This window comes from Moschus berezovskii, chromosome X, assembly GCF_049115385.1.
Source record: "Moschus berezovskii isolate FMDL1 chromosome X, NW_MosBer_1.0, whole genome shotgun sequence".
NCBI classification, from domain to species: Eukaryota; Metazoa; Chordata; class Mammalia; order Artiodactyla; family Moschidae; genus Moschus; species Moschus berezovskii.
This window is the reverse complement of record NC_142488.1, coordinates 11889204-11961024: the sequence shown is the minus strand read 5'-3', so window position 1 is coordinate 11961024 and position 71821 is coordinate 11889204. Positions and strand designations below refer to the sequence as shown.

The window sequence follows — 71821 nt, the reverse complement described above, 5'->3', positions numbered from 1 at the left end:
CTTCCAGCCAGAGCTTGATGACTCTGATATGTATAGAGACATTATCAAAGTTAATGAATTAGTCATTATAAAAGGTTATTCTCTTTTTTGGAATGAAGATTTTTACAAATGAAAAAGCAGGAGTAAGTATATAAATATGTATTAAATTAGCAAAGATGTGTTTAGAGTGGTCAGGTTTATAAATCATGCCAGATCTTTATAGAGGAGGCTGATTTTATTTTTGTTAAGGGAACTTGTTGTGCATTTCACTCTACACAAGAAACTCAGTCAGCCCAGGTGTAGTTTGTGGCTCTTACAACTAAAGACCCAGGCAGTAGGTTAAAATCACCATGCAGTCCTTTGCACTAGTTGACATACACATGTCACTATGTATTGAAAATGGACCAGGTGATGGCAGAATCCCTAAATGTGATTGGTGGCAATCAGCCAAGATAACTAAACCGGAAGTGACTCAGCAAACTCAGATCTCGGCCATCTTCAGATAATCATGGACAAACTCCAAATGTCCAGTTTCCCTATGTCCTCATTCATCACACTGAAATATGTAATTTTAGTCTCAGATACAGCTAACTGAAATGTCATACTGGTATTACACTATAAAATAAACAAGTATAACATTACACATGTAAAAGACTGGACTAGAGTTTGCAAATTCTTATAAAAAGCATCTCTTTAGCCAATGGGAAACATGGCAAATGGCAATTCCACTTTCCAAAATTCAAATTTTTTGGCACCAAAATGCTATATATATATATATATATACACACACATATATAATTTTGTCTTTTTACAAACCTTAAAAGAAGAAGGGATGAAAGAAAGAAGGAAGAAAGGGAGGAAAAGTATGAATCATTTTTCTAGAGCTAGACAGAAAACTACTCTCATGATTTTGTCTTGTCCTGTTGGGTTATCAGAGTTTTGCTGGACTAACCCAGTGGTTATGTTTGGATGTGAAAGCTAGACCATAAAGAAGACTGCTGCTGCTGCTAAGTCACTTCAGTCGTGTCCGACTCTGTGTGACCCCATAGACGGAAGCCCACCAGGCTCCCCCGTCCCTGGGATTCTCCAGGCAAGAACACTGGAGTGGGTTGCCATTTCCTTCTCCAATGTGTGAAAGTGAAAAGGGAAAGTGAAGTAGCTCAGTCGTGTCCAACCCTTAGCGACCCCACGGACTGCAGCCTACCAGGCCCCTCCATCCATGGGATTTTCTAGGCAAGAGTACTGGAGTGGCTTGCCATTCATTGCCTTCTCCGAAAGAAGACTGAGCACCAAAGAATTGATGCTTTCAAGTTGTAGTGCTGGAAAAGACTCTTAAAAGTCCCTTAGACTGCAATGAGATCAAACCAGTCAATCCTATAGGAAATCAACCCTGAATATTCATTGGAAGAATCAATGCTGAAGCTAAAGCTCCATTACTTTGGCCACCTGATCTGAAGAGCCGACTCATTGAAAAAGACCTTGATGCTGGGAAAGACTGAGGGCTGGAGAAGAGGGCGATGGAGGGTGAGGTGGTTGGATGGCATCCCCAACTCAATGGACATGAGTTTGAGCAAACTCCAGGAGATAGTGAAAGACAGGGAAGCCTGGCATGCTGCAGTCCATGGGGTCACAAAGAGTCAGACATGACTGAGCAACTGAACAACAACAACCCCAATTTTATGCCATCGTATCCTCTACAGTGTAATATCTTGACGGATAATGAAAAATGAGGAGGATCCACTTGGGCGGTCTGGCAAAACTCAGTTTAAAGTAAATATAAGCTCTCTGGAGATATCTACCATGAGGAATGTTCTTTTAAAAGCTCATTGTTTGTTTTAATCCAATGGAAAAAAAAGATTAAAAACTGAAGAATAAGATCTATAAAGAGAAAGCACAAATATTAAGACTGGCAAGGGGAAATAGGCAGTCAGGGGATGGACTGAAAGCCAAGTTAAACTTTCAGATTGTCCTGGCAAAACTGTGATTATAGTGAAGGATTAAGGCTCACCTGAGCACAATATCTTAGTTAAACTCAGTAACTCTTAATGAAAAATCTATTAGTATATTTAAACTGAATAAACTTTTTGGCCAACCCAATATATGTCCTTATAGTGTTTTCAAACACAGCTTTCTGTTTGTATGACTATATATATATATATATATATATATATATATATACACATCTGAAAAATACAAAGAAGAATATGCAATTAATAAGCAAATCCACCACCTGTAACCAATGCATTCTGTTGTTAAGGAGAGCTTGTATTCTTTATGGAGAGGGGGGTATTTCATGATTACAACAAAAATTTCAAACTTTTTCAGCTATAACAGTCAAGTAAGGTTAATAACTCACTGGAAAAGAGTCTGATGCTGGGAGGGATTGGGGGCGGGAGGAGACGGGGACGACAGAGAATGAGATGGCTGGATGGCATCACCGACTCAATGGACATGAGTTTGAGTGAACTCCGGGAGTTGGTGATGGACAGGGAGGCCTGGCGTGCTGTGATTCATGGGGTCACAAAGAGTTGGACACAACTGAGCAACTGAACTGAACTGAACTGAAGGTTAATAACCCAATGTCTAACTATAGAACTAAGGAAACTTTAATCGAGAAAAATCGTGACATGACCAAGATCACCTAGATTCTCATATGTTCAATCAGGATAAGAAATTAGTGTCCTCCAACTTATAGCCTAGTTCTTAAAATATATCAGGCCGTAATCCTAGGCAAGAACCAAAATTTGTCCTCAGCCCTGGAAGAACTGTGATTTACAAAATACCAGCTTCTGTGCAAAATGAGACCTTGATGCTGAAAAGAATTAGTGTGCCTTAAGTTTCATAGCTCTCTAATTAAAGAGGAGCTTTAGACTTACTCCCCAGAGGTTTTAATATTGTTACTTTAATTTATAGCTGTTCTTTAATTTTAATAGTCAAATGAAAGCTTTAATTATAATCAAGCAGTTCTTCATATGGAAAGATAGCACTGCTGGCTCACCTTCAACAGACCACGTGTTTTCAGTTATTTTCCAGGGTGGGGAAGAAGGGCCCACAGTGAGTACTAAACCACCCCGATTCAAACAGTGTACATTTGCTCAAGATCTCTCCAGACAAAACTAGGACTGAGACTACAGCTAAAGAATCACACAGAACTATGCAGCCATGTCAGATCTAGAGCCTTGATTTTACTTGCTTTATATACCAAGCAGATTGCCGTGAACTGTTACAGAAGACTTCACTATGTTAACAGATGCTCTGTGTACTAACGAGATACGAGGAGTATTAAATTATTAAAAACAAATCTAGGTTGAATACTTGGTACCCAATTTAAAGATGTTCTCTTCTGTCGTTTACTTTTTTTCAATAAACTTTATAGTGTTTGTCACAGCTAAGAAATTAACAAGGCTGTGTTACTGTTAACTAAACGGAAGATTTTATTCCAGTTTCACCCATATTTCCATTCCTCTTTCTGTTCCAGAATTCAATCCAGGATCCCACATTGCATTTAGTAATCATCTTAGTCTCCTCAGAACTGACAGTTTCTGCATCTCCCCATATTTTTTCATGACCTTGGCAATTTTCAGTAGTCAGATAGGAATTTTATAGAATGTCCCTTGATCTGGGAGTGCCTGATGTTTGTCTCATTAGACTGGGGTTATGCATTTTTGGAACGTGGCAAAGTTCCCTTCTCGTGACAACACATCAGAAGGTACCTAATATCTATATAACATCGCTGACGATGTTACCCTTCATCACTTGGTTAAGGTGCTATCTGGCAGGTTTCTCCACTATAATATTGCTGTTTTTTTCTCCCCTGTCATACTCTAGTTTTGGAAGGAGTCACTAAATCTAGCCCAGTGTGGCTGGGAGGTGCAGAGGGGTTAATCTCTCCCTCTTGGACAGAGAGTATCTTCATACATCATTTGAATTATTCTGTAAGGGAGATATGTCTTTTCTCCCCTATGATGTTATCTTTTCACGCCCAAAGCATGGTGACCAGGCAAATTTTCATTTAGAGAAAACGTCTTTTGAAACTCAATAGTCCGTTTGAATGCAAGTCAATTGTTGCCAGACACTGGATGCTATAGTCTTTTAGGAAAATTTCACCTAGCCACCTGGGTAAAATCAGACATTTCGCTGTCTAATTAACAGTGGGCTTGAGGTCGGATAACAGTGAAGGAGTAGGGCAAAAAGGGGTGACAAGGGTGGAAAGGAGAAGGAAGGGTCAGGCCAGCTGAAGTGCCCCCCACTGGTGTAACGAGTTGGTCTCCACCATTCAACAAGAGACTTGCCCATTCAGCAAGAGGAAATTCCTCCTAGGTGACTAGCTCTTCAAGACACTGAATCTAGAGGCAGGTTTTTGCCTGGTTATTAGCCTGCTGATCAATAGCCACTGTGCTTTACGCATTTGATGCCAATCTACGCATCTCCGACTTGGAATAGAAAGGGCTTTATCTGGACAGCAATCTAACACTAGGGATAGAGTCTAACTGAAATGATTAAGTCGTTTAAATGATTATAATCAATTACAGGTACTACCATGGCTGGGCAATTTTAGCTTTGCTCACCAGGCCCTTTCATTGATTGGGAAAACGTTTTCTGATCTACAACAGGTCATCTTGGTTCTATTGTCTAGATTCCTTTTTTTTTTTTTTTTGGCCTCTTTCTCATTTTGTTGTTTTTGCTGTTCTCCATTTCTTTTGTATTTTTCCAGGGGATTTTGCAGATTTCTTAATAGATTTTTTTTCACCAGAACTTTTCTATCCTGGGGGTCTCTCTGCAAATCCTGTTTCCTTTTACTCCCATGGAAGACACAGCCCCTTTGTCTTTAGCACTCTTCTGACTTTTGGCACCTATAGTCAGAGTTATATCTCCCTACCTCCTTTCCCCATGTGGGAAGTGGTTCTAGACTTCTCCTCTAAACCAGCGTGTGCTGTGCTCAGAGGAAATCCTGTCATCTGGTGGGGGGAAAGACAAGCGTCTTGGCTGACTCCCACCTGGAAAGGAAACCAATGAGTCTCTGGGAGGTTGCCTGCTTTCTCCCTTTAAACATCCTTACGTGGCCCATGTTACAGGCTCCAAGGAGCCACGATGCCCAATGTTTATGGTAAGCCACGTGAGCATTAGGAAGACTTTGATTCTGTTAGATGAGAATACATCATCATCCTCTCCACAGTGAAAGTGGCAAAGAAGTTGACTGATTTATTCATCAGTTCAGTTCAGTCACTCAGTCGTGTCCGACCCCATGAATCACAGCACGCCAGGCCTCCCTGTCCATCACCAACTCCCGGAGTTCACTCAAACTCATGTCCATCGAGTCGGTGATGCCATCCAGCCATCTCATTCTCTGTCGTCCCCTTCTCCTCCCGCCCCCAATCTTTCCCATAGTCAGGACAAAATAAGTAGAGAGAAACAAATAAGGAAAGAGAGCAAGGGAGAGGATGCAGAGGTAAGCTGCTGCCAACAGATGATGTTCACAATTGAAAATAGTGTTTCAATTAATGGACATGAGTTCTGGGTCTCGATGCCAAAGTACAGGAAGTGCAGATCACATCATGAGCTGCACCATTCAGTAAACATCAGCAAAATCCAGACTGTGAGAAACTTTACAAGTCCAACAGCCCAGGTGGTGGTGGTGGTTTAGTCACTAAGTCGTGCCCAACTCTTGGGGCCCCATGGACTGTAGCCTACCAGGCTCCTTTGTCTGTGGGATTCTCCAGGCAAGAATACTGGAGTGGGCTGCCATTTCCTTCTCCAAATACCCTAGGTACTTCAACAGAAAAATTGTAAGGAAAAGGAAGGGTTGGTGGAAGATGTAGATGAAAAGACACAAGTTTTCAAAAATGACTAAATTTGTATTAAGTCAGAGTATAGCACCTCAGGGTACACACACAAATAATACAGCCATAAGAAAATGAAAGCAGATTGTTAGTATAAATGCAGAGGAGGGGTTCATATGGAAGTGTTGGGACTGGAAGGGAGTCCAGGTGGGGCTCCTGTGGTGGGTGACTAAGTTCTATTTCTTGACCTGAGTTTCCATTATAAGAGCTGGATATCTGCCTCATAACAACACATTAAACTATAGGTTTGTGTGTTTTTTGGTAGTTTTCTTTACTTTCTTCAATTTACAACAAAAGGTTAAAATGTCTCTACTTCATTTCAGTTCAGTTCCGTTGCTCAGTCGTGTCCGACTCCCTGCGACCCCATGAATCACAGCACGCCAGGCCTCCCTGTCCATCACCAACTCCCGGAGTTCACTCAAACTCATGTCCATCGAGTTGGTGATGCCATCCAGCCCAGCCATCTCATTCTCTGTCATTCCTGTCTCCTCCCGCCCCCAATCCCTCCCAGCATCAGTCTTTTCCAGTGACTCAACTCGTCGCATGAGGTGGCCAAAGTATTGGAGTTTCAGTTTTAGCATCAGTCCTTCCAATGAACACCCAGGATTGATCTCCTCTAAAATGGACTGGTTTGATCTCCTAGAAGTTGCCAATAATTAAAACCTGGGAGACTGCACATTTAAAGTTCTCTATTTCTGCCTGCTCTTGAAAAATCAGAATTGGCAACACTGGCTCCATGTTTCCTTATGGAGCTGAAAGGGCTGCCTCATTTCTCTTGACAGAGCTCGACCTCTCTGGTTATATATGTGACCTGCTGGGCACCTGTAAACACATGAAGTTCCGACCCCAGGCATGGGGAAAACTAGCTATACCTTGCATCTTTTATTGGCAAGATTCCTATATGTTGTGTGTAAATTCAACAGAAAGCAGTTCAACTCACCTTTCTCAAACACATACTCCACAGAGCTCCACGCGAGGATCTTTTCTGTTCCTCCCCAGCCCAGGAGCCTCCATCTGGAAAGGGAAACCAAGAACTAGGTCGTCACCCTATTCCAGTGAGGTGTAGATTCTAAAGTCTTCACAGAAAGTACCAGTAGGATACAGTGGGCATTGGGGAAGGGCAGGATCAATCTGAGCTGAGGTCTAAGGAGGCTCCTTGGAGGATGTGAAAGGAACCAGGCCTTGGAAAATGACTGGGATGAGGATGGGGCAAATAGGAAAGAGAGAACTTGACAGAGAGAAAAATTTGAACCCAGGGACACAGCTGGAGGCTCGTAGACCAGTGTTTGCATTAAATTCCCAGAGCTGGTGAATGATGGACGTGAGTGGCGCGTCACAAGATACAGGTGTCTTTTCAAGTGTCTTGAACAACAGTGATGCCATTGACCAAGTTGGGAGGACAAGTTTTGTAGACAGGATGACTTTAAGCAATGGAGCCTGAGAGAGAGCCAGATGGAGTTCAAAGGAGTCGTAAAGTCATCAGGTTAAAGAGACCTACTAGGCAAAGCCATGGGGAAAGGAAGAGCATAGATGAGGAAGACTATAAGGTCAAAGATTAGCTCTGTGCACAAACCAATATCTAGGGGGAAGGAGAAGCAGAGCCAGAGAAAAAGATGAGTGAAGAGTAGCAGGAAAATTCAGGACCAGGGGAGATGCTGGAATCACCACCCAAAAAGTGATAGGTGGACGAGAGATGAAATTTTCCAGGATGACAGAGGACAGATCTTGTCTACTTGGCCATTTGGATTTAAAAAAAGGAAAATGCTATTTGGACATCAATGAGAAGCAGCTTTATTTTCTTTCCTAACCAAGCAGTGCCATTTATTGTCATGCTGTTGGCGTGCATGCTCAGTCACTCAGTCATGTTTGACTCTGGGACCCCATGGACCATAGCCCACCAGGTTCCTCTGTCCATGGGATTTCCCAGGCAAGAATACTGGAGTGGGTTGCCATTTCCTCCTCCAGGGGCTCTTCCTGACCCAGGGATTGAACCTGCAACTTCTGCACTGGCAGACGAATTCTTTACCACTGAGCCACCAAGGAAGCCCAAGTCATTAATGTTTATTTCCCACATGGTATTGTGTACATTTCCAATTACTGCACCAGCACCATTGTTTTCTCCTATGACCACCTGGGCTCCTCATCTCTATCATTACAGTAAATCTACAACCAATCCCAAGCCTTTGATTTTCCTTCCATTCCATTCCCCTTGGTCCCTGCTGATTCACAGCTCCTAGAAGTTTTTCCTTATGACTTGTTATATCTTGGAATAACTTCCTGATGGATGCAAAAAAAAAAAAACTGCAATTATCCTCTCTCCTCCCACAAACCCATTTGTTCAGTAAAATATTTGTCTCTGCCCACAGAGCTGGTCACCAGTTTACTACTTCAACCATTGAGGTGTAACTGGATCTATGGGTCATTATTCCTGTTGGGTTAGATGGTGCCCCGCCCCTCTCCCCAACAGCTCTCAGTTCAGTTCAGTCGCTCAGTCGTGTCCGACTCTTAGCAACCCCATGAACACAGCACGCCAGGCCTCCCTGTCCATCACCAACTCCCGGAAAGTCAAATCGCTGGAACTCATGAATGTTGACTTATTTGGAAAAGGAGCTTTTACAGATTTAAGGATTTTGAAATGAGACCTTCCTGGATTGTCCGGGTGGACCTTAACCCCAATGACAAGTGAGTGTCCTTAGAAGAGGAGAAGACACAGAGAGAGTCATACATGATTGAAGACCAGCTTTCAGTGTGCAAACCCTAGAATAAAGCACTGCAAACCACACAGAGCCCACCACAAATAAATAAATAGAAGTTTAATCATTTCAAATATATTAACCTCTGTCTACACCAGTATAAAAATTGGAAGCAAATCAACATGAAATGAGTTTCCAGGATGGAGACATGACTGCCTGTGTTGTTGAAATGTAGACTAAGAAACACCAATAAAAGTCTGATGTATTTCCTTCTCATGCTTGGTTAATGTCAATTAATTAATTGTTAATGACAATTGGCTTTGTTGATGGCAAGCATGGGCAGTCCGTTCTTTGCCCTATCCTCCACATAGCTTCATTTTAAACAGGAAAATCTAGAAACTATCTCACGTGGGCTAAGTGATTTTCCTTCTGAAAAACCCCAGTTGCCGAAGGGGAGTTTATAAAACTCCTTAGTGAAGCAGACAGGCCCTTAACCATCTGCTGTCATGGATCTCCCAACCCAAAGTATTACGTGACAAACATGGAGCTCGGTGAAATTGTTGGGTAAATGAACCCATCTATGACTCACGCTCTACGTGGCTTTTCACGTACACAGGTCTGCCTCTCCCATCAGGCCCAGCTCGGATTCAGATTCCTGTCCCCAGCAGCTAGGAAAGAGCTGGGTACACAGGAAGTGCTCAATATATGTTTGCAGAACAACTTTTTTTTTCTACCCTCCACGCAAGCCATGACTTTAGGTTGCAATAACAGGATGACATCAATATATGTATAATATTATGTATATATAGTGTAGATATTTAACCTCGTGAAATATTTTTGTTCTTAGATTAGGAAAACTCTATGACAAAGTCTTTGCACAGCCAAAGGTATCAGGCACTTACAAAATTCAGTGTGGTAATGAAGAAAAGCATAATTTCCTGTGGTTTGACAATAATGGGACAAGAAGAGCTTCAACTGCTTTGAATAGATTATGAACATAACTTGGCCCTCTCCAGTGAGGCTCAAAGTTCTGGGGTCCTGCTAAATGGAAGCGACCCAGCTGTCCATCAGCCAGGTGCTCGGCTTAAAGATATCCTTGTGTGGTCGCCATTTTGCTCCACCGTCTGAGGGATTTCAAAATCTGGATGACCGTTGTTTTTGCCTCTGTCAGTCTTGGTCAAACTGGAGAAAGAAGGCTGACAGAGGAAGGGTAAGAATTTAGCAATAAGAAGTGTTTCTCTGGACATACGTAGAAAACAAACTTATGGTTTCCAAAGGAGAAAGCTGAGGGGAAGGGAAGGGATAAATTAGGAGCTTGGCATTAACAGATACACATAGTAGTATATATAAACTAGATAACCAATAAGGACTTACTGTCTAGCACAGGGAATTATACTCAATATTTTGTAATAAGCTATGAAGGAAAAGAATCTGAAAAAAAAGATATATGTGTGTCTGCATGTGTTTGCTGTACATCTGAAAGTAATACAGCATTGTAAATCAACTATACTTCAATAAAATAAAGTTAAAAAAAAAGAGAGAAGTCTTCCTCTGGAAATTCAGCATCTAAATAATAAAATTGTAGAACTGATTTTAAAATAACATCCAGCCACTCCATTCCTAAATCCTGGGCATTTCTCATAAAAGATTGTCAGATGAGAGGCAAAAGTTACTATGCCTAATCTTTCTATGCTGAAAAATATTTGATTGTGATGCAGAGAATCAGGTGGTTTCCATCAAATATCATTCACCCTTGAGCTTTTGGAGGGATTTCAATGGAGTCATTATACAGACATTTGGGAAAAAGTCCACACCAAAGCAGAGAAAAGATCTTCTCACTCACTTAAAAATACAAAGCCCTTGGGTTTGACATTCACCCTAAAAATGGAAAAGAATAACTTCTTAGCATTTTTTACTCAGGTTGAGATAAAAAGGATATCTTGAACTAAGGGAAGACACACAAGGGCAGAGGCTACATTTACGACAATCTCTGTGGCAAATAAAATACCTGGCATGTACTGGGCAAGCAATAAACATCAGTGGAGTGAATGAATGATCCAGCACTCTGGCTTAATAATATGGAGTTGGTTACAAGCACCGATTGAAAACCAGCTCACAACAGACAGTGGCAAATTAGCATTCAAAGCTCTTTAAATATATTTGTAAAAGAAGTATTAAATTTCACGAATGGAGATTCCACATTACCTGTGAATTTACTTTCATTATATTTAGGTGTGTATTAGCAATAAGTATTGAGAAGAATGTCCCTGTATAGCCTCCTTGATTAATAAGGAGACATTAATATATGTAGTGTCCTTTGTGGCTCAGACAGTAAAGAATCTGCCTGCAGTGCAGGAGACTGGGGTACAATCCCTGGGTCAGGAAGATCCCCTGGAGAAGGAAATGGCAACCCATTCCAGTATTCTTGCCTGGAGAATTCCATGGACAGAGGAGCCTAGCAGGCCCCAGTCCATAGGTTTGCAGAGTTGGACACAACTTAGCGACTAACAACTTTACACACACACACAGGGCTTCCCTAGTAGGCCCCAGTCCATGGGTTCGCAGAGCTGGACACAACTGAGGGACTAACAACTTAACTTTACACACACACACACACACACACACACACACACTCACACACACACACACACAGGGCTTCCCTTGTGGCCCAGAGATAAAGAATCCTCCTGTAAGACAGGAGACATGGAGACATGGGTCCGATCCCTGGGTTAGGAATATCCTCTGGAGAAGGAAATGGCAATCCATTCTAGTATTCTTGCCTGGAAAATCCCATGGATAGAGGAGCCTGGCGAGCTGCAGTCCATGGGGCTGCAAAGAGTTGTACATGACTTAGTTACTAAACCACTACTACCATATACATGTATATTGGAATAGGAAATAGCAACCCACTCCAGTATTCTTGCCTGGAGAATCCCATGGCCAGAGGAGCCTGGTAGATTATGGCCCATGAAATAACAAAGAGTTGGACATGACTGAGTGACTAAGCAAACATATATATATATATATATATATATATATATATTCAGTAGCTCAGTTGTGTTCGACTCTCTGCAACCCCATGGGTTATAGCCCTCCAGGCTGCCCCATTCATGGAATTTTCCAGGCAAGACTATATATATATATATATATATAAATTGTATATATATCAAAATATATATATTAAAATTGTGTTTTGCGCATGATATTCACATACTCAAAAGTATGTTAAAAAACATGTCAAATGAGATCTCCATCAGTTAATAGAGGAAAAGGGTTTGCTGAAGCCCTAGTATTTGTCCACCACTACACAAGGCACGCTATTGGATGTAGAAGAAAAAATACACAGATGTGAACACAGACCACATGGACCCTGCTCACAAAAGAGCTGGGCTGGTACCAGCACGAGTGTGTGACTGGAGGGATTAAAAAACATGCACGTGTCCAAGATCAAAGCAAGCCAGGTAAACAGAGGTCACAAACACATTTTCTTCTTAGCTTACTTCATGGAACATCTGTATCTTCAATTTGTAATTCAATCCCTTCTCCTTACATGCAAATAAAATATAGTTGAACTTCAAACTGGTGTATTTCATTCTCTTAGATTGGTGTGTAATCCACTCTTTAAAAAGTGAGAAATCGGGGTGAGGGACTGGGGAGGGTTATTTTCTTATTCTCTTGCCAGGCCAGTGAATGCTACCAGCGTAAATAAGCGTGAAGCGCTTTTCAAGCTATGAAACAATGTTTTCAATTTACATGATAGAACTAAAAAGAGCTCAAGATTTTTATTTTTTGGCCATAATGTTGTTTGCAAAATGCACTGTTTTTTCAAGTAAGCACAAAATTGGCCCCATACATTTTTAGAAAGGATAGAAAATTCTTTTATTTTGGTGTCTTGAGGAGTTAAGACGCTTCTTTAGGGAAATAAATCTTCCCGGTACATTTCAAGGAGATGGTGTCTAATTCACAAAGCCGTGGGGAGGATGCAATGATTTTCAGGCAAGGAAGAGGCCCTGGGGGCAGGGGGAGCTCCACGTTTGGTAAGTTTGCACACATCCCCCCAGCTCCCCGATATACACAATCCTCCAAGATCAGCCCCAAGACTATGCTCCTGAAAGAATGAAGTAGCCTGAAACCTGTATCCATTGGAAGAATGAAAAGGGTGGCTGTGATGGTTGAGGCGTTTGTAAGATTTAGAAATGAATAAGACTCTGTCCCAAGCCTCTGTCTGTGAGCCTCTTTTACTTCCTCTATTTTTGCTTTATTCTTCCTGCCCAATTCAAAGTTTGTAGAAGTCCCAGCCCAGACTGGACGGTGCAACCTTCAACTTTTACATAAGCTCCCTTGGCTTGTATTATTTCTGGGGGTTTGCGGGGGAGAGAGAGGGTCTAAGACCCTCACTGTCATTCTAACGGTGACCCTCAGGTCCCCTTTGTGGAAAAGCACAGCCCACTCCAAACGCAATAGTGAGGGTATAAATCCCCAAACCGATTCATAAATACCTCCAACCCTCTGCAAAGATCCTCTCTTGGGAAGAGAATTCTCCGTTTCCCATCAAAAAACAGAACAAAAGCAGCCTTTCTCCCCCACCCCCACCTCCACGTACAGCAGCGAAGTGTACAGTGTGATCGATACATGCAGAAGCTTTTGGGGTTCGCCATCCCCCACACCAAGCAGCCAAAATTCAATCCTTACCAGATTTCTCATTTTACTTTTTTTTTTTCTGGCTACATCTGAGCTTTGTTGTCCTGGGAGAGACCTTTCTCTCCCATCACTTGGTTTCATGACTCACCCGTTTCCCCTTAAATGCTCATTTTTATTTTAAAACTGAGGAAGACTGGAGTTGTGTGCATTTCTTACCATCTGATTTCATCTTGGCATTGTTTGAAAAATGCACTCAGTAAACACCTGCTCTTGGTTTTATCTTCGTGCCTTGGACATTTTCATCTTGCCCACACCCTTCCTTACAGGCAGGAAGAGAACACGCAGGGCTGGGGGGGCATACTCCACCTTGAGAAGGCTCCCGGACTTTTGTGCTTACTGCTCGGTTCTTGATCGATCCAGTAGGGCGAAGCCCTCCAGGTTTTGCACCTATCCCTCCCCTTGTGAAGCAGATAAGGGCTTCGTGGTGATGGTCTGGTTGTCTATAAACCACAGGTAAATGGTTTCCTGTGCCTCTCTCAAAATAAGCGTTGAGCAAAAGGAAACGAAATCAACCGATTTAATCATCATCAACAATGTGCCCTCCAGCCCCTCTCCTTAAAAATGGGTATTTTCCTAAGTACGTTTTTTTTTTTTTTTGGTGGGGGGAATCGTTTATATCTTGGACATTTGCATTGTGAATCTCAGCTTTGCTGAACTATTAAATCAACTATCATTAAATGCTGTTTCCTCTTAAAATTAATAATTTTTAAAAAAATATTTGCACCGTTCCTTATATAGAGGAATCCATTAATGACGTTTAAGACATCCATTCTCCTTTAAAACCCTGCTGTCTCATTTCCCTTCTGCACCTTAAATGCCCCTAGAACACGGACTTAGGGGTTTTTACTCACCAATTAATATAGGTATTCAAGTAACTGAGAAGTGATCAAGGACTCAAGAAAGGTAAAGTTCTGGAGGGTGAGCCCATTAAATCCTATTGGACTAACAGCAAAATTTCATCCTTGCCCAGCTGCGGTCCTTTAAATTTGAAGATTTTCATTATCTAGATTGAGAATTTTAAGTCATATTTATTAATCCTAAGTGCACTTATTTTACAAAAAACAATTTTAAATATTGAATTCGAATTGGAATCAGCCATTAGACAAAGAAGGAAGCACGTCTTCAATCCTTTATGAAGCAGCTGTTAAATAAAACGTCGTTTTTCCCTACATGACAAGATTGGCAACTGGCTAAATACACCAAGTTTGACACCTGAAGTAGTGTGCTGGGAATTATACCACTTTCAATTTTTTGGTCAGATGAGGTTCAGTGTAGGTTTAACAAACCCTTTAAAAGTAAAGGACTGCAAATATTTTTTGTCAGTTTTCACTCAACTCCAGATAGGAGGAATTCAATCAGCCTAAGAAAACAAACAATTTCCCAATTACCCAGTGTAGACGAGGTATTTCGAATACCTGGATGAAACCCATTTTGTGGTCTTTTACCCAAATTGCCAGATGTTTGTCATCTATCACTCCCCAGGTCACCCACTTTGGACCCTTTCACCAAGATTTCATCTGAGTAAGCCGCTCCTTTCAGAGACCAAGGCGTCACACCAGCCACGTTTTAAAACTTTTTATTTGCATATTAAAAAAATTGTGCATTCCAATAATTAAAATCATTTGAACAACAACAAAAAAAAATGGCACTCTGATTAAACTGCATTTTACAGCCCGCAGAACACCTTGGACCAGCTTTTTACTCTAGATCTCACTGTCGTCCCACCCAGCTTCCTCCTTCACCAACATGCAAGTTCTTTTCCTTCCCTGCCAGCCACACAGGCAGATGGGAGAGGCAGGCGCGGCCTACGTTGTCAGTAGTTCTCCATTCTTTGATGTGAAAAGGGGTAGCACAGTCATTTAAACTCGATCCAACCTCTTTGCATCTTACAAAGTTAAACAGCTAAAAGAAGTAAAATAAGAAGGCAATGCTTGTGGAATGTACAGTGCATACTGGCGGCGCACGCTTCATTACGACTCGCCTGCTTGCTTCTCCTGTTCAATCGCTGTGACGGGAAAGAAAAAGAAAAAAGACGGAGCGGGTGAAGATACGAATTCAGTATAGCCTAACATAGGATTACAGTCTTTTCTTTTGAAAACATCTCTATCATACAAATTCTATCATGTACCAATAGGCATTCCATCATGAAATGCTTATACAAAAGAGAACATTTTTACAGATAAAAGGATACCTGCATTTGCATGTTAATATGGAATATTAAATATTAAATTATTAAACCCCATTGTTTGTTGGCTGCAGCAGTTTTAAATTAACCTTTGCAAGCCACCAGAATCAAAAAGCTATTGGCTCCTCCCGCACTCCCTGCCCCCACCCCAATTCTTCTCCCAGCTCCTCCCATCCTCTCCTACCCACCCGGCCACTCCCTCTCAGCCTTTTCGAAAGAAGGGGGGTGGCTTACTTTCTTTCGAAGGCAGTGGATTTTTCTCTTGCGTTTCCGTTTTCTTCAATTTCGACTTATCGAACTTCTCAATCTCAGCCATATCGGGTTTGTCAGACATGGTTGCAGAGGGCGCTGCAGGTACAAAGCCAAGAGGTTGAGGGTGAGCCACCTACCCCTCGTCTTTCTGGGCTCAGAAAACGCGTTCTGCCTTCCTGTCTCCTGCCTGAAGACGCACTTTTAACTCCCTCCACTTTCATTCAGAACTAAACATCTTCCTCTTTCTACAGGGGAAAAAAAAAAAAAGAGCGCTTTCCCGCCGCCTTTAAGATTTCAAAACTCGAGGGGCCAAATGGGGAAGACCGCCCACGTTAGGAGGCGGAATCTCTCGCCAGCGTGAAATTAATCACTGCCGATTAATTGCGGCGTTTCAACATAAAAGTGAAGTCATTTCAAGTTTAAGGGGAAGAAAATCCGAGTAAGATTTCTGACAATGAAGCCAAGGCTACACAAAATGTTTCTTTTTTTCTATACTTGGCCTCTTCCCCAAAGATGCGAGCCGTGCGGCTTTCTTTTCTTCTCACAAAGGCGGCAGCTGCGGCCGGGCGCCACCGACCACCGCCCTACCCGCTTCCTCCCTCTCGCCAACAATGCAGCCAGCCGCACACAAAGCTAGATCGATTAGGATCTGCATTTAGGAGCAATTCGGCAGCTCTGCACACGTCCCCCTGCAAGAAGGACGTTTTCAAGACTTCATAATATAGCCCCGCAGCCCTATACCTAACAGATACAGCCCACGAAGCCACCGGAGGCGACAGAAAATAATGTGAGTCTGAAGCTCCGGGCTAGGGTGGGTGTGAGCTGGAACAAAGGATCTTTCTATTCCTGATTCATAACCGCCTAAGAGGCTATGCAGAATGCCTTTGTCCCCTTCCAAACAGCAATAGCAAAAAGCCAGTTTTAAATATTTAAAAAATCACCGAATTCCCGACCCCGTTACCCATCTGAACGGTCTGGCACTCCCCATGCTCCCGGGCAGCAGCCTTTTCCCAGGACGACCCCTCGCGCTGGGTTTCGGGGTTGCGGGCAGCGAGGGGACCGAGCGCGGGGCGGGAAGGGGAGCTGAGGGCAGGAGGTAGGGGCCCCGGGGCTCACCGGAGCGAGCTGCGAGCGAGTGAAATCTGGTCTGCGCTGTGGCCGCCGCCGAGTGACGAGCGGGGCGCGGCGGGCGCAGCTATATGCGCGCTCCTATGCAAATGAGATGACGTCACCCTCCCGCCCGCTTAACTCCTTCGCGCCGGGTTTCGTCTCCGGAACGGCGTCCGGGGCCCGCCTGGCGTTTGTGGGGGGCCCCGCGTCCACCCATGCACCAAGCCACGACGAGGGCGGCAAAATAAAGCGCGTAAAGCGCCCCGTCCCCGCCACACTTCCTTCGTAACGCATCCCCCTCCCCTTTATGTCGGTTCTAGCTGCGTGGATTTTTGCAGCGGCCGCGCAAACCAGCCCTTGCGGATCCGAGCGTGATAACTAAGGGCCTGGGTGGTACCTAGCGGGACAGGCATTCCTTTACTGTGAAACTGCCTTTGTCCGTGGCAGACATCCCCCAGCCGGGGTGCAGTGTCCCTCGCCCCGCGGCCTCGCCCACTTGCAGGGCTGCGATTCCTGTGACTCAGCTTTCAGACCAGTGGAAGCCCTACGCCCCACCCTGGCCCGCTTTGTCTCCCCTCTCGCATTCTCCTAGACTTGACTGGGAAGTAAAGCACCCTAAGTGATTTTTTAAAAGCAAATTTTCTCACTGAAACACGCCTTTTTTTTTTTTTTTAATGCTGTAATTGTGGTGGGCACCCAAACCAAATAACCGGAATATTTGCTAGTTGGTGGTGAATTTTTCGGGGGTTTATTGAGTATGTCGCCTCCCTCTTAGAAAAATTAAGTCTCAAGCTCTGCTATTGACTTGCTGCCGGACTAGGGGTAACTTCCTTTACTTTCCTGTTCCTTATTTCCCTAAATTGTAAAAGTGATTGCTAAGGAGGCCCGGGTACAAGGCCAAAGGCTGCGATCCCATTATGTCTAAAACCTGAAGATTAAATTGAAAAGGCGAACTCTGTATTTCGAAGGGAGTCTTTTGAGCAGGATTCCATTTTGAAGTGCGTATCTCAGTTACATCTGGAAACATGGGAGCTCGAGGTACAGTGGAGCAGTTTTCAAAATGGCACCTGACTCTATGAACACGAGGGACCCCCGCCCCTTGCGGCTGAAACAAGTTACAAATACCATGGGGGTGGGGCTGCCCAAGGCCTGTGAAGGGGGAAAAAGCTAGGTTGCGAAGGTTTTCACATAAAGCAGCTGGCAGCGCAATGCTCCCCCACTCCTTCTCCCTCAGAAAATGTTTCTAGAAACCTCTTGCTAATTTTGTTTATGGCAGAGGCATTAGTCTCACTGGAGATTAAAATCAATTGTTATATAGACCCTTAACAGCCACTGCAGGAGCACCTCCGACTTCCCCATTTCTTCCTCCACTAGACTTCCTTCTTCGTGGTGGGGGGCAGGTGACCCGTCTGGTTCCCCAGTTCCTGCTCTGCTCGGCGGGCAGCCATTCTGCTCCCGAACTGGGGGCACTGAGCCTTCATGTAGGCACAGGATGTCACCTCTCTGGTTCCACATCCCTCTGACCTTCCCTTAGTTGACTGGTCAGTGAGTCCACTTCATCGTGGAAACTCAGGGTGGATTTGGGGCCCTTTTCAGCGGCAGCTGGTTCGTGCCAACACCATCTCTTTGGGGTTTGGAGAGTCCAGTTCCCCTCACCCAGCCGCTGTTAAAAATCACTTGTTTCCTCCTCAGTCTCCTGATCACAAGGGGACGCCACTAAGGCTCCCTGCTTCTCCCTGAGACCTTTTCCTCAGAGAGGGTTAGGCCTTGCAGAGGCAATGCTGGAGTAGAAGTCTGCAGAAGCCTGGAGCATTTTTCCAGTTAGGTAATGGCAGCTTTCCTGCTGCCTGTCTGTTTAGATACCGATAGAAAGGAAGGGAAAGTGGGTGGGCGGCTCTCTGGAAGAGTGTTGGCCCTGAAGGATGTCCTGACTTGCCTGGGGTGCTAGAAAGAATGGAACAGCGGGAGGCAGATGGAAGCGAATGCGAACTCAAGGAATATTCCTCAGAGTTGTGTGACCCTGGCCTGTGAATGAATTTTTCTGTGTTTTCTCGTCTGCAAAATGGGCTTGTTCAGTCCTTAACCTCTCAGGGTTGCTGGGAGGCCAAAATGCTTCAGACAGTGTGAGACACGGTTGTTATTTTTTTGCTTTGTATTATTATTTAGGATGGAAGGTTGAGGAAAAAAAATGCTTAGTGTTTGGAATTGATTGCACATTTTATATTAGTTCTTTGTCTTATAAAGGACCAGTTGACTGAGATTTTCGTGAGATCTTTTGCTAATTTTTCAGCCAATAAAAAATAATTCCAGGCAGGCATTGTAATAGGGGCTTTGTGTGTGTTTTCACCCTTCCTGCCCAGGGCCTTTCCATGAGGAGAGATTTACAGGTGGGGAAACTGAGGCTTAGAGATCCAGGGCTGTGAAAACGCAGCCAGTAGCCACTCTGTGGTACTTATGCTGAGAAAATTCTTCAGCCCCAGACCCCGAGTCTGCACCTGAGGCCCAGCAGGAAGAGCCTGGGGCGAGCTGCCTTGTTTCCCACAATGCCTGGTTATGTAGTAGTTGCTAAGTTAACAATGAAGGACGACCCAGGACTAACTGGCTTCGGTGCAGAAGCCTGACTCGACTCCACTCTGCCCCTATGACTCAGGCCACCGTGCTTTCTTCTCTTCAGTCCTTTCAGTGTTGATGTTTTAGACGTCAGGGGGTCGTTCCTGCCTCCAAGAAGCTGCCGTGTCCGTAACTGGGTTAGCATGTGCTGAGCCACCACTGGAGGTGGGAGGTCTCAAGCCCAAGAAAAGGCTAGCGGTTTGGAGGGACAAAAGAACAGCAAGCAGGGTGTGCTCGGTGCTCTCCAGCAAAAGCTGAGGAGACAGCCACCCGGCCCCGGCCCTGCCTTCCTCATCTTGGGGGCCACAGACCCTGTGCAGACCGTGCCGAGAGAGCGCCTGCCCTGGAAGGTGGCCAGCTCCGAGCCCGTGCCCAGTGGAACCAGGAAGTGGTGTCAGGGCACGCTGTGTTTCATGTTGCTTTCCGGGGCGGGCCGGACACAGATTTGAAGCTATTTCCAAAGCTGGAGAAATAGGCCTTGAAGTCTGTTGAGTTCAGGAAAATTCATCCTATTATTTTTAAGCGATTTTGAGCACAGCACTGACCAGAGAAGAGGAAAAGGAATGGGGATGAAGCGAGGCTCCCAACTCTTTGCTTTCTGAGGCCCAGGTCCCTTGGTCTGTGCTTCGGGGCCTCCTGCCATCTGCCCCCACCTGCCTCGATCCACCTTCCCCGGTGGCCCCACAAGCTGCATCTGTTCAATCAAATCCCCTTGAAGACACAGCCCAAGCCCCCACCCCCAGCCCACCGTGATGACAGGGAGGTGATATTTAGTGGTCTCGCTATATATGTCAGATCCTCGGTTAAAAGCCCTTTGTGTATAACATCTGATTTAATTCTCACCCTGCACAGGGGCTACTAATATGCCCATTTTACTGCTGAAGAAGCTGAGGCTCAGGGAATCTAAGTAATTTGCTAGAGATTATCTCCCAAGGTCTGTCTACCGTGTCTACATCCCCTGCCACGGAGGCCTAGCTCTACTGGAGTCCCCAGCATGGGTGGCTCCACGTTGCACTCGGTGCCAGGGAACCAAAGGCGCCCCCAGCGAGGGGTTGAAAAGGAGGGGATGCTGCTAGGAGAGCAGAGGAGAGTCAGAGAACACTCTCGAGAAGGTCAGACCGGGGGCTGCTAACTTCCCTGTCTGCTTTGTTGATCTGATGGAATCTTAGAGCCGAGGGGAACTTTCCAGGGGATCTCATTCCGCCCGCTTCCCTTCTGTGGCTTGAATTCGCCTCTACAACATCCCCTCCAAGTGGTTACTTGGCCTCCTCACAGCATCGGCAACAATAAGAAGGCAGAGAACTTTCCAGCATGTGCAGGGGACAAGGATTTTCGCCCGGGATTGCATTGAATGGGAAAAACTGACAGGAAATAAAGTTGTGAGGCAGGCAGGGGCCAGAGGGTAAAATAATAACAAAAACACCAACCAGAACCAGCACAACAAAACCAACAGCAGCAGTAGTCATGCCCATAATAATAGCCAAGAGTCTTTTGAGGGCTCGCCATAAACAGGGGAGCTTTGCATGTATCTCCCCAAATCCTTGCACACATCTCTGACAGAGGCACCCTAAGGTTCCCCATTTTGCCGATGAAAGAGTCTTGGAGAAATCAGATAACTTACCCCAAACCACACAGTGAAAGCCTGAGGCGGCATATGAACTCAGACTAGCTGGCTCAGAAACTGCCTCACTGAAACACAACACTTCTCTAAAAACTGACCCTAAGGCCTTTCATCGTTGTTCTGTAGGCCACTTCAGGGTCGAGTTCTATTCCATCGCAAGAAACCATCCAGGGTTTCCAGCACTAAAGCGTTTAAGCATACATATCACAGTCATAGATCATATCAATTAAAAATTTGCCTGCTCCAATTTTCAAATGATTTTGTTACAGTAACCCAATCTGCTCTTTGTCTCCTCCGACACAGCCTGACACAGTCACAGTAATGAGGATTCTTTATCATGAACACTGGCAGTTTCACACAGCTTTTCACTACTTTAATATTTTTCCCGCAGTCGTTCATATTATGGTGGTTAAAAAAAAATTAGTATGTCAAATAACATATTGAAAGGGGAGGCATTAGATACAGCCCATGGCCTTCTGTGTTAAAAATGAAACTTTTTATTCTACTGTGAAGCCGAATTAACATTAGCAAGTAGGAAGTGTTCGTGTATTTTAATGTGCTTCTTTGAAGGACGTCAAAGCTTTTTATAGGATATAGTTCCCACATCATCTGCAGAAGGTGGCTAATGGCTTTACGGTGAGAAAAATGAAGCTCAGGTGGGCAATGGACAGGTGGCCCAAATTTGGGGGGACACCTCACATGGGCCCTAATCAGGCTTCCTGGATGACTAACCATTCCTCCTTACCTCGGTTGGATTTTGGGGGCCTGTGATGTGTGCTGTGGCACGAGGCCCCCCCCGCCACACACACACAGAGGCACTGTGCTTCGCTTAATGCTCTGCCACCGCCATCGTGAAAGTCTTAACAATTTTCAACCAAGGGCCCCATGTTTTCATTCTGCACTGTGTCCCCAAGTTATAAAGCCAGTCCTGCCCCTCTCGTTCTCATTCCCCCTGTGCCCCCAGTGCCCCTGGCTTTTCCTGGGGTCCACTGGCTCATCTGTCTCTTCCTCTGCCTGGAATGCCCTCTCTCATCTTGACCACTCAGCTGCCCAGGTGTGGAAAGGTTTGAGTGTATACATGACGGTTCAGCCTCTCCCTCCTCTGCTAAGCTTCAAAGTTGCGCTTGGAGCTGGTGGCCTGGGGTAGTCACTGCCCTTTTTCAAGGAGCTATGCCTGGTGCATATGCCAGCTCTCTTCCCTTCTTTTCTGCCACGTTATTTTTCCTGTTCGAGGGATGCCTGCAGTGATCGGCTTACTTGCGCATCAGAACTGACTGGCACATACCGAGGCCAATGAAGGAACAAGCCTTTCCCAGCATCTCCACCCACTTCCCCAAGTCTCCCTGGAGCCTTCCCAGGGAAAGAACCTCATAGGCATCATTTCCATCAAAGCAAGAAGATGAGGAGGAGGATGTCATCTTTTCACCCAAAGGCAACACATAGAGCAAACGAAAGCACCAGGAAAAAGAGAGCTGAGTTCCTCACTTTAGCAAATAGACTTAACTAAATATTTCAAAGTTAATCATATTCTTCATAGAGGCAAATGGTTAATGTTCATACGACCCAGCGATTCTACTTCTGGGTATGTGCCCCCAAAGAACTGAAAGCATGCACTCAAACACTTGTACGCTGTTTCACAGCAGCACTACTCCAATTGCCAAAAAGTGGGAATGGCCCAAATGTCCCTCAATGGATGAATGGATAAATGAAATGTGGTCTAGCCATATGGTGGAATATTATTTAGCCATAAAAAGGAATGAAGCACTGATGCATGCTGCCACATGGAAGGCCCTTGAAAACCTGCTAAGAAGCCAGATATGGAAGACCATGTATTGTATGATTCCATTTATGTGAACCATCCAGAAGAGACAACTCCACGGAAAGAGAAAGGAGATTAGAGGTTGCCAAGGAATTGGGGAGGGAGGAAAAGGGAGTGGCGACTTAACAGGTCCAAGGTTTCCTTTTAGGGTAATGAAAATGTTTGGGAACTAATTAGAGGCAGTGATTGCACCAGGCTGTGAATGTGCTAAATGCCACTGAATTGTTCACTTTTAAATGGTTAATGTTATGTGAATTGTAACTCAATTTTTTAAATGATAAAAAAGAAGAAAAGTGAATCTCATCCCATTTCTTCACTCCCCAGGGTCTGGTTCTGAGGAAATGGGAGGGGAGTCAGGGTGGAGTAAACTTCAGGGGTTCTTAACTCTTTTTGTGCCAGGGCAAACTAAGGAAACCTCTAGACTCTCAGAATTATATAAATGCAGAAAACAAAAAACCTGGGACCACAAATGAAAGTAGTTCCATTTCCATACAGTTATTGCAAGAGTTGTAAGCATTGTGATGTAGTGATATACATGCTTCTTTCTGCATTAAATAACACAACTTAGGAGGAGGTCACACACCCAGCATAATTCTAACTGGAGATGAGTGTGTAGATAATCTGCGAAATGTGGACATGTATAAAAATACCTGTGATTTCTGCTGTTGCCACAATCACAGAGACTGCTGATAACAGGGGTTCCTTGCTGTTACGGACAGAATGTTTGGATGAAGGCGGGTGTCTATAAGCCAGGAAGCGGGCTCTCACCAGACAATGAATTTGCCAGCACCTTGATTGTGAACTCCCCAGCCTCCCAAACTGTGAGAAATAAATGTCTTTTGTTGGACTTCCCTGGTGGTCCAGTAGCTAACACTCCACGCTTCCAGTACAGGAGGCCTGAGTTCAATCCTTGGTCAGGAACTAGATCCCACATACCACAACTAAGACCTGCCGCAGTCAAATAAATAAACATTAACAAAAATAAATGTCTCTTGTTGAAGCTGACCAAGAGATGTGCCTCCACGTACCCTTGAAGGAAATGCTAACACTTGGTTAGAGGTTGATGCAAATAAAGATGTGATTTTTGTCTAAGTTCATGGATTCTCTCCAGAGATCACTTGAATGTCTGTGGACCTGAGTCTATCTAAAAGAGGTGTCTCTTGAACTAGAGAAAGTCCCCAGCAGGGTTTCTGAGACAGAAAGGAAGAGATGGCTACCAACACATCTGGGCTTCCCTGGTGGCTTAGACGGTTAAGAATCCGCTTACAATGCAGGAGACCCGGCTTCCGTTCCTGAGTCCAGAAGATCCCCTGGAGAAGGGCATGGGTACCCACTCTGGTATTCTTGCCTGGAGAATCCCATGGATTGAGAAGCCTGGCTGGCTACAGTCCATGGGGTCACAAAGAGTCAGACACGACTGAAGAGATTTAGTGCGCATGCACACACACACATATCAGATAAACCACTGAAGAACTCTGCTGTGGAAATTTAATCTACTCCTTCCCCCTGCATGCTGTCTGCATGGCCTAAATTCCAGTCGAGAACAGATTACCTAAAAAGGTTTAGGCACTAGCTCAGAGGAACCAGCATATTGGACAACAGTTGGGAAAAAAATTAAACTAACACGACCGGCTAACAGCTTACAGGTGTCACCTTACATTCTGGGCTGCGGTAATTCTTATGTAATACAACTCACATTTATCTGATGTTTCTACACTTTATCAATGCATTTTCTCATTCTGGCGTCATTTTATCCTTCAAGCACCCTTATGCAGATAAAGGAATGAGGTGCTGGAGTCAATCTTTCCCAGAGGATGAAACTCAGCACAGAGAGGTTTCGTGACCTGCCCAAGGGTATTCAGCTGGTTAGCTGAGCCAAGATCACAAACTAACTCCTGACTTGAAACTGTAGGCCCCAGTCCTCTAGGCATGGTTTTAGGTGTCTAGAGCTCAGACAATGCATACTTCAGGAGAAAGATTTGAGATCTAGGATGACAAGGAGTCAAATTCAGTCACTTGTGAAACACAGTCTTCTATGGGCAGTATTATTAATATAACTAACTGTAGGATGGGGCTTCCCTGGTGGCTCAGCTGGTAAAGAATCTGCCTGCAACGTGGGAGACCTGGGTTCGATCTCTGGGTTGGGAAGATCCCCTGGAGAAGGGAAAGGCTACTCACTCCAGTATTCTGGCCTGGAGAATTCCATGGACTGTATAGTCCATGGGGAACTCCTCATTCATGAAAGTAGCTCACCCAACATACTTATACACACGCTCTGCCCCCACTCTTATTTTACTGCTTATGGTCCTTGGCACAAAGAGTAAGCGTACATTTGGACTTCAGTTTCTTTTTCTGTCTACATCCAGACAGGGACATAATTTTAGTTTGGGCCAGGAGGAGGTATTTTAATGTCTGAGTTTTCTATTTTGTACTCTATGGCTATGTCTGCAGAACTGCCTTACTTTTTTAGCTAAAATACTTGATCTGGTTTTGCATATGAAAGAATGTAGCTGGCCTTGATCCCTGGTTCCCGGGAGGGAGCCTCGAAACTTTTGGCATTTCCCAAGTGTTTGGGGTGTCTTTATTATTACTGATGGGCCCCTTGTTTATGATAACAAGGTGACTTATAGAAAAGTTGCAAAAACACAATGAAGAATTCCTGTTTACTCATCATCCAGATTCACCAACTGGTAATATTTTGCTTTATCATTCACTGACTCTCACTCTATCTGTCATCTATCTCCTAAACCCTTTGCAAATGTGACACTTTTTACCCCCAAATAATTGGTGTGCATTTACTAAGAGCAAGGACCTTCTCCAGCATAGCCACTGGACAGTTATCAGTACTAGGAAATTTCACATTGCTCCAACGCTGTTATCTTTGCTACAGACCTAATTCACATTTTGCCAATTAGCCTGAGATGATCCTTATAACATTTTTTTTTCCTGATCCAGGTTTCAATCCAGGAGCATGTATCACATTTAGTTGTGATGTCCCATTAGCATATTTTAATTTAGAACTTCCTCAGTCTCTCTTGGTGTTCCATGACACGAATATTTTTGAAGAGGACAAGCCAGTTGTTTTGTGGAATTTCCCTTGAATTGGGTTTGCCTGATGTTTCCTTGTGATTAGATTGGGGCTTTGCCTTTTTGGCAGGAATACTACACAAGGGATGCTGTGACCTTCTCAGTGTCTCCCGTCAGGAGGCACGTGGTATTGGTTTGTTCCATTGTTGGGGATGTTAATGTTGATCACTTGACTAAGGTGTTCTCTGCCAGATTCCTCCATGGAGAAGCCATTATGCTATGAGACGTGCTTTTGATTGTATCTCTGTTCCTTACGTGGTATGGCTCTTTTAGCGGTCCTCCAAAAGAACTCTTAGCCCAGTAATACCACAGACTGGGTGGATTACTACAAACAACAGAAATTTACTTCCTACAGTTCTGCAGGCTGGATGTTGAGATCAGAGTGCCTGCATCGGTGGGTGAAGGCCCTCTTCAGGGCCACAGAGTTCTCATTGTAGCCTCAAGTGGCAAAAGGGCTAGGGAGCTGTGTGTGTGTGGCGGGGGGGGTTTCCTCTGTTATAAGGGCACTAATAACATTCATGAAGGCCCCACCTCTTGATACCCTCACATTGAGGGATAGGATTTCAACACAGGAATTTTGGAGAGGACATGTTCAAACCATACCAATCACTCATGGTGGGATTAATTGTAACCTCCAAGCAAGTGAATTACTCTCCCCATCATGCACAAACCCAGCTGAGATTCTATACGACATTGAAGGATCTGGAGAAACCATGTCAGCACCATGCTTACAGGTAACTTGGCTGTCACTTGAGCAGTACCATAGTATTCAGAGTGTACGCCATTTCCAAAGGAGAAAATTCAAAAAGATAAAACATGGCAAATATATTTTCATGAAGTAGACTCATGAGGGTCTTTTCTTATTAGATGCTAGGGAATGGGGTAATGGGGGCTGCTTGTTGAACCTCACAGGATATAATTTGATCTCAAAAGGCAGACCAGAAAGTTGAAGGATTCCATTCCATCAGTGCCCTACACAGAGTTTAGAGTCTCAGAGGGTCTTCAACTAGCCTGGCATTGAATAGGTGTTCGAGAATCATTTGTTAGTTGAGGGGAGTCTGCTGTCCACCTGCCCTGCTGGGGGACGTGGACTGAGCCTTTGGGGGGACTCATGGCTGAGAGTAACAATACAAGGCTCATCCCCAGAGGACTGTCCCACATGTTCCAGCATTCCCCTAACGACCTGGCTGGATAGGCAGAGCAAACACCCAGAACATCCATCTTACAGTGGAAGAAACTGAGGCTCAGAGATGTAACATGCCCAAGGATGCTTGGTGAGGGAAACCAACCATTTAATGCGACAGTTTCAGTTTTCTTTTTCAGCATCTAATTTGCATTTTCCTCCCTGAAACAGGGGCAGCAAGTAAGGAGAAGATGAGGTCTCAGATGCTGCACAAGTTGTTTTGACTAGGCCAGTTGATATCAGTTTTGTATTTTGGGGCATATTTTATTGTCTGATTTGCTTTGATGGGAGCACACTAACATTTGTAGTTCTAAATACTCTCTGTTGGATCCTCTTAATAATCCCAAGAACTTGGTCTTATGATGCTCATTTCACAGATGGAAAAACTGAGGCTGCAGAGTTTGGCAAATGGCTCATCTGGTTCCACAGTCTGGTCTTGAAGGCCCGTTCACTGAGCCGGAATTGAGGTGAGGAGATCCCTGCTCCCTCCATAGGCAGCTTTCAGATGCAAATCATATAAGGAACCCTTGTGTCCCTTTCAGCCTGGCAAAGTGAGAAGGTGCGGTAAACCTCCCGACCCGAGGTTGGTCAGAATGCAAGGGAAGGAGAGTGGGAAGCAGTTCTCCCAGGCCCCGGTGGGAAGTATAAATTCAACTTTTCAGAGTACCAATGGCTTTCCCAGCATTTCTAATGTGATCTAGCGATTCCACTGTTAGAATTGTTTTCAGTGGCTGTATATGGACACACGCAGAGAGAGATCTACATCCACATACATATCTATTAATAACCTTTCCCCCACAGCACTGTTACTAAGAGGAAAATATTACAGTAATCCAAGTCTATGCCCCAACCAGTAATGCTGAAGAAGGTGAAGTTGAACGGTTCTATGAAGACCTGTAAGACCTTTTAGAACTAACACCCAAAAAAGATGTCCTTTTCATTATAGCGGACTGGAATGCAAAAGTAGGAAGTCAAGAAACACCTGGAGTAACAGGCAAATTTGACAGTCAACCTCAGTGTGTATTAATTAGGAGACCACTTAAATACAGGATACCCAAACAATGGAAAATGATGCGGCTGGTAGACAAAGAGTGGGGCAGGTTTATTCACAATGCCCTGGAAGAATGTCCAAAATATACTCACGTGGATAAAAGGGAACCTCAGAAATAGTGTACGATCTCCTCTGTGCAATAAAAAAGTGAGGTGTATTGAGACAATTGCCAAAGGGGAGTCTTAAGAACCGTGAATAGAGGTTACCTCTGGGGAAGGAAAATGGACAATCCTCTATTATTTACATTTTTCCCAGAAGCATGTACTATACCTTTCTATTGTAAAATATTTTAAATATCATTTTATGTTTTCATCTTTTATAGATTTTAAAAATATTCTCTATGGGGATGATGGGGGACAGACACTGTGTATTACTGTGGGAGGGGAAGGGGGTATATAGGAAACCTCCATGCCTTTCACCCAGTTTTGCTGTGAGCCTAAAACTGCTCTCAAAAATAAAGCCTACTGAAAAATATAAAGAGCTATATATATTATTAGTATCCTTTCCTGCCCCCCCAAACTTCATAAAACCAACACAAATGGGAGCTGAGTATGCATTTGAAAAAAATCAAATGTGACCTTGGACTTGGGGTTTCTTTAGTAAGAAAATACCTTTGAAAGGAAGTGAAACAGGCCGTCAGGAAGGTGTAGGGGCACTTCCTGCTTAGCTGCACTTGAAGGAACTTGAGTTCTTAAAGGGGCAGGAGGACAGTTTTCTCCAGACCATGGCTCTTACAATCCAAAATCAAACTGGCTGTAGACAGGTCCCCAGCGGACTTCCATTCTAGAAGGCAACTCAAGTACAGTTGAGTTAGCCAGCCCTGCGCAGGAGCAGTTCAGAGCCATCCTTCTGGAGAGTAGTTCTGTATTGGAGGTTTCCTTGTAAGGTGTGAGTACCACACTTCAGTTCGGTGGACTGAGCTATATTTTCAGGACATTCCGCCCCTGGACTCACGTAATGGTGTATGTGCATGTCTGTTATCCACGTGTTGGGTTTCTCTAAGTGGAGGCCCCAGGGGCCAGGCTGGCCCACGATAAAAGCTTACACGGGTACAGAGGCTTCGTGTTTAGCTGCTGCTATTATTTTTATATCTGCTCACTCATTCCTGCCCTCCTGACGGCCCAGCAAGGGTGTGACAGGGCAGCTGGCATCCCACTTAGAAGGGAAGGAATAGGACAGATGCTCAGCGACTTGCCCAAGGTCTCTGGGTGTGTAGTGAGCCCACAAGCAGATCCCAAGCCTAGCAGGTTGGCCTCTGGCCCAGCACCCCCGCAGGGGAGGAGCCGTGGTTTCCTGGGGTTTCATCATCCGTCCGTCCGTTTATGTGCAAGTAACTTTCCACTGACTTCTCCTGTGCCTGCCTCGAGGGTTAAGTGCCAGTGAAGCGTGGCCGTGGGAGTTCTAACCAGGGCGGGGTCCACGTGTGTAGTGGATGAGGGGAGAGCCTGGGAAAACAGGTGAGGCTGGTGCGGGAGGCATCGAACCTTCCCTCTCTGCCTCTCATCCATGCCCACGATCCCCAGTGATTCCCACTTGGCGACCTTGTGGGCTTCAGGGCCTGGGAGATGGAAAAGGGTGGCACAGAGGAGGAGGTAGGGGATGGGAGACAGAACGGAGCATCTTCACAGCTCGTTCCTCCTGACATCAGCCAACTGTGGCTTTCCTGGTAGGATGTTCACCTCCATGGAAGCCCAGCAGAGAAGCTGCCCGCACCTGCCCTCCAATCACCGTGATCACTGCTGATACTGACAGGATTCTGACACCCTGGTGAAGACTGTGTCCTGCGTAGCCTTCATCTTCTCCTTTTCCCCACTGTTTCCCACCACACCCCAGCACGGATGCTCCATTTAGCAGGTTAAAAAAGCAGGGTGTTCCAAGACTGGACTTTCAGATAAGTAACAGCTTTTGGAGTCTCAGTTATCTCATGCAGTCTTTGAGACATTTAAAGATGATTCCTCATGTATCTGAAAGTCCAGTTTAACAGGGCATGGGAGAGTTGATCTGGCAATCATACCCTGAGAGGCGACACTTAGACCTGTCCACCAGATAGCTGAAGAGCTGTCTGTCCACCCAGATCCACCCAAACACAGGCAGGCAGGCAGGCAGACGGACAGACACACACACACACACACACAAAGAACCCTTATTAAGTCTCAGGCCTCTCTGTTCTCCCCTAGGGCCTCCTGCCAGCCCTGCCCCACCGGGTCCTCTGAAAGAGGAGGGAGGGAGAGGGGAAGGAGGGGGTGGGGAGAGAGAGCTCTGGCATCAGGGGCAGCAGAGGAGGCTGCAGACAGCCCAGCAGATGGGAGCCACCAACAGCACAAACAGGCCTGCGAGGCTTGGAGCTGGTCCACCAATCACGCCTGCGATCAGACCCAGAGCTCCCGTGTGTCAAGACAAACAAGCCAGAAGACTCCCCTGCACTGCCTAAGGCCCGGGGATCTGTGCATTGAGCCGAGGCTCCTCCTCCCGCAGAGGCTAGCCCAGCCCCGGCTTCTGGTGGCCGCACAAAGGCAGGATTGAGAACTGGTAGCCAGGGAGAGCTGGCTCCTGGGGACACAGAAAGTTTCTGTCCTCTCGCCCCGCGGCGCCTTCCAGCTCTCGTGGGGCAGAGAACGGCTGGGAGAGGCCACCAAGCGCCAGGCAGCATGCTCACACGACCACAGGGCGCCTGCCCTTGCAGACTTCTCTTCCCAGTCGACTCGATGGACGGTGAATTTACATCAAATAAAGCACATTCGTTTTAAGTTTCCGTCCGTGGATGCGGACGACCGTATGCGCCAGTGTCTCCATCATCCCGGTTGCTGGAGATATAAAATATTTCCGTGGCCCTAGAAAGTTCCTGGCCTCTTGGCCATTTGAGAGACTTGGCTTTAAATGGCGCCCTCCTGGGTGAAGCTTTCTTTGACTTCCTGAAGCAGAAGGCAGTTTCCCCACACCCCCTGCCTCAGGAAAATCCTCTGTTGTGACGATTGCTCCCCTCGTTGCCATCTGTCTGCTTGCTCCCTGTCAGGCCTGTTTCCTTGGGGCGGGCCTAGGTTTTATTTCTGTTTGTATCTCTGGGACACAGACACCTATCAGCCCTGAGGCTTGCTGAATGCTTCCGGGATAGAGTCTAACCCTGCAAGTAGGAAGATGAGGAATCCAGAGAGTTCCTCTTCCAAGGCAGGTAAAGATCGGGTTGTCTTCCCCTCTCCCCTGTGGCCTGGCTCAACGCAGATTTCTGATCTTTTATTGGTCTCTGTTCATCAAGGGCCTGTATCAGTAAACAAAAGAAGTTTCGAGCATCAGGCCCGAAGCCCCTGCACCGACCCCAAGCTGTGTGACTGTCGGGATTCAGGCTGGAGACGAGCAGGATACTGGCCCTGAGGTGCGCAAAGGGATGATTTCAGTGAGCCCAGACTCTTGCATCTTCTCATACTCAGGAAAGCACCAAATTCATTAACTGGAAATGTCTGGTTTTCTTTATCAGTAATCTTTTGACGTGCTGACTACTTGGCATTTTTGCATAAACTCCTATATTTCCCGGCTCTTCCCTTACCTCTTGAGAGCACTTCTGCAGAGTGATGCGAGAGGCTGTGATCTGGGCCTAAGTCCTCAGTTTGTCCACCGAATTAAACCTAATTCTCAACTTTTAGGTTGTGCTTTCCCTCTTTTTTTTTCAGTCAACAACCCCATGTGGGAGGACCAGCCCATGAGTCGTTCTTTCCAGGACAAGTAAAAGGCTTAATCCACCCTCGTGACCATAGTGTCCGCTGATGATACCTTCATTCCCACTGACAACAGAGTAGTAATAATAAAGATGATATAACTTATATAGATGCTTCTGATCATCAGTGTCATTCAGGATCATTGTAGAAAATCTGGAGAATATGATAACTGACATTTATGGCCTGCTTATCAAGCATGCCAGGGACCAATTCAACCAATGCTCATTTCATCTTTAGAACAGGGTAATGTGGTAGCCATGAGGTAAGAACTAGCATTGTTAACTCCCCCCGACACACACCCTTTATAGAAAGGAACCACCTAACTTGTCCAAATTCCATGGCTAAGAAGTGGGAGCTGGGATCTCAATCCAGGCATTTGGGCTTGAGGTGGGCCACTACCCAGGCCCCTCCCAAGTGTAAGAGAAGACTCTGGGAGAGATTTGGAAGAACACTCCTTTTTTTCTTTTCCTGATTCTGTTTTAACTGCATAGTTTCTTTCCTCTGGAATTGACAATTATTGTCATATGATATAATTACATGCAAGGAACACAATCAAAGAACTGATAATACCTCTGGAAACTGGAATATTCAGGGGGGAAAATCCAAATTGAGAAATAAGTGAATGTATAGCCAGTGACAGCTGTTCTTTTTAGGAAGCGAAATCAATTTTTGTCTTCTGAAAGAATTTCTTCTTCCTGAAGAAATATATCCTGTTTGCTGAGGGCTCAAAGGCTAAGTGTATGTACGTGATGACACCTCAAGACAAGCCTGAGGTCCCCAAAATGACAGGCCAGGTCATCAGGCCTCAGCAACTTTTCCTTTTCCCTCCATATGCAGATGGTAACCCAAACTCATCATTTTGACTTGCCTGGGCTTGGGAAGATCCCCTGGAGGAGTGCATGGCAAACAATTCCAGTATTCTTCCTGGGAAATCCCATGGACAGAGGAGCTGAGAGGGCTACAATCCATAGGGGGACACACACAGACACAGACAGACAGACAGACACAGACACACACAACACACACAATTTCTCCCCATTTCCCTGCCTCTGCTCCCAGAGCCCCTCATCACTGCGCTCCTAGGGTGTCATCAGAACAGCTTCCTCCAGGCCGTGCTCGTGCCCAGGCCTGCCCTGTTCCACACAGCCCCTCAGGAGAGTTCTCTGACCTGTGTCTACATCACCTCCAGCATCTAAACCTTCCAGCATGTTTTGAACGTATGCTATTTACCAGCATGCTTCTGCTTCCTGCAAGTGCCCAGAGCTGCAGGCACAAGGGTACCTCATCCCTCAGGCGTATTCCTCTCCATTGCCTCCACTTCCAGACCACAGGATACAGTGTTCCCGCTGCTAAGAATGCACAAGTCTGGGGGGTCGGGGGGGAGGCTCAAGAGGGAGGGGACATAGATAGGATTCTGATGGATTCCCCTTAATATGCGGCAGAGAGCACCACAGCATTGGAAAGCAATTAGCCTGAAATTAAAAAAAAAAAAATGCCTGAGTCTCACTTTCAACCTCACAACGACCTGAGGAGATGGCCATCATGGCACAGATGTGAAGAGAGAAGGCTCTGGAATCAGACTCCCCAGGGTCACACAGGAAGGAGCTGGAGTCTTAGAAGGGCGCTCTGCTTGGTCGAAATGTTCTGCTCACCCCATCTTGAAATTCTTAGCCATTCTGAAGAAGAGCCCTGGGCTCACAAGTTATGCAATTGTCCTGACTCTGACACTGACAAGCCATGTAAATATAAAATAAAAATAACGGTGAAGGGCATAGAACAGGGTGGGCAACACTGGGAGTGAGCAATAAATGAGACACATCTTTTATCTCCATCTCACACAGGAGGAAGCAGAGCCTCAGTGAGTTCAGCAGCAGCAGCCCACGGGTGTCACGTGACAGAAAGTGACGCAATTCACTTTCACTTCTCTGTGAATGTGAACTTTCCTACGTAGCCCTGCCTTTTCTCAGCACGTGACCACGTCTGCTCTCAGTGCATTAACTGTGTGACAGTAGCCAAGACCTGTTCAAACCTCTTTTACTCCTTTTTATAAAGCCTTGAAAGTAAGCCAAGCACAGAGCTGGCATTTCTCACATTTGATAAATGAGGGCAGAGTAAATAAGTGACTAGCCTAAAGGCTCAAATCCAATTATCAGCTTTGCTGAGACAAAGATGGCGACACCAGAGTCCGGGGCTCCTAAAACTCATTCATCACGCTGTCTGGAACCAGAACCTTCCTTCCTCTCTGCAGATTGCCCAACAGGACACACATTGGTCTGGGGGAAAGGCTACTTCTGGGGCCGATGGGTAGGTAGTCTCCATCTTTCCTGCAGCTCCCAGACTGCACTGAGGGAAGTGGGGGGTAGCTCCAGACACTACCAAGAGATGCTTTTAACTGTCCTGCAGCTGTGACAACCCAGCCCTGTGATTCTTGGTGATGACGAGGTGCAGTCATATTGCTAATATCAGAGCCTAGCATTCATTCACACATTCATTCATTCTGAATCGAGTTACTATGCTCTGGTCTTGGGGAAAGTACCACACTGGCAGAAAGTGATGCAAAAGTGAGGAGCAAACTATCTTGCTGTTAGGGATTAGGGAGAAGACACAGGGAGGCCAAGAATTATAACCATATAGTAAACCAGAGGGCCCCAAGCTCCGGGTCACAGACCAGTACCACCTGTCAGATGAGCAGCGGCATTGGATTAGAAGCAAAGTGCACGATAAACCTAATGTGCCTGAATCATCCGGAAACCACCCGGAAATCATCCAGCCCCCTCTCCAGTTGAAAATTGTCTTCCACGAAATTGGTCTCTGGTGCCAAAAAGGCTGTGGACCTACATAAACGCTAAAAGCCAGGTATTACGGGAAACTCAGGGGTAAAAGCAAAGATCTAGAAAAGGCGAGAGGGGAAGAAAAAAAAAAAAGCCTCTCCCAGAAGGTGGAAGCCAGTACACTGTATTCCCTTCTGACAGCTGCTGTAACAAATGACACGACTTCGGGGGCTTAAACACCACAAATATATTCTCATGGCTCTGGACGTCAGAAGTACCTCATAGGTCTCACGGGGCCACAGTCAAGGTGCTGGAGGGCTGTGTTTTTGTCTGAAGACGCTAGAGAAGAACCTGCTTTCTTACCTTTTGCAGTTTCTACAAGCCATCCGCACTCTTTGGCTTGCAGCTCCTTCCTCCATCTTCAAAAACAGCAATGTAGGGACTTCCCTGGGTTCCCTGGGTTAAGAACCCACTGGCCAATGCAGACGCCACCGGTTCCATCCCTGGCCTGGGAAGATCCCACACGCCGCGAGGGCAACTAACCCGCAACTAAGTCCCGGCGCCCACGTGCCGCAACTCCTGAAGCCCGGGAGACGAGAGCCCGTGCTTGGCAACAAGAGAAGCCAATGAAACTAGAAGCCTGTACATCTGCAACAAAGAACAGCTTTTGCGAGCCCCACGCCCCCATGCCCCCCAATCGCTGCAACTAGAGAAAAACCTGCGCAGCAGCGAAGACCCAGCAAACCAAAAATAAATACGGCAATTAAAAAGGAAAAAAAGGGAAAAAAAACCTCCAGCAACGCAGCCTCTCTTTGGCCCTTTCCCTCTAGCTACCTTCCCTCCGGTTCTACCTCCCTCTTCCACTTATAAGGACTCTTGTGATTACATTGGCTTCATCTGGGTAATTCAGGAGTCCCTATTTTCAGGTCAGCTGATGAGCAACCCTCATTCCAGCTGCAACGTCAATTCCCTTCTGGCACATGACCTTCACAGTCACAGGTTCCAGGCAGTAAGATGCAAACAGCTTTGCGGGCCATTATTCTGCCTGCCGCACCCATTTCATAGATTACTTACAGTGTGGCCTTGAGCAATTTGTTTTAGACTCTCCAAGCCTATAAATAACATCTGTAAATGGTAGAAATAACACCCACCCTGCCCATCTCACAGTGTTGCCCTGAGAATTTAATGAGAGAGTGTATGTGAAAGTGCCAGAAAAAATACTAAAGCCCTATGTCGCTATATGGGGCGACTCAGTGGTAAAGAATCCACCTGTCAATGCAGGAGACACAGGAGACCCGGGTTCGATCCCTGGGTCGGGAAGATCCCCTGGAGGAGGAAATGGGGACCCACTCCAGTATTCTTGCCTGGGAAATCCCCTGGACAGAGGAGCCTACCAACCAGGGTGCTTCCCATGACCCTCCCGGCCCCCACCCGTTATTAAATATTCCCAGCACATCATGGCTTTATCCCGCTTCTTTAACAGAAACCATCCGACATGGTTATCATTACCTTGGAGGAGGGGTCCCCAACCTTTCTGGCACCAGGGATCAGTTTCGCGCAAGACAGTTTTTCCACAGACGGGGGTAGAGGGATGGTTTGGGGCTGATTCAAGCTCATAACATTTATTACGCATTGTATTTCTATTATTATTACATCATCACCTCCTCAGATCATCAAGCATTAGATCCCGGAAGCTGGGGGCCCCTGCTTTAGAATCCAGAAGAGCAAGGTGAGGCCCAAAGCGAGTGATAAACCTGCGTAAGATCACACTCCTGGTGAGAGGGAGGTGAGGCCAGCTTGTCACATACTCCAAAGATCCAGCCCCTCCAGCACACCCCGTGACCATGTTACAGCCCCCCAATTCTGCCTGCCCTTGAGAGGGCAATTAGTCTAACTATCCAAAAGAGTCATGGGACCTTACCACATGCTTAAAAATGTAACCATCAGCATAAGGTGCTAGATGAGCATTTTTTGGCTGTGAAAGTGATGTGTCCCGGGGCTCACCCAGATCACCGCCTCCAGTGGTGGCCCCTGTGTACTAACCTTTAAACAGACTTGACCTAAATTGTGCCTGGAGCCTTCAGCTCCAGAGTTTCGGCAACATATGGAAACAGTGACATCACCTTCCAGTGCAAACGTTCAAAGCGATGTGGCACCAACAAGCTGCCAGGTCACTCAAAAGTCCAAGTGCCGCGTGGCTTCCTCTTCGACAACCTGGAAGTATTTGAAGGTCAGCCAATATGAATACAATCCCTTCATTCACAGATGGATAAAGTAAATAGCAGGCTGGTGTTTTGGAGGAGCAGTTAATGGAGGCAATTGGAGAGAGAAAAAAAACTGACTTTGCTTTATGTCCCATTGAAATCAGGTTCCCATGTCTCTGACCCTGTGCTAAGTGTTCCTTCCCAAGGTTGGGCTTCTATTTCAAAGGAGCTCAAGGCATAAGGAACCTAGTTAGTGGATTTCATTAACACAGGAGCAAAGGCTCACATCTAACAGTGGTTTTGTCTTGGCGGAATACCAAGATCACCTGGGGATCTTTGAAAGCTCCAGCTGCCAGTGTTACAGCCAGAGCAGCTCATCAGAAGCTCTGGGCTGGGACCCTGGAGCCGTACGTGCCCACGGAAACCCCCAGCTGATGCCCACGTGCAGCCCAGGAGAGACTCCCTGCTGCTGAGTTTCTTTTTCTCACTCCCACTTTCCATTCAGTTTCTGGGGTTTCCTCTTGTTCATAAAGTGTCTGTTTGAGAAAAGCTTAGTATCCAGTTACGCTGGAGGCCCTGGCTGGGCAGGAGGTGAAGGGCCTCAGCACTTTCTAGATGTTTCAGGGAAGAAAGCGGCCCCACACCTAGAAAACCAGTTCTCCCAGCCTCGTCTGACGTCACCAGGAGCCAATGAAAAACTTGCACTTGAGTTGACTGGTTCCTGTCTAAACTGATTGAAGCGAGAAATTACCGGACAAACCATGTAGGGTTAAGCCCCCCTGACGCCCCAAATTGCTCTTTTTAGGAGAGCCTATTCTCTGATGTGCACTGATCGAGCCGTCTATCAGCTTGCTTTGTCTCGACACATTTGTTCTGAGGCTGTGGGTGGAGGAGGATTTGATTCCCCAGGCAGGTGAGAAGCCAGGTCTCAGAGTAAACAATAAGAATTCCACACCCCAAGAGCCTCGTGAAAGAGATTTTTGGTAGATCGTGGCTGCCACCTGCCGGCAGTAATTGGTAATTGACTCATGTGGAAGCATCACACCCCTTGCTGCTGTCACTTCAGTCGTGTCCGACTCTGTGTGACTCCATAGACGGAAGCCCACCAGGTTCCCCCGTCCCTGGGATTCTCCAGGCAAGAACACTGGAGTGGGTTGCCATTTCCTTCTCCAATGTGTGAAAGTGAAAAGCGAAAGTGAAGTCGCTCAGTCGTGTCCGACCCTTAGCGACCCCACGGACTGCAGGCTAGCAGGCTCCTCCATCCATGGGATTTTCTAGGCAAGAGTACTGGAGTGGCTTGCCATTGCCTTCTCCGATCACACCCCTTGGTGGAGGTCAATCCCAGCTGCAGTCATCTCACCGCGTTGCTCCATACCCACCAGCAGTGCTGCAGGCAGAAAGAACTCTTCCTTAAACATATCAGATAGGGTAATGCAGATAGGGAGGCACACGCGTCAAAGCACATGAGCTTTGGATCATGTTCACTTGCATCTTAAATGAACCTTCTTTTTGTAATCTTTCATGTTCTATGGTCAGAAAATCATGATCGTGTGTTCAGATTAGGGCTGAACTTGATACTTTTGACCACTGGAAGCCGGACTGCTGTGAAAAACCCATCCTGAGGAATTGGAGGAGCAGGAAGACCAGAAGAAGCCAAACTGTCACAGCTTGGTTGGTTCAGTCGGTAGATGTTTGCTCAAACTATACCCTCTCAACATTGCTCAAACGAACATCATTAGGGACACATTCATTTAAGATACTGCCAACAGGAAACAAACCATGGAAATCTCTGGAAAGTCTAATGTGTGCATTTTTTATGTAATAAACATATTTACCAGATCACTTTCTAGAATTTCATTCTGCCTGTCTTAAACGACTTCTCTAAGATACCGTGTGCTTAGCACTTGGGGGATACAGGCATGAGGCAGGGCTCCTCAGCCTTGGCACTGCCCGTATTGTGGACAGTTCTTTGTTGGGGGAGGGGGGTCCTCTGCATCGTAGGATCTTTAGCAGCAACCCTGGTCTCTACTGACTACATGCCACGGGCACCCGCTCCACAGTTTATATGCTATCCCTATCAAGGGAAAACATACTAAATTCCTAGAGTCCACGTCTCTATCCATCGGCTACAGATTATAAAAAGCTGCCCAGTTTTGTCCTTAAACTGGGGAGGGGAGAAAAAGAGAGGTTTGTTCCACGTTTATACCACAGTATACTCACATCTGTATGCCAAGCACAGAGCATCTTAGAGCAGTCGTTTAATAAATGTAGAGTGGAATTCTGGAAAATCCTGGCAAGTGAACTGATAAGTGTTCTCCGTTTGTCTTCCTCTTCATCTGCGCTGCACTTGCTCTGAACCACAGCCCCGCCTTCAGAGAAGAAGGCAAGTGATTTCTGTCCGGGCGCAGAGCCTCATGGACTCAGCATCACAGCATCCAGGATGGTTGGCGCTATCTAGGACCCAAAGGGCAACTGGCGTGCTTGCCCCTGTGAGTGGGAAAGGGGGAGATGGAGGGTTAAGGAGCTCCCCCCATAGTGCTGCACTGCGACATACAACAGTGGGCCCTCCTGCCCATATCTGTCTGAACTTTCATTCATGCATCCATTCACTCACTCACTTGAGAAGCATTTCCTGAGAATCTCTGTGTGTCAGGCATGGTAATAAATGTTGGGGACACAATGATGGACCGAAAGGAACCTTCTCTCATCTCTAGAGGCCACAGTCTAATGGAAGACCCATGCGTTAAAAGCACTGTATCCATTTCTCTGTTGTCTTCACAATAAAACTTGTGATCAATGCTAAGATGATAGTCTAGGTGAGATTTGGAGGGTAGGGAACAGCTTCTCTAAGTGCACCTCTCCTGGTAGGATGAGTAGGAGTTAGGAAATTGAAGCCTGGAGGAGGAGGGGCCTCAGGGCAGTCGCATGTGAGGAGGTACCGAGGCAAGAGGGTTCGGGTGTGTTCTCAGCATGAACCAAAGGCTGGTGATGGGGAAGCACAGAGAGGAGGCTGGAGGGGCAGGCCAATGGGAGGTTACAGAGAGTCCTGTGTGCCTTGTTTAGGATTAAGATTTTAAATTTAATTCAGTAGTTGCACCTTTTACATGAATCACTGGCTGTTGGAACTGAACTGGAGGGATCAAAGTAGGTACCAGCAAGCCAATAAGAGATGCTCGTAGCTTGGATAAGGCATGGTGATGATGGAGACAGAGACGGAGGATGGATGGGAGAGAAATTTAAGAGGTCAAGACTGCTAGATGGGGACTTCCCCGGTGGTCCAGTGGTTAAGACTCTGCTCCCAATGCAGGGGCCCTGGGTTCGATCCCTACTCAGGGGACTAGATCCCACATGCCATACCTAAGACCCGGCACAGCCAAGCGGAGGGGGGGGGAACTGTTAGATGAATGGTTGGGTATGGGAGTAAGATGGAATAGTCGACAGTGAGCCTCAGGTGTCCGGCTTGGGGAACTGCCTCTGAGCTTCCCCTACAAATCGAGACATCGATCGCTCTTAATCAGCTCTGAGTTTCTGGTATCATCATTACTGAGATAGAGACTTATACTTAAACTAGTCCAGGTATAATGTCAAAGGAGAGGAAGACTGGGAAAACAGAGGGGTCTTCTTTTCTCTCCTAGAAATGCAACTCACTAGAAATGAAAAGGCTCAAAAAAATAAAGAGCTTCCCCATGGCAATATTCTGCTATCCTAAGTGGGTTTTTTTTTTCCTCTTTGTACCTCTCATCTCTTTGCACACTGAAGGGACATATATTAAGACCATTTTCTCTTTTGGGTCATTGGCAGAGGATGTTCTGTAATGGCCCCTTCTGGTTCAAAACCCAGTTATCGCTCACCTTGTTCCTCCAAGACTAGACCGTGATTGCTGAGTGAGACATGGATTGACCAATCCTCCCATTCAAGGGCAGAAAGAGAACACAACTGCGCAACCTTCTTTTGTACTCACGGGAAATAATGGATACCATTATGACTTTAAGTTCAAGGATAATGAGGGCGGAAACCTGCCCATATCACTATTATAGCTTTATTAATAGCTGAGAGGGGAATTGCCTTTATTCTTCCAATATTCATAAATGACTTTCCCTTTCACAAGGGCATTTTCAACTTTCACGGAGTTCTGAGTAATTTCTAAAGAAGCAAAGCCACAGTTGTTAGGAGTTGAACTGTGTCCTTCCCAAATTTGATGAAGTCATAACTCCCAGTACCTCAGACTGCAACCTCATTTGGAGGGACTTCCCTGGTGGTCCAGTGATTAAGACCCCACGTTCCCAATGCAGGGGGTTGGGGTTTGATCCTTGGTCAGGGAACTAGATCCCACATGCCGCAAGTAAGACTCAGTGCAGTCAAATAAAATAAATAATAAAAATAAATATTAAAAAAATAAAACACTACTTCCTTCCAAAAAAAGAAGAATATGACCTCATTTGGAAACAGAACTGCTGCAGATGTTATTGGTTAAAACACAGCCATGCTGGAGGAGGGGTGGACCCTTACTCCAATAGGACTAACGTCCTCATAAGAGCAGAGAGACAGGGAGGGAAGGTAGCCATGTAACAATGGAGGCGGAGACCCATGTGATGCATTGACAGGCCAAGGAACTCCTTGGACTGCCAGCAACATCAGGAGCTGGAAACGGCAAAGAAGGACCCTCGGCTACAAGTTTCAGAGGAACCACGGCCCCGTAGACACCCAGATTTCAGACTTCTAGCCCTCAGAACTGTGAGACGATAAACTTTGATTGTTTTAAGCCACCCAGTTTGTGGTACTTTGTTTTGATGATGCTAGGAAACGAATACAATGGTGATATTGGAAAATCACATAGAGATCATGTAGTTCATTCTAGAAATGAGGAATCATGCTCGGAAAGGTGGAGCGGGAACTTCTCTGGGGGTCCAGTGGTTAAGACTCAGTGCTCCCAAAGCAGGGGGCCCGGGTTTGACCAGGGGGTCAGAGAACTAGATCCCACACGTCACAACTAGGACCGGTACAGCCAAATAAATTTTTTGAAAAAGGACAAAAAAAGAAACATAAGAGTGATTGGCTATGATCAGACCTGGACATTCTAATGCCTGTGGTTCAGGGTTCTTTACAGAGGCCAACTACCAGAGATCAGTGCCAAACAGGGATTTGGCTAATCTTGACCAGCTCCCCCCAAAAAGAAGAAGACCAAACTGAGCTGATAGAGACGACTTCAGGAGTAGAACAGAAATGTCAGGAGCCTCAGACACGGTGAGGCCATGCTGGAAAAGCCACTGAAAAAATGGCAAAGAAGAGAAATAAGGCTGTCAGGAGATTCACAGAGTTGTGCGGCCATCACTATCGTGAATTTGAGAATGTGGCCTCACTCCAACAAGACATCCTGCGACCATATCACTTCCCAACTTCTCTCGGCTCCACCAGCCCCTGGGGAACCACTTACCCAATCTCTGTCTCTATGGATTTGCCTATTCTGGACATTTCCTATGAATGGCATCAGACAACATGTGGTTGCTTGTGACTGGCGTCCTTCACTGAGCATCTGGTTTCCAAGGTGCATCCGTGTTGTCCTGTGTGTCAGTACTCCATTCCTTTCTAAGGCTGAATAATACTCCAGTGTATGGCGATAGCCCGTTTTATTTATCCATTCAACAGCTGATAGATTTTGGGCATTTTGGAACCCACCTTAGGACTCAATGCATATTAGTTGTTCAAAAAGCATCTCTCCATTAAGTAGAAATTGTGAATTGAAGAAGATAGATGAGATAAAGGGATTTTATTTTCTTACGCTCTAATGATTTCCAGTTATTTTCAGGTCAGTTTCATAAGGTACCTCTTCAAGATTCATACTGCAATGGACAGAAGAGCCTATAGACAGATGCAGAGGAACAAAGGGCTAGCAGAGGTGGTAGGGAGGGACATCACTGTTTCACTTAGGAGAACTACATAAAGGGTACCGATAGGTAGGCATTCTGATTTTACGTCATCTGAATAGGAAGTAAGTGAAAGTGAAATCGCTCAGTCGTGTCCGACTCTTTGCAACACAATGGACTGTAGCCTACCAGGTTCCTCCATCCATAGCATTTTCCAGGAAAGAGTACTGGAGTGGCTTGCCATTTCCTTCTCCAGGGGATCTTCCCGACCCAGGGATTGAACCCAGGTCTCCTGCATTGCAGGCAGATGTTTTATCATCTGAGCTACCAGGGAAGTCCAATCCCCAGAGAATAGGAAGTAAAGATAGAATTAATTTCTGTGTACACACTCCATGAAAACTTTTCCACCTTTGATTTCTATTAAAGGATTTTTTCCCCTAAGGATTCTCCAAAAACCCAGTGTTGGTGGTAATTTTATCTTTTAATCCCCCTCAGTTCAGTTCAGTGGCTCAGTCGTGTCTGACTATTTGCGACCCCATGAATCACAAGCACGCCAGGCCTCCCTGTCCATCACCAACTCCCAGAGTTCACTCAAACTCATGTCCATCGAGTCAGCGATGCCATCCAGCCATCTCATTCTCTATCGTCCCCTTCTCCTCCAGCCCCCAATCCCTCCCAGCATCAGAGTCTTTTCCAGTGAGTCAACTCGTCGCATGAGGTGGCCAAAGTATTGGAGTTTCAGCTTTAGCATCAGTCCTTCCAATGAACACCCAGGATCGATCTCCTTTAGGATGGACTGGTTGGATCTCCTTGCAGTCCAAGGGACTCTCAAGAGTCTTCTCCATCACCAGAGTTCAAAAGCATCAATTCTTCGGTGATCAGCTTTCTTCACAGTCCAACTCTGACATCCATACATGACCACGGGAAAAACCATAGCCTTGACTAGACAGACCTTGGTTGGCAAAGTAATGTCTCTGCTTTTTAATATGCTATCTAGGTTGGTCATAACTTTCCTTCCAAGGAGTAAGCGTCTTTTAATTTCATGGCTGCAACCAGCATCCGAAGTGATTTTGGAGCCCCCCAAAATAAAGCCTGACACTGTTTCCACTGTTTCCCCATCTATTCCCATAAAGTGATGGGACCAGATGCCATGATCTTTGTTTTCTGAATGCTGAGCTTCAAGCCAACCTTTTCACTCTCCTCTTTCACTTTCATCAAGAGGCTTTTGAGTTCCTCTTCACTTTCTGCCATCAGGGTGGTGTCATGTGAATATCTGAGGTTATTGATATTTCTCCCGGCAATCTTGATTCCAGCCTGTGCTTCTTCCAGCCCAGCGTTCCTCATGATGTACTCTGCATATAAGTTAAATAAGCAAGGTGACAATATACAGCCGTGACGTACTCCTTTTCCTATTTGGAACCAGTCTGTTGTTCCATGTCCAGTTCTAACTGTTGCTTCCTGACCTGCATACAGGTTTCTCAAGAGGCAGGTCAGGTGGTCTGGTATTCCCATCTCTTTCAGAATGTTCCACAGTTTATTGTGACCACACAGTCAAAGGCTTTGGCATAGTCAATGAAGCAGAAATAGATGTTTTTCTGGAACTCTCTTGCTTTCTCCATGATCCAGTGGATGTTGGCAATTTGATCTCTGATGCCTCTGCCTTTTCTAAAACCAGTTTGAACATCTGGAAGTTCACGGTTCACATATTGCTGAAGCCTGGCTTGGAGAATTTTGAGCATGACTTTACTAGCGTGTGAGATGAGTGCAATTGTGTGATAGTTTGAGCATTCTTTGGCATTGCCTTTCTTTGGGATTGAAATGAAGACTGACCTTTTCCAGTCCTGTGGCCACTGCTGAGTTTTCCAAATTTGCTTGCATATTGAGTGCAGCACTTTCACAGCATCATCTTTCAGGATTTGAAATAGCTCAATTGGAACTCCATCACCTCCACTAGCTTTGTTTGTAGTGATGCTCTCTAAGGCCCACTTGACTTCACATTCCAAGATGTCTGGCTCCAGGTGAGTGATCACACGATCGTGATTATCTTGGTTGGGAAGATCTTTTTTGTACAGTTCTTCTGTGTATTCTTGCCACCTCTTCTTAATATCTTCTGCTTCTGTTAGGTCCATACCACTTCTGTCCTTTATTGAGCCCATCTTTGCATGAAATGTTCCCTTGGAATCTCTGATTTTCTTGAAGAGATCTCTTGTCTTTCCTATTCTGTCGTTTTGCTCTATTTCTTTGCATTGATCGCTGAGGAAGGCTTTCTTATCTCTCCTTGCTATTCTTTGAAACTCTGCATTCAGATGCTTATATCTTTCCTTTTCTCCTTTGCTTTTCGCTTCTCTTCTTTTCACAGCTATTTGTAAGGCCTCCCCAGACAGCCATTTTGCTTTTTTGAATTTCTTTTCCATGGGGATGGTCTTGGTCCCTGTCTCCTGTACAATGTCATGAACCTCCGTCCAGAGTTCATCAGGCACTCTATCAATCAGATCTAGTCCCTTAAATCTATTTACTTCCACTGTATAATCATAAGGGATTTGATTTAGGTCATGCCTGAATGGTCTAGTGGTTTTCCCTACTTTCTTCAATTTCAGTCTGAATTTCGCAATAAGGAGTTCACGATCTGAGCCACAGTCAGCTCCTGGTCTTGTTTTTGCTAACTGTATAGAGCTTCTCCATCTTTGGCTGCAAAGAATATAATCAATCTGATTTCGGTGTTGACCATCTGGTGATATCCATATGTACAGTCTTCTCTTGTGTTGTTGGAAGAGGGTGTTTGCTATGACCAGTGCATTCTCTTGGCAAAACTCTATTAGTCTTTGCCCTGCTTCATTCCGTGCTCCAAGGCCAAATTTGCCTATTACTCCAGGTGTTTCTTGACTTCCTACTTTTGCATTCCAGTCCCCTATAATGAAAAGGTCATCTTTTTTGGGTGTTAGTTCTAAAGGGTCTTGTAGGTCTTCATAGAAATGCTCAACTTCGGCTTCTTCAGCATTACTGGTTGGGGCATAGGCTTGGATTACTGTAATATTGAATGGTTTGCCTTGGAAACGAACAGAAATCATTCTGTCGTTCTTAAGATTGCATCCAAGTACTGCATTTCGGACTCTTTTGTTGACCATGATGGCTACTCCATTTCTTCTAAGGGGTTCCTGCCCACAGTAGTAGATATAATGGTCATCTGAGTTAAATTCACCCATTCCAGTCCATTTTAATTCACTGATTCCTAGAATGTCGACTTTCACTCTCGTCATCTCCTGTTTGACCACTTCCAATTTGCCTTGATTCATGGACCTAACATTCCAGGTTCCTATGCAATATTGCTCTTTACAGCATCGGACCTTGCTTCTATCACCAGTCACATCCACAACTGGGTATTGGTTTAGGTTTTACTTATTTTTAAAATTGAACTATAGTTGATTTACAATGTCAATTTCTGTATACAGCAAAGTGACAGGTATCTACACATATACACTCTTCTTCATATTCTTTTCCATTATGGGTTATCCCAGGACACTGAATATAGTTCCCTGTGCTCTACAGTAGGACTTTGTTGTCCATCTATTCTAGATGTAATAGTTTGCATCTGCTAACCCGAAACTCCCAGTCCATCTCCCTCCACCCTCCTTGGCAACCACAGGTCTGTTCTCAATGTCAATGAGTCTGGTTCTGATCCACAGATGGATCCCTTTGGGTCATATTTCAGAATCCACATATAAGTGATATCTCTTTCTGACCTACTTCACTTAGTACAATAATCTCTAGGTCCATCCATGTTGCTGCAAGTGGCATTATTTCCTTCTTTTTTTTATGGCTGAATCCATTGTATATATGTACTGCCTCTTCTTTATCCATTCATCTGTCAATGGACATTCAGGTAATTTATATTATAAATTTCCTTCCCTGTGTATTTATTATATGCTCATGATGTGAAATGAAGCATTTTAATAATTAACTTCATGATTTACAGCAATGGTGATTGACAGATAACTCCAAATGCTTCTAATTTAGCTGCACACTTACAAAAATGGTTAAGAAGTAAACAAACAAACAAAAAAACTTAACTATCATCCATCTGAGCCTTTAAATGGTATCTAAACCTTAGAAGTGAAATATTATAGCCAGTATTTATAAAAAGTAATTATAAAGGAAGGACTAATGCAACCATAATATAACCACATCAGTTCAGTTCAGTCGCTCAATCATGTCCAACTCTTTGCAACTCCATGAATCACAGCACGCCAGGCCTCCCTGTCCATCACCAACTCCCAGAGTTCACTCAAACTCATGTCCATTGAGTCGGTGATGCCATCCAGCCATCTCATTCTCTGTCGTCCCCTTCTCCTCCTGCCCCCAATCCCTCCCAGCATCAGAGTCTTTTCCAGTGAGTCAACTCGTCGCATGAGGTGGCCAAAGTATTGGAGTTTCAGCTTTAGCATCAGTCCTTCCAATGAACACCCAGGGCTGATCTCCTCTAGAATGGACTGGTTGGATCTCCTTGCAGTCCAAGGGACTCTCAAGAGTATTCTCCAACACCACAGTTCAAAAGCATCAATTCTTCAGTGATCAGCTTTCTTCACAGTCCAACTCTCACATCCATACATGACCACTGGGAAAACCATAGCCTTGACTAGACGGACCTTGGTTGGCAAAGTAATGTCTCTCCTTTTTAATATGCTATCTAGGTTGGTAGCCACGGATATATGATAAATCTAAACAGCAACTTAACATCAGAACTATTACAGTTGCAAAAGTTCTGAGATGCTGTAAAGAAGGCAGAGCAGGCCAACTGTCAAGATGCCCACAGTGATCCCTGATCCTGGTATTCACCATTTACGACCAAGATGGCAGGCTGAGCGAGCTTACCACGACTGCCCACCTTGGTCATCGACTACTTTCCCAGGACTGAGGTGATCACTCCCATGGAGCTGGCAGGGCCGCTGATTTACTTCTAACAAGAGAATATGGCCAGAGTGAGGGGTTATCACTTCCCTGATTGGATTACAAAGATGGCAACTTCCATTGTGTCAGCAACCTGTCTCTCTTGATGCCTTTGCTGAAGCAAGCTGCCACAGGGAAGGGTCCGTCCATGTGGCCGCGAACTGAGGGTAGCCTTGGGCCAGCAGCCCAGGGAGAACTCAGTCCTGAAAAACACCACACACATGTAGGCTCAGAAGTGGATGCTAACCGTGGCAGATGCCTGTGGCCCTGACCGACAGAGAGATTACCGCCTTTGAGGGGCCCTGAGCCAGAACTCAAGCCCGGACTCCTGGTCCACAGAGACGACAACACAATGAAGTGTATCACTTTAAGCCATTAAGTTTGGAGCACTCTGTTATACAGCAAGTGACAGCTAAGAACAAAGGGAGCATTGCTGTGCATTTTGACTATGCCTGTGACCCCTGGCTTAACATCAGTTAGTACTGCTTAATGGAATTGACATACAAGTTATTATACCGTGAATCGTTGGCTGTTAGGACGACATTTTTCAGACTCTGCCAAAACAAGCCTTCCGCCTTGGGGTTGTCAGGCCACTGGAGGATGGAACTCTTGCAGATCCTCTGCCGCAGCCTCAAATACTGTGAATGCTGCAACACTGGCTCCAGCAGAATAAAGACGATCACGTCCATGTTCTCCTCCATGAGCCTCTGCAAGGCCAGGTAGAAGGCCGTTTTAAAATTCCAGTTTGTGGCATATTTTTTGGTTAAAACAAATATTGTTTTCTTGCTTTGGTTGATGCTCTGCATGAGGTTGTCGATGATGGCTAGACCCGGGTCCCAGTCCCTCTCCTCTAAACACAGGAGCACGTTCTTGTCCTCACTCTCTTCCAGGTGGAAGCGCAGTTCATTGATCACCCAGTCTGTGACAGAAGCATCTTTGGTGTCATAAGAAATGTAAGCATCGTAGAAAGTCTGGGATGTGGACAGAGACCTGTAGCCTTTGACCTTAGCTAAGCATACATGGTAGATAAACCAAGCATCCCAGTAAAACCAGTGGTGGGCCAAGGCAGCCAGCATCACTGAGATGGTGACAGAAAAGGTTAAGAAACAGAATATGGCCGCAATGGTATCTGAAACACAAGTGGTGAGGTCTAGACTAACAATGCTCTTGCCTTCTTGATCCCCAGGACTGGCACAAATGACATCGGTCAGTCTGGGGACCCTGACGTTCAGATTTCCGTCCATCCATTCTCGAAAATCTCCGAAGTCACAGGTACAGTCAAAAGGGTTACTCCCTAGTTCCAAAACGGTTAACTTGGTGGCGGTCTTCGTTTCAAACGTGGATCTGTTGAGCATCTTGAGCTGGTTGGAGCTCAAATCGAGGTGTATCAGGCTGCTGGCTCCAGAAAGAAAATCGGACGGCAGGTGGGAAATCCTGTTTCGACTCAGTAGAAGCGTCTCAAGAGAAGATGCAAATGTAGATAGGCTATTGGTTAAAAAGAACAGCTGGTTTCCACTTAAGTCAAGCAACCTGAGGTGAGGGAAGTATTCCAGTAATGACCAGTTAAAGAAATTTAACATGTTATCGTTTATATATAGGTCAGTGAGAGTCCTGGGCAAGTTAAGGAAGGCCTGACTGGAGATATGCCGAAGGTTATTACGGGCTAAGTCAAGCCGGGTCAGATTGGTGAGATTCTGAAAAATTTGCCAGTACCTGACATCTTGAGCATTCCACAGAAGGTCAAGGCGGTTCCCACTGAAAACTAATTCTCCCAGGGACGTGCTTTTCAGTTGTGTTTCTGTTAAAGTAAAAATGTCATTGTTGCTCAAGTTTAAAACTCTCAGGTTAGTTAAACGTTCAATAAATCCTAGACGATGCGTTACCCCCGCTATTCGGAAATAGTGTGCATTGTAGCTGAGATCGAGAACTTCTAACAAAGGCAATTCACTGAAAGCACCATCATCATCAAAGTCTAGTCTATTGTTTGTCAAATCCAAATACCTGATACCAGACAAACGTGAAAATTCCGTTCCGTTTAACACCTGGCCATTGCCATTTGAAGACAGATTTAAACAGGAAATGTTTCCAAAATCTTTAAACTGGTTTACCCCAATAAAGAAAATACTGTTCAAGCTTAAATCTAAGGCATTGCCAAGACGCGAACATTCTGTCTTTATTAAAGGATTGGTGTTATGATAAAAATTCGAATGTGGGTCAAATTGAGTATCGGCTGAGCGTCGTTTCAGGATGTGACTTTGGAAAGAGGTCCCATTTGCATCGTGTTGCTCGGTATCACTGACCAAGGGCGATATTCTGTTTTCTGACAAGTAAATGATTTTCAGGTTGGGGAACCACTGGAAAATGCTAAAATCAATCTGCTTAATAAAGTTGACGCCCAAGTTGATAGTCGTTAAATTTGAGAGGTGCTGCAAGGGCTTGAAATCTTTCTTTCTAAGTTCCTGGAACACATAACCTCTTAAATGCAACATCTGGAGAGATCTAAGCTTCGAGAAATTTTTGGAAATGTTAATGTACTGAGGATATTTTTTCAGTTCGTAGTTGTAAGATAAATCAAGTATTTCTAAGGAGGGCAATTTTGTCAAAAATTCCCCCGAGGCTATTTCATCCATTAAATAGTTGAATTCAAGATCCAGCACCTTCAGATTGTGCATGTTGTCAAACCAGCTGGCAGGAACCTTCCGGAGTGAAGTGCTAGAGAGGTTTAGGTAGCGAAGTTGGGTCAGGGTTTGAAAAGCAAGAGGGTGTATCTGAATTGAAGCACCTCCTTGGCAAGGTACACAGGGAAATGGAGCATTAAAACATCTCGGGCAGTTTCCGCTTAAATCTAGTACTGTTAAATTGCTCAGTTCCTTGAAGTCTTCTTCACTGACGTTTCCGATATGGGTATTGCTAAGGTAGAGTTCTGTTAGTGAGCTTGGCAGTCTGGGTGGCACCCTGTGAAGGGGATTAAAAGATAACGACAGCACCTTCAACTTGGTAAGGTTCTGGAATGCTCCATTTTCTATGCTAAAATTTTTATCACAAGCAAAATAACAGTTCCAGCCCAAATAGAGACTTTCCAGGTTCCCCAGTCCAGAAGTGTTCTTTTTCGTTAACGTAATTATGTTGTTTTGAATTAGACTAAGTTTTTTCAAAGATTCTGGCAAACTAGCCGGTATTTCTTGTAACTGGTTGTCTTCCAGCAGCAACTCCCTTAGGTGTTTGAGGTTGAGAAATGCCCCGTCTGTAATAGTCATAGCTTTCTTTACAGCAGGATTTCCACTCCGGGACTTGGCATTATGGTTCAGGTTGATTTTAGTCAGATTTTGCAGCCCTTGAAATGATTCATTTGTTATGTGTGTGATGAAATTATCAGACAGGTCTACTTCTGTCACATCTTTGTCCACTGTTTGGGGTACTTCCTGTAATTGACGACTGTTACATTCTGCAATAAAAGAGCCGTTTTTGTTTTTCACATCGCAAGGATAGCTTCGAGGGTAAGTGGCTTCAGTGAATAACTCACAGGAATCAGAGATGAGCAGGAAAAGGCAGGTCCGAAGCAAAAAGTGAAGGGTCATGTTTTCCTAAAGAAAATCAAAGTGGAGTCACAATGTTAGACTGGCAATATTTTCTAGGCATTTCAGGATGAAATTCACAGTGCTTTGATTATACTTGGAATGAGTTTTGAAGTAGGAGTTCTCTGAACAGTTAAAGAAATTGCAGTAAGTTAAGTTCAGAATGGTTTTTAGTTTTTCACCCTGTTCAGCCTCTTGATGTTCAAAGAAGCAAAAGATGAAGCTATCTGAGATGTGATGACAAGAAAACCTGAAAAGCTTTGGCAGAAGCACACATCAAGATGCCCCACCGTCACAGGGGGCTTGATGTTGGATCCTGGCTATGGTTCATGCCAGACCTATAGCAGAATGTCTGTTGCTTCAATCTATTAGCGTAACTCAAGGAAACTCTGGCCCAGCCACAAGGAGAGTCCAGATCCAGCTTCTACTAGGCCATCCTTCAAGATTTCCAAGCCAGAGTCTCTCTACCTTATCTACACAACCATATATTTTATTGATATTTTCCACAATCTGTCTATACCTCTATGATGGTATGTATCAAATTCTCTCATGTCCCAGGAAAGTGGACACTTTCTGTTTATAATAATAGCAAAGTGTCACGTGTTATGCTAAACATGAACATTTTCTCACATGTTTATGCTCCCAACAATACAAGGCAATAGGTTCCATTATTATCCATAGGTTGTACGTAAAACTCAAACTCAGAGTCTTAACTAACTTTCAGAAGGATAATACACTGCAGAGGTGAGACGAGTTCATTAGATTCCAACCTGGTGCTTTTAACCACTAACCATCATGCCACACAATCTCATTTTGAAATCTTTATGTTAGAATACATCTTCAAATGTAAACAACACTCAAAAAGTTTTTTGTAGGGAGGCTACCACTTATATATCCCTTATTATACAAACACTGGCATTAATAGCCATTCTTTTGCTTTTGTAAACTTTTGTGGGCACGACATGACATTTAATGTTTTTGTACGTACTCTCTAATGTTTAGTCTAGTGTCTCACTTTCTGCGATTCTTCCTTAACGGGGGTCTGAAAATATTATTTTAGACACAACTGAGCAACTTCACTTTCACTTTCCACTTTCATGCATTGAAGAAGGAAATGGCAACCCACTCCAGTATTCTTGCCTGGAGAATCCCAGGGATGGGGGAGCTTGGTGGGCTGCCGTCTATGGGGTCGCATAGAGTCGGACACGACTGAAGCGACTTAGCAGCAGCAGCAGCAACAATTATACAAAGCAATGAAAAGATTAATGTGATTGGTATGATCAAGGGTTATAGTAAAACAAAAACAACAAAAAACTCTCAAAATCGTATTTCACTGGGTGTGGAGAACAATCTTTACTAAACTGTATTTTTCACTAAAATCCAACTCATCTCCTTAGTGTGAGTTACACCAAGTATGTGCTTTCTTTATAAATTCTCCTAAAATTTAGGGTTAGTGAACTAACAGTCACTACTATATCCTTCCTACAATATAAAAAACTTTCATATGCATGTTGAGAATTCTGAGGATCAATAATTATTGCCCATTCATAAGAGCCAAAGAAAAGCCAGCTCCTTATGAGATGAAAGTTAAAGTGGAACAGAACTTGCAGGCATTTTCAGTTGCCTGTTCAGTTCAGTTCAGTCACTCAGCTGTGTCCGACTCTTTGCGACCCCATGAATCACAGCACGCCAGGCCTCCCTGTCCGTCACCAACTCCCGGAGTTCACTCAAACCCATGTCCATCGAGTTGGTGATGCCATCCAGCCATCTCATTCTCGGTCGTCCCCTTCTCCTCCCGCCCCCAATCCCTCCCAGCATCAAAGTCTTTTCCAGTGAGTCAACTCGTCGCATGAGGTGGCCAAAGTATTGGGGTTTCAGCCTTAGCATAAGTCCTTCCAATGAACACCCAGGATTGATCTCCTCTAGAATGGACTGGTTGGATCTCCTTGCAGTCCAAGGGACTCTCAAGAGTCTTCTCCATCACTGCAGTTTAAAAACATCAATTCTTCGGCGATCAGCTTTCTTCACAGTCCAACTCTCACATCCATACATGACCACGGGAAAAACCATAGCCTTGACTAGACAGACCTTGGTTGACAAAGTAATGTCTCTGCTTTTTAATATGCTGTCTAAGTTGGTCATAACTTTCCTTCCAAGGAGTAAGCGTCTTTTAATTTCATGGCTGCAATCAGCATCCACAGTGATTTTGGAGCCCCCCAAAATTAAGTCTGACACTGTTTCCACTGTTTCCCCATCTATTTGCCATGAAGTGATGGGACCAGATGCCATGATCTTTGTTTTCTGAATGCTGAGCTTCAATCCAACCTTTTCACTCTCCTCTTTCACTTTCATCAAGAGACTCCTTAGTTCCTCTTCACTTTCTGCCATAAGGGTGGTGTCATCTGCATATCTGAGGTTACTGATATTTCTCCCAGCAATCTTGATTCCAGCTTGTGCTTCTTCCAGCCTAGCGTTCCTCATGATGTACTCTGCATATAAGTTAAATAAGCAGGGTGACAATATACAGCCTTGACGTACATTCATTTATTCATTCAAAAATATTTACTAAGCATATACTTTATTGGGGGAAATATAGCAATGAACAAAACAGATGAAAATAGCTGCCCATTTGGAGCGGTATATTAGATGGCGGAAAGTACTAGGGAGAAAATGATGGGGAAGGTGATGGTCATGTAGACTGTCCCTCATTTGGGATGTGTCTGATGTCTTTGTCAGGATTAGACTGGAGTAATGGGTTTGGGGGAGGGCAATCACAGAGGTCAAAGGCCACTCGAGTCACAGCTCAGCAATGGCACGTACATGACTTTTACTGTTGGTGCAGAGCTTGATCACCTGGCTGAGGTAGTGCATGTAGCTTCCTGTTAACAGATTAATAAATATTTTTTTAAATATATTTTTAAAAAGTCTCCTGGGGAACAGGTGGCAAGGCAAGCTGGTTGCAGACTCTTCCCTTCATGCAGTACAGAGTACTGTTAGTAGGTGACACATTTCTATGTAGGTACTTGGGTGGGGGTGAGGTGGGGGTGGGGTGGGGGTGTCCCCAGGACAGGACGGTGCTGTGCAGACTCCCTAGCCTCAAGTTAACTCCTCAAAATCTGATTCCAAACTCAATTATCACACAACACTGAGCAATTGATGAGAAAAGCCTCTAGGTGGCGCTGGAGACCACAAGAAGAGCCCTTTGACACTTGAGGATGAACATTGACGCTTCACTACTTTGGCCACCTGATGCAAAGAGCCGACTCACTGGAAAAGACCCTGATGCTGGGAAAGACTGACGGCAAGAGAAGAAGGGGACAACAGAGGAAGAGATGTTTGGATGGCGTCACCAACTCAAAGGACGTGAGTTTGAGCAAACTCCAGGAGATGGTAAAGGACAGGGAAGCCTGGCCTGCTGCAGTCCACAGGGTCACAAAGACTCGGACACAACTGAGTGACTGAACAGCACCACCATGGCCTCCCAGAGAATCTGAGGCAACTTAGGGGCTAGGCCATGGAAATGAGCAGAATATTGCAGAGAGGATTTCTAAGTGAAGAGCTTAAGGTTCCTAACTCCAGCCCCCCAAAAGAGTGTCCTGAGGTAAAAACAGGATTTAACAAATTCCAAATAACTTCAATTTGAAGAGAAGTACATGGATGGGAAGAGTAGGAGGTGGGAAGCAGGCAACTAGCAAAGATCTTAAAGAGGAAGCCTGATAGTTCAAGCCCCTCCACCTACCTCAGGGCCTCAGGGAGGCAAGTGAAGTGGCTCAGTCGTGTCCGACTCTTTGCGATCCCATGGACTGTAGCCTACCAGGCTTCTGAGTCCATGGGATTTTCCAGGCAAGAGTACTGGAGTGAGTTGCCATTTCCATCTCCAGAGAGGCAAAACGGACTGCAAATGCTCATCAGAGTGAACCCTAGCTCACAACATCCACTGGCCTCTGAGGTGAGAGGGCAGAGCCTAAAGCCCTGGGCAGCAAAAGCCCCACCTCGGTAGCCAAGTTCTTCCTCTTAGTCACACCCTTGCCTCTGGCTTCCAAAAGTCTTGGCTGCAAAAGGACCTCAAAGGGAACCAGATTCCAGAGAACTAAGAAGGGTACTCCAGAGAATTTACTCCCTTAGTGAATAAATGAATAATAAATAATGAAAAAAAAAACCAATCAGCCTGGCAGAAGAAAAATGGCAACTCTGAAGATAGAGAAATGGCAACTATGCGGAAGAAGAAAAAAAAAAGAGAGAAATAGCAACTCTGAAAATGGAAGGGAAAGGGTCAATGATGCAAATAGGATAGAAAGTAAAACTAGGCAAATAAAGCTGAGAGGGAGAGGGAGAGACAGAGACAGAGAGAGACACTTCTGTTGTTTGAGGCTAACAGCTGAAGGTACCATTAAAGCGAGAGAGCAAAGGGTTAGGATTCTACAAGGTGAGAAAGGGCATTAAGAAGAAACCACAGCAGACATGGACGGTGTATGAACTTGAGGAAGACAGAAAGCAGATGATTGAGTGGTAGGTGGCACAGCAGAGCGGAGAAGGGCTAAAGCTGACCAGAATGAGGTCAATTCATAGCAGGAAAGTGAAAGTGAAGTCGTTCAGTCATGTCCGACTCTTTGCGACCCCATAGACTGCAGCCTCCCAGGCTTCTCCGTCCATGGGAGTTTCCAGGCAAGAGTACTAGAGTGGGGTGCCATTTCCTTCTCCAGGGGATCTTCTTGACTCAGGGATTGAACCCGGGTCTCCCACATTGCAGGCGGACGCTTTACCAGTTGGTGCCAGTCCAGGTTTGATGCATGATACAGGGTGCTCGGGGCTGGTGTACTGGGATGAACCAGAGGGATGGGATGGGGAGGGAGGTGGGAGGGGGGTTCAAGATGGGGAACACATGTACACCCAGGGTGGACTCATGTCAATGTATGGCAAAACCAGTACAATAATGTAAAGTAATTAGCCTCCAATTAAAATAAATAAACTAAAAAATAATATTACTAGTTTAAAAAAAGCAAAAGAATTCATAGCAGACAAGCCCACAAAAGACTCAGGAGCTGCAGGCAGCAGTCACACTGGAGTCACCACTGGAGTGCCAGGTGGGGTTGCACAAAGGACGGGCTGCAAGTCTGCATGAGAAGTTAGACCCCTCCTGAGTCCCTCCCTGAGACTTACTACCTTGAAAGGTTGAATCCAGAGCCTTGGGTTCAGGAATTCAGGCACCAAGTGAAGGCAGGGGCGAACTGTCACAAAGCAAACAGGAGGGTTAAAGCCCTGTGGGTCCCTGGAGCGCAGATCCGCATTCTCTTCCCTCCTCTGGCCCTGGGGCCCCTGACATCCACCTGGTTCATAAATGCCCAACTCCACCCTCCAAGTAGGAGACTGAAGCACCTCATTGGGAAAATGGAAAGGCACAGTAGCAGGGCCACAGTAGCAAAAATTAAGAGGATGCCCAAAAAGGTAGTCATCAAGATGGAAATAGTTTACAGAAAAAATGAAAGTTCCCGATGGACCATATATCAGTATGAAATAATGACAGAATCGGACCCTGTATGTGCCATGCAGTAAGTCCCCTGCCTTCCCCCAATCCCGGTTCTGGTTCCAAGAAAACTCACTTTACCAAAATAGGCCCTCAGCCTGTGGGCCAGAGTTCCTCACTATGACTTTTAAAAAGTGACTGCCAAGATGTTGGGGACCCTACCTGCCTGCAACTCTGCACCCAAAGCTAGGGCCTCACTCCCCTCACCCTAGCCCTGACCCTGCACCACAAAAGAGACCTGTGATCACAGGTGCACCCAGCCCGGAAGTTTGCTCCCATCCTAGACTGGGACCCATCATTTGGAAGGCCTGTCCTTGCAACTGAAACTTCTCATCAGCTGTTTGGGGCTCCACGCTTGAGGATGAAGTAACAGTCAGTACCAGTCACCTGGCATTTACCCAGCATCAAAGAGAGATGCACACAGGCAAAAAAAAAAAAAAAAAGAAAGAAAATCACAAACATAGGAATTGGTAGAATCAGGTCTTCTGGTCACCAGGACGGTGGCTGATGGTTTATATTCTGAATGCAGGTCCTATCTTGTATGTGTGCTCAATAATCTCTCAGATGGTAAAAAACAATCGGCCTGCAATGTGGGAGACCTGGGTTCGATCCCTGGGTCGGGAAGATCCCCTGGAGAAGGAAATGGCAACCCACTCAGTATTCTTGCCTGGAGAATCCCATGGATAGAGGAGCCTGGCGGGCTACAGTCCATGGGGTCACAAAGAGTAGGACGACTTCACCTCTCTCTCTGAAAGCCTCTTTGCTAAGATGTGATCTGCCTCATGCCATCTCCCCAGCTGCACTGCTTTCTCAGAATGGATCCTGCTGATGCCCTCTGACACGAAAGTGTCAAAGGAACCTATGGATTGTAAAAGATGATGAATGCGCCCAACTGAATCACTGAGCTGTTTGGCCATGATGCAGGATTCCACCGGAACTAAATGCTTGCCAAACTGGAAACATTTTCTAATTTTGCATGGGTTCTGATGTCTTCATAGCTGACTATGTTGACCACTGATATGTTATGAAAGTAAATTGATAGAGCAGTGGCAGAGAGAATTTGTCACCCGACATGAAATTTACAGTGAATACTAGCTACTCGACTTGATCCAGTCCACATCTGATGGATTCACCAACACCTTTGGAAGACCAAAGAAACTACTACCACATTAAATGCACATAACAATGAAGAGGTGGAGCCTGATTTCATACACATAAAAATATGAAAAATTATGCTATTTGAAATCTAGCAAATATGGTAGCACACATTTGTTGAATGCTTTATCATGAAGCAAACACTGGGAGCACAAATCATGTATTTTCTTGTCTGATCTTCATAAAAATCAGTGAGGTGGGTGCTGTCATAAGCCCTCATTTTACAGACATAGAGCCTGAGACTCAGAGGCTCATTTACCCAAGGTCAATCAGATGGTAGGTGGCAGAGTGGAAACTGAGTCTAGAGGTACCCACGAAGGTAACAAGTTGGTACCAAGTGATGATCTGGTTTCAGTTATCAGCAGAAATACCACAGCCATACATGGAACCTTCTGGACTTAAATGGCTGGGGGTATTACCCACGTTGCCTTTCCACTGATACCATAGATATGTAATTCCATAGAACAACTGGAAATCTACTGATTCTAGACATATTAGCCCATGAGTGGCTACTAACAATCATCTGAAAAGCCAACCCAGTCTGTATGAGGTAACGTTGACCCAGAACCATGGTTTATGCATTTCCATGTACTGCCTCTATAGCCCTGAAGAGTTATAAACTGGGAGTAATAATTTAAAAAGCAACAAATCCCTCAGCACTGTTCAATAGGTCTGCTGAACTCAAATGATATTTCACTGGAATGACATCCCCCTCGATACACCCCAGAGGTGACGCTGAGACGCATTTACAAATAATATCCAACTGAGTTTCCAAGGCTGACCCTGGGTCGTGACACCCTCCCATGTCAGACATACCCTGATACTCTGTCAGTCTGGGTTTCCACAGGACTGACTTCTCTCTCATCAACTCCTGTGCGCTTTTTAGGATTATTACATGAAAGAATGAGAAGAAAGAAGAGTGGACAACATCAAGTGTCCCTGCCCTGATCCACAGCCTCAGCTTTTTGGATAAGGTATACGTGGAACTTTTATTTTGCTTTGTGGAATCAAGCTGAGAGGCTAATGAATAAGCTTCGGGTCTTCCTGGAGGCTTTGTCAGCCCCACTCCCAAAAGTCTGTGCTCCATGCAGAAAAGACCAAACAGGATGTTCAGATGCTTCCCTAAGGCGGTGGTCCTTGACTCTGGCTGCACGCGAAGATACTCAGGAAGTTGAAAAGCTACCAATGCCCAGGCCCACTCCAGAGATGCGGATTCTATTAGTCTATGGTTCAGTCTCGACAGGGGGATTTTTTTAAAGTTCACTCTGTGGTTCTGACACATAGTCAAGTCTAAGAACCTCTACTCTTGAGACCAGGAGTCAGCGAGGTCCTTGCCTTCCACCCACCACCAATGACAGGGAGGCGGGGCATTTTTCCAAGTTGAGTTCGATTTTATTCTAGTAACATTTTCTTACAATGCCATTATATTGGCTATCACAACAGTTTGCAAATATCAAGTCGAAATGGGATAAGTTTAAATGCAATTCCCTATATATCATTGGCCCTGCTGGCCTAATTCCTTCTGAACCTTTGCAGTCATTCTGCAAAGCTTCAGAGAATTTCAGGGCAGACTTAATTTACTTTCAAGATCTATAATGGGCAGTCACGGGATATAAAAAAAAGGAACTTCAAGAACTTACATATGTTAAATAGTGGTTAAAAAAAATAACTCCAAGAACTTTAATAGGCACTAAATGATCATGGAAAAAATATACTAAACATTAGATGAGATTCTCTGGAAATCAGTCTTTGCAATGGTGCTTAAATCACGTTCAATTTTTGAGAAAATACACGATTTTTAAAAAGTCGTTGTTTTTCAACCTGACAGTTCTTGACAGTAACAAAAACTTACCACCTTCTATGTCTAAACACTACAGAAGATAATTATAGCAACAGCAACATCTTCACTTAAACACCCTGAACAAGAAAACGTAGAAATACTGAATGCACCTGAAGCTCCTGGGAGGAGATGAAGTTCGGGTTTTGCCTAGGCACCAGCAAGCAACCTGAGTGAACAAAGAGAGCTTGTCCTTTTCTGTAGAAATAGCAAAGAACAAACACCTCCCCTCCAGCCTTTTGGTTCTAGATGAGAATACTATTTCTGGCAGGACCGGATCAATTCCTAACTTGGAGTTTGCTTCTTTTCCTCTTGAAAACGCGGATCCCATGGCATTGGGTTTCTGACACTTCCTGCACACCGGACCACTCCACCTGCACTTAGAGCTGCCCCAAGACTTCGCCTTCTCATGCTAATATGCCCGTTCACCACTTCTTTGGTCACAGTTATTTGCCAGCAAACCCTGTTTCATGGCCAGAAATCCTCTATTTTGTTAGAAAGCTTTGTTAAAAGAATAGAAGGGGCTTACCGTGCCTCTGGTGGTGTCCTAACTGCTCATTCTAGAACCTGCAGTGCTGCCGAGTGGCAACCTCTGTGCTGTTGGGGGTATGCGCACAGAGAAACTAACCAACTTCCTAAAACTGGCCGCTTTACCAGCAGCAGAACTTCGCCTACGGTTTGCAAAAGCTTATATGGGAAGAAGGGAACTCGTGATTTCTTAACTGTTGCCAAATCATTTATTGACTAGGCTGTACAATTTCAAAACTGAAGTGGAGGGGGTGGATAAAAGGCATTTATAAAGTGATCTAAATATAACTCAAGCCAGATTGACCTGGCGTATTTTTGTGAGTTTGGGTTCATTTGTTTGTCTGGGTGGGTGGGTGGGCGGTTGCTGCAAGGATCCCCAGCGAAATGTTAAGAGCAGTGAGCTCTGGGGAGCAGGATGAGGGGGAAAGGAGGAAGAAATGTGGAAATTTTTCCTTAAAAAATTTTCGGATGTTTTTTTCCAACTTTACCACAAATGTAGGTTGTACACACTCATTTTGCTCGTGAAATTCAGGGATGCAGTTAAATAACATTTGCATGGCTTCATCTTTGTTCTGCCCATCTCGTGGACAGCTCTTAGTGAGGTGGGCATGGGTCCCTCCCCCATCTTCCTCCTGGGTGTCCCTGCACCCCAGCCAGTCCCTGGCATGTAGTGTAAGCTCAATACACCTTTGGTGAATGACTGAAGGGATGAGCAGCAGCATGAGGCAGGAAAATTTTACTTCCTGATCTGCTGATAAGTGGATTGCTTCTTAAGTGCTCAGAGAGAAGGCTCTAGAAGGTTTACCAAGAGCAGGAGTCAGCAAACTCCAGCATGTGGGCCAAACCTGGGCAGGGAGTAGAGAACGATTTTCACAGTTGAACCTTTGCCATCGATCAGTTGAGAAAGAACACTATCTGTAAACTCCCACGAGGCAAAAGAATTCCAGAGAATTCATTCTTATTAATAGACTTATAAAAAAACTCTGCATTTGACTAATATTTATAAAATTCTTATCTCTTTTTTTAAAGAACCTACATAACGCCTTCAATTGGCCTATTGTCCTGCAAAGCCTAAAATATTTACTTTACAGAAAATATCTGCTGACCCCTGGCCAAAAGAATAGTCTCGAAAGGGATATAATGTGGTTCACATTTCCCTGACTCTCTTTGAATTGGAGGGAGCCACTTGGCGGGGGCAGAGTGGGTAAGGGGTTACATTTTCACACACACACACACACACACACACACACACACACACATTACCGTTATTATTTTCCCTCAGGCCCACGGTCTGCCTCTCATGCATGACCTCCAGATGACAACCTCATTACAAAGGCATGCCTTTCAGAAGATGCAGGCTTGGCGGCAACTCCTGAACTGCCCTCCATCGGTCTCTCAGGTGATTCATGGCCTGACACATGGTGTGAGAAAGATATCATAGCTATTCTTATGATATCAGAGAACATGGCCCGTAGCTTCATGGACTCGCCAAAACCCTGGGTTATAATCAACATGAAGGCCCCATCTGGCCACCACCCAGTTCTCTTGCACGTGTGTGTGTGCTCAGTCATGTCCAGCTCTTTGCAATCCCCTGGACTGTATGCCCACCAAGTTCCTCTGTCCATGGAATTTCCCAGGCAAGAATACTGAAGTGGGTTGCCATTTCCTCCTCCAGAGGACCTTCCTGACTCAGGGATCGAACCCATGTCTCCTGCATTGGCAGGCGGGTTCTTTACCACTGAGCCACCAGGGAAGCCCCACCCAGTCTCTTGGTTTCCCTTAAAATATTTGCTTAGAAAGAAAGTTGAAGAAAGTAAGTCAGCGTGACCGCCAGTAGTAGAGCAGTGGAGCGTGCTCAGCCTTTCGAGAAAAAGCCAGACACACGTGGCCTGGCCCCAGGCTACAGCAATCACCCACCAGGCAGCTGGGATCACACAAAGCATGGCGCACACTCATGTTATACTTGCCAACAGTTCAGTGCCCGTGCCAGGCAGATCAAAAAAATGAGCTACTTATTCAAATCAAATGAGCCATCACAGGTTTTTCCACACAGCCAGTAACCAAAAAAGATGAGCATGAAAATGGAATCAACACCAGATCAAAACAGTCACCATGAGCCAGAAGTTGATCCCACGTGGAAAGTGGCCTTAAGGATCCAGCCCTCTGCCCAAGCCCAGAAACCGGCTTTCAGGGGCCAGGTCTGCTCTCCCCGCCCTGGGAGAGCCCAGAGCTTCAGGCAGCTCTTCCCTTGCTCTTCGCCTCGCCATCCACGCAGACTCAGATCTTTATTTGGCAATGGAGGCGATCAAGTGCTCCCACCAGGCAGCCAACATATTCCAGACGCACAAACCCCCCTCCAGGGCACATGAGCCTCTCTGAGCCTCAGTGTTCTCATCTGTCAAATGGGGAGAAGAATAACAGTATCCTTCTTGAACAGGGGCTGTGGGGATTAAAGCATGCTTACGGAACCCTAGAACAGTCCCCAGCACAGAGCATGCACTCCACAAGTAAAGCAGATTATTACTTCTCTCACTGTCATGGACTGTACTCACCTCTGGACTGCTGCCTGAAGTAGGCCCAGAGGACCACTACAGGTCTGGCCATGACCCTTCCCTCTGGCGTCCATGAGCATCAGCACACTCACAGGGCCGTGGATGCCTTCTCCCCGTCAAGGATGCAGTGGAGTCCCTTGTGTGGAACTACCCCATGGAGCCCTGGACACGGCCCAAGACCTAGGACACCACCATGTGCTGGGAATGAGTTGTTTGTCTGGAAAAAAACAAAAATCAATGTGAAACATTTAAAAAAATGTTAAAGTGGAAGGTTTTCCCTAAAAGAAATATTTCTCAAGCAAAGGATTCAGATGAAGAAATATACAAGAGGACTCCTCTACAACGATCAGATGTGACATGAGCCCGTCCTGGTTTTAAACTGCAGTGCAGAGCTCCTGAGGGGACAGGAAGCTGCCCTTCCTGACCAGAGGGGACACAGGTGACACAGGCCACAGGAAGCAGGTATTGTCAGTCTCCTGGACCTCCTCCTCTGACTCCCTAAATCCTGAGCCCCATAACCCACTCTTCCTGAGTGCTCAGTCTCAGCATTCACCCTGATTTACACTGCCTCCACTATGCGCATCCCCACCACAGAAGTTCTCCAGCTGTGCTATCATTTCTCGTTTTAAATGAAAGCTTAAAACTAGTCTAGATAACGCCTCAGTGCCAATTAGAAAATTATTAACTCCTCAGTGCCAATTAGAAAATGATAGCACAAGAAGCCATCTGCTAACGTAGGGGTTATGGGTTTGATCCCTGGTCCAGGAAGATTCCACGTGTCATGGAGCAACTAAGCCCCGTGTGCCACAGTTACCAAAGTTTGCTGAGAGCATGCTTCCTGTGGGCTGATGTAGCCTACATCAGGGCACAGAGCTGGATAAGAGGAGGGAGGGCTGGATTCCAGGCTTGCTTGGCCATATGGCCAACTACCCTTGAGCAGTGGACAACCAATGCAAGTATACATGGTGGCCCAGCTAAATGCAACTCATTGCACCACGCTGAATGGGACCATCTCCCTTCAACAGCACATCTGACTGACCAAAGAATAGGGACAAGGGAAGGTCTCTGCTTTTCTCGGCAAATTCCCTTCTTGAGTCAGGCACGGGTTGCATGCAGCCCAATTACCTGACAGTCTCAATCTTTCCATCAGCTGAAACCTCTTCCTGTCTTTCCTAAAGTCAGTGCCCCCATATAATTGGCCAAGACATCAGAAAAACCCACAGCACCCTACGGCTGGAAGGGACCCTTATTTCATGAATGAGGAAACTGAAGCCAAAGGTCAAGAGTGCAACAGTGCTGGAGAGAACTCTCACAGCTCCACTTCTGCTCCTGTGTTCTTTCGACTTCTCCCTTTGTTAACTTCCTAAGAAAGGATGTGCTTCACAGCCACAGCTGACTTAGGCAGGGCTTACTATGGGCCTGGAATCTTTCCTTGATTAATTTCTTTACCTTGCCCAGAAACCCTGTGATGGAGGGACTGTGACAATTTCCAATTTTCCTATGAAGAAACTGAAGCACAAAGAGGTTAAGAAAAGTGTCGTCTTCTGGACTTCCCTGGTGGTCCAGTGCATAAGAATCCACCTGCCAATGTAAAGTGTTACGGGTTCAATCCCTGCTCCAGTAAGATTCCACATGTCATGGAGTGACTAAGCCCATGAGCCACAGTTACTGAAGCCGGTGTTCTAGAGCCTGTACTCCCCAACAAGAGAAGCCACTGCAATAAGAAGCCCCTGCTCGTCACAACTAGAGAAAGCCCACACGAAGCAATGAAGACCCAGCACAGTGAGAAAAAAAAAAAAAATCATGTTCCTCTGGCTCCAGAATTGTGCTCTTAACCACGATCCAATATTCTAACCATGCACAGGATCCCAGAGACTTATAAAAGCCATCTAATTTGGCAAAGAGAAGATTGTTGGTGACCCTCAACAAAGTAGCTTCCAATGCGGTAGAATCAAACGCTGGGTTCTAAAGGGCTAAACAAGTAGTGAGGGATGACAACAAACATGATCACCTTCCAGCACCAACCCCAGCACGCCAGAGGAACTTTCCAGAAGGAGTACACCAATGATCCTCATCATGGTGGAGTTGGAACCCCTGAGCTGAGAAGCAAATTTCTCTGCGATCTTGATCTAGTCTTTCCCAATGTTCCCTCTCCGTAACCTTGGACCCCAGTCCTCCTCCTCAGCTGACATGACTGCCCCTCACTGTTTGAAAAGGCCCAACACCCTGCCCGCCTCTGCAGCCTTCTTCCTGCTTCATGGTGAGCTCTGCACTGGCCCCCACCTCCTGGGATGGGTGCCTCCTAGCCAGAGGCGTTTGGGACACAGCTGTCAGCAGCCTGCTCATGTCAGCCAGCACCCACGTGGCCAGGCCCGCCCAGCAGATGTGTGCCCTGTGTTCAGTTCCCAGGCCCCTTCCTGCCTCTGGTGGCATTTAATCTCCTCCGTCCTAGGCACCCACCTGAGGCTCCAGCCATGTACATTTCACACTGTGCTTTGGTGGTAAGTAAAATCTCCACTTTTAGAGACAGAAGCATGCTTGCAAAGCTCCAGTAATTTGCCCCAATGAACCAAAAGCTCTGTAGAACGTGTCATGTTCTGTCTTGCATTGTATTTTGGTAAGTCCATTTTACCTCCTCTATGAGACAGTAAACCTCTGAACCCAAGGGCTGGGTTTTGGGGTTTTTGTTTTTTGGCTGTGCTGTGAGGTTTGTGGGATCTTAGTTCCCCAACCAGTGAGTGAACCCATGCCCTCAGCAGTGAAAGCATGGAGTCCTAACCACTGGACCACCAGGGAAGTTCCAGGTTTTTTTTCTTAATGGCTATGCTGCATACACTGTATGGACATAACATTTTATTTAATGAATCTCCTATTGATTGGCTCTTGGGTGTCCTAATCATTTTTTTTTTTCCCTGAGCTGTAAGTATTGATGACTTACAATACTGCTTTAGCTTCAGGTGGTTTATGTAAAATAGCCAAGACAAGAAGGTAACCCAAGTGCCCATCAATTAGGTGACTGGCTTAAGAAGATGTGGTGTGTACACACACACACACATGTTCCATTGTATGCATATGTATATGCGTATATACACACAGAGGAATATTACTCTGCCATAAAAAAGAATGAAGTGTTGTCCTGATTTTTTAACATTACAAACAATGCCACAATACACACCGTTGGAGGGAAGGTCATTTTAGAAGAACTATGTTCAAGTGAGGAGAAGTGCCAGCAGGACGGACGAGAGGGATGATGAAGCGTATCTGATACAGCGAGCAGGCCAAAGGGAGTGAACCAGGAGCAGAGGCGGCTGGAGCGGTAACTAGAAGGGCCGCCTAAGCGGGGGCCACCACTCCTTGCAAACAGGATGGGCTCTTTGGGGAAAGGATCTCGGTTTTGTGAGCTGGTGTGGAGGACAGTGACGTAAAACATATTTCGATGTTGAGGGGAGGAGAATTGAAGAAATGCATGCCGGGGGCCTCCAGTTTCTCTGTGATGGACACAGGAGGTGAGGTTGGTTACCGGGAGAGAGCGCAGCTGGCAGAGGGGCGCGTGTCAGTGCTAGAGGCTGAGAACACGTGAGAAGACTCGGGGCACAGCCGCTTAATTCATGCAGATGAGGGCACACTGAACACGTGAGAACACACTCTTAGGTTTGAGGCCCCGGGCTGGGTGTGGAGGGGAAGACTCCAGGTCATCAATGGATTTCTCACAATCCTCAGGACTCCTTCTTCCCTCTCTTCACCCCAACTTGTCTTCTTTCCTCTTGCCTTCTAATTCTCTTTTTTCCAATCTTCACCTCTCTCAACGTGGTGCTTCTAGTGTTGTAGAAAACCATTTTGGTTTCTTCCTTTCTGGGTCTGCACTTCACACTCCCCACCCCACCCCACCCCCTCAAAGGTTCAGTAGTCCTCCAGGGTCAGAAATAACTTCTGGAAGATCCAGCCCACGGCAAAGGAGCTAATAACAATCCTGCCCCCAGGTGGCGCTCCCCACCCAGTATTTTGGACTTCGGACTAGGCTGCTGCTGCTGCTGCTAAGTCACTTCAGTCGTGTCCGACTCTGTGTGACCCCACAGACGGAAGCCCACCAGGCTCCCCTGTCCCTGGGATTCTCCAGGCAAGAACACTGGAGTGGGTTGCCATTTCCTTCGGACTAGGCAGAGGGGTCCTTTTTGTGTGATGTGTATGCGATAAAATGAGTATAAAATTTTACACTGCTGCAAAGGTTAATAAAGTCTGCTGCTGATGATGCTGTCACTTCAGTCGTGTCCGACTCTGTGTGACCCCATAGACGGAAGCCCACCAGGCTCCCCCATCCCTGGGATTCTCCAGGCAAGAACACTGGAGTGGGTTGCCATTTCCTTCTCCAATGTGTGAAAGTAAAAAGTGAAAGTGAAGTCGCTCAGTCGTGTCCGACCCTTAGCGACCCCATGGACTGCAGCTGCTCCATCCATGGGATTTTCTAGGCAAGAGTACTGGAGTGGCTTGCCATTGCCTTCTCCGTAATAAAGTCTACACATGTATAAAAGGCTTATTCCTCATGTGGGGGCCATTTCAGTTAAGGCAACTGGAGTTTCCAAATGAAACAATGTTTATGCACAATTTGCCCTATGGGTCTCAAAGATTCAAGAAAAACAAACACCATGAAGCAAAAAGCTTTTGCCCCTCCATCTGGGAACAGATAGAGACTTTTAACTAAAAAATGAGCTAGAGAAGGGTCAATTTCATAAATGAAGAAATCGCATGTGGATTTCCCTGCTGGTCCACTGGCTAAGACTCCGCACTCCCAATGCAGGGGACTGGATTCGATCCCTGGTCAAAGGAACTAGATTCCACGTGCTGCAGCCAAGCGATCCCGCATGCTACAATGAAGAACTAAGATCCTGTACAGCCAAATGAATACACTTAAAAAAGAAACTGAATGAAATAAAGCTCGGACACTCCAGGAGATAGTGATGGACGGGGAAGCCTGGCATGCTGCAGTCCATGGGATCGTAAAGAATCAGACATCTGAGCGACTGAACAACAATACTCAATCCACTTACTGAGTTAGACTTTGAAAAAACAAAACAAAACCAGATTACAAAAGAAAGACGGCCAGGTAGAAAATGCTCCAAGAGTACAGTGGCTAGCTAATGTACCCATTGTGAATGTCAGTCTACCAACTGGGGTGTACAGAAAGACAGCTTCATTTTTTACGGTTTGATTTTGTTTCTGTCGCTGAGCTTTCATCCTACCTGAGGTCTCCCAAAGGTCAACTCAGACCTTCAGGGGACCGGAGGAGCCTTGCCTTCCAGGAATTGTACACAGCTTCTGGGTCTAATGTAGTAACACCTGGGGGTGGGGGATGCATGTGAGAGGATGCACAATTCATTTCTTAAGCATTTTCCACACAAAGCTGGCAGGTCCTCTCTTTTCTCGGAATCAACAGGACTTCTCAGTCCTCCAATTCCCTTCCCTCTTGGCTTCTCGCTCAAAAAAAAAAAAAAAAGAGGAGGGACTTCCCTGGTGGTCCAGGGTTTAAGATTCCAGGCTCCCAAGGCAGGTGGCACCGGCTCGAACTCGATCCCACCAGCTGAGATTACAGGTCCTAAACACCACAACTAAGACCCGGTGCTGCCCAATAAATAAATAACAAAATCCAAATAACGTACTCACCCCACACAAGTCCCCCAAGGGAGTGGGCACAGAGCTTAAGGCCAACTTGAATCGGAATGAAGGAAAAGGGAAGAAGACAGATATCGTTCTCAAAGATGACTCTGCCTCCCAGTGCCATCTTAGCATCCAGGGCAGGGTTTAGCAAAGGTGTCTGTCTACAGCACGTGCATAGGATCAGCTGTTTCTTATTTAAAATGCAAATATCAGGACTCAAAACACTCAGGAGCTCCAGGGCCAATGAAGCTTGAGAACCATGCATTAGAGCGGGGCTTCTCCAAGTGTGATTCTTAGCCTAGCAGCTTTGGAGCCCCCAGCCCAGCTTGTTAGAGACGCAAGTTCTCAGGCTCCAACTCGAGACATACTGAATCAGAAACTGAAGTGGGACCCAGCCAACTGAAGTTTAACAAGCCTCCTCAGGTGACTGCGCATGCTCAGGCCTCAGAACTAACTGCAGTAGAGCAAAGATTCTAAAGCAATGGTTCGCACTGTTGCCTGCAAATTGGAATCACCTGCAAGCTTTTAAATCCAAACGCTTAGGTCTATCCCAGACCAATTAAATCAGCATCTTCATGGGTGGAGATTTTTAAAGAACCTCACGTAATTTTGGGGCTTCCCTGGTGGCTCAGCTGGTAAAGAATCTGCCTGCAATGTGGGAGACCTGGGTTCGATCCCTGGGTTGGGAAGATCCCCTGGAGAAGGAAACGGCTACCCACTCCAGTATTCTGGCCTGGAGAACTCCATGAACTGTATAGTCCATGAGGTCACAAATAGTCGGACACGATTGAGTGACTTTCATGTAATTTCAAGGGCAGCCAAGGTTAAGAACCACTTGTAAGAAGTGGGGAAACTGAGGCATCGCTGGGACTGTCTCACAATAAATAAACCCTCCCTGCTGGGATAGCCTGGTATTGTCCCCAGCCTGAGACTCTCTGCAGTTGTAACCCTTATTATGGATGGAATAGGGTCACCTTACACCTGTGTGTTTGCATGGAGTAAAGACTTAAATGTAGGACCTTAAATCATAAAACTCCTCAAGGAAAACAGGAAACATCTCCTTAACACGGATCTTGACAATGTCTTTTTAGATATGATACCAGAAGCACAAACCACAGAAGCAAGAATCAGCAAGTGGGACTACATCAAACTAAAAAGCTTCTGCACAGCAAAGAAACACATCAACAAAATGAAAAGGCCATCTATAAAGTAGGAGAAAGTGTTTGCAAACCATGTATCTGATTAGGGGTTAGTATTCAAAATACATAACAAACTCATATAACTCAATGGCAAAAAGCAAGCAATCAATTTGAAAATGGACAGAGGATCTGAACAGACATCTTCCCAAAGAAAACATACAAATTGCCAACAGGTACGTGAAAAGGGAAATACAAACCAAAACCACAATGAGATATCCCCTCACACCAGTTAGAATGGCTATCATCAAAAAAAAAAAAAAGAAATAGCAAATGCTGGTGAGGATGCAGAGAAAAAGGAACCCTTGTGCACCGCTGTTGATGGGAATGTAAATTGGGGCGACCACTATGGAAAACACTATGCAGGTACCTCAAAAAATTACACCATATGATTCAGTAATTCCATTTTGGGGTGTTTATCTGAATAAAATGAAAACACTAATTTGAAAAGGTGCCTGCACCCCAGTGTTCAGTGCAGCCTTATTTACTTTAGCTACAGAAACAGGCTATCCCAGCAGGGAGGGTAAGTGTCCACTGATGGACGGATATCAGCCATAAAAATAAAGGAAATTCTACCGTTTGGAACAACATGGATGGATGTGAAGGACATTATGCTAAATGAAATAAGTCAAAGAGAGAAAAACAAATACTGTCCGATGTCTTTATAAGCAGAATCTAAAATAGTCAAACTTGGGACTTCTCTGGTGGTCCAGGGATTAAGACTCGGTCGGTTATCTATTTTATATATAGCAGTGCTGTGTACCTGAAACTAGCACAACATTGTAAATCAACTATATTTCAGCGAAAAAAATGTTTTAAGTGTAAGGAGAAGAGGAAACTCCCTCCAGAGTATCATTCTGAATCAATAAGAATCGGTCTTTTCCTTTTCAACAAAGAAATTAACTGGTTCACTTCTGGGGGGAAGGTCTTTTTAAAATTTATTTTTTAATTTAAGGATAATTGCTTTATAGAATTTTGCTGTTTTCTGTCAAATACCAACAAGAATAAGCCACTTTCTCACCATGAAAATCAGCAAACATCCATTGGCTTTTCAGCTTATAGAGCTGCAATGTCCAACAAAAATGAGTCACGTATGTAATTTAAATTTTCTAGCAGCCACAATTAAAATGTAAAAAGAAACAGGTAAGAATCATTAAAATAATATATATAACCCAATATGGGCTTCCCTGGTGGCACAGCAATAAAAAATTCACCTGCAATGCAGGTGATGTGGGTTTGATCCCCAGATTGGGAAGATCCCCTGGAGAAGGAGATGGTAACCCACTCCTGTATTCTTGCCTAGGAAATCCCATGGACAGAGGAGACTTGTGGGCTACAGTCCACCAGGTCACAAAGAGTTGGACATGACTTAGTGACTAACACAACCACAGCCTAATCCAGTATCTCAAAAATATTATGGAAAAATATATGACAGTATAAAGTTATTAGAGATATTTTATACTTTAAAAAAAGAGAGAGAGAGTGTCTGCCTACCAATGCAGGGGACGTGGATTTGATCCCTGTTCTAGGAACTAAGATCCCACATGCTGCAGGGCAATGAAACCCATGCCATAACTACTGCAGCCCACATGCCTAGGAGCCTGTGCTCCATAACAAGAGAAGCCACTGTGAAGAGAAGCTCACATCACAACTAGAGAAAGCCCAGCAACAAAGAGCCGGCACAGCCACAAAATAAATAAGTTCTAAAAAGAAAACAGTCAGTTAATTTTTGACTATTAAAATTTTTGACTAATTAAAAAAATAATTTTTTAATTTCAATTTTTAATATAAAAATTAAATAGTCAAACTCATAGACTCAGGGAGTAGAATGGTGGTTACCAGGGGCTAGAATAAGGTGGCTGGGGCAAATGGGGAGATGTTGGTCAAAGGGTACACACTTCCAATTATAAGATGAATAAACTGAGGATCAAATGCATGGCATGATTATTACATTAATAATACTGTATTTTACACTGGAAATTTGCTAAGATTGGATGTTAAATGTTCTCACCACACCCACACCCACAAAATGGTAACTATGTCAGGTGGTGGCTATGTGGTAATCATTTCATTATATATGCATATATTAAACCATCATATTGCAGACCTTCAATATGTACAATTTTTATTTGCCAATTATGTCTCAATAAAATCAGGGAGGAAAAGAAAAAGAGAGGA

The 71821-nt window shown here is 45.3% G+C and overlaps 2 protein-coding genes and 1 long non-coding RNA gene across 5 annotated transcripts; 1 reads left to right on the top strand and 2 right to left on the bottom strand.

Moving 5' to 3' along the window:
* Positions 1 to 14777: 14777 nt before the first annotated feature.
* On the bottom strand, positions 14778 to 16782 carry TMSB4X (thymosin beta 4 X-linked). The gene is given in 4 exon segments (XM_088833534.1): positions 14778 to 15185; positions 15187 to 15218; positions 15633 to 15746; positions 16767 to 16782. Coding segments are annotated over 3 exon segments (210 nt in total). The 5' UTR covers positions 15733 to 15746; positions 16767 to 16782; the 3' UTR covers positions 14778 to 15107.
* Positions 16783 to 27274: 10492 nt separating this feature from the next.
* On the bottom strand, positions 27275 to 60367 carry TLR8 (toll like receptor 8). Of its 3 annotated transcripts, XR_016036732.1 has the most exons (4): positions 60245 to 60367; positions 48141 to 51208; positions 36656 to 36826; positions 27275 to 27623 (listed from the first exon to the last, which is right to left on the bottom strand). XR_016036732.1 is itself a non-coding variant. In XM_055438706.2 (2 exons), exon 2 carries the CDS (start codon positions 51200 to 51202, stop codon positions 48101 to 48103), a length of 3102 nt encoding a protein of 1033 aa, XP_055294681.2. In that variant the 5' UTR covers positions 51203 to 51208; positions 60245 to 60367; the 3' UTR covers positions 46614 to 48100. The 3 variants fall into 3 exon arrangements, 2 of the variants coding, with proteins under 2 accessions (XP_055294681.2, XP_088689659.1); XM_055438706.2 differs by lacking the exons at positions 27275 to 27623; positions 36656 to 36826 and having other exon boundaries at positions 46614 to 51208; XM_088833533.1 differs by lacking the exons at positions 27275 to 27623; positions 36656 to 36826; positions 60245 to 60367 and adding an exon at positions 56363 to 56413 and having other exon boundaries at positions 46614 to 51208.
* On the top strand, positions 30658 to 31994 carry LOC129564617 (uncharacterized). Its single transcript, XR_008687528.2, has 3 exons — positions 30658 to 31300; positions 31385 to 31501; positions 31797 to 31994. It is a non-coding gene; the product is annotated as an uncharacterized LOC129564617 (long non-coding RNA).
* Positions 60368 to 71821: the final 11454 nt, after the last annotated feature.

Excerpts from the sequence above, each read along its gene's own strand:
- TLR8 (XM_055438706.2), bottom strand. The coding sequence starts at position 51,202 with ATGACCCTTCACTTTTTGCTTCGGACCTGCCTTTTCCTGCTCATCTCT.